We start from the raw sequence: 72,089 nt of genomic DNA, 5'->3' as shown, positions 1-72,089 counted from the left end.
TCGTTATTTTTCACGAGTTACTTGTAATTCGTTACAATTTTAAATAACGAGTGGGTAATTCCATTACATTTGGCAAGTAACGGAACGACTAGTAATTTCCCTACGTTTCAGCTGCAACTTTAATGTTTCCACGTTAGGTTGCACGTTACTTGGGGGCGGGAACAAGGGGAAGACAGCTGCTGGCTGTGATTGGTTAACACAAGACATGTGCCTCACACTGATTGGACCTCTGCGCAGACTGTCTCTTCCCTCGTGATCTGTGTTAGGATGCACGAGGGAAGAGGTGAATAGGCAGGGCCTGCTAGCGTCTGAGAGGACAAAATGGACACCGGAGGAAAAAGCCAGGGCAAGGACAACGGAGGAGGAGGCAGCAGCAGAATGGCGAAGAGCTGTGGAGGTGAGTGACGATGATTTGTGTGTGTGTGTGTGTGCCCCCCGTGGCACCGCTCTGCCCCACCCCACCCCTGCCCCCCACGGCACCATTCTGCCCCTCCACTGCCTCTCCTTGCCTCTGCCGCCCCCTCCATCAATCACAAGGCACTTCCAAAACTTTGGCCTATCAGAGCTTGGAAAAGTTACTTTTTTGAACTACAACTCCCATCAGCCCTAGGCAACATGGCCACTGGATTAGGCTGATGGGAGCTGTAGTTCAAAAAAGTAACTTTTCCAAGCTCTGGCCTACTTCTCTTCCTTCCCCCCCTTTTTGAACTCTCCCCTTGTTCCCATGCATACTTGTGTGCTGTATTTATCCAGACAGAGCACTCCTGCCTTTTAAAATGCCAGCTAGCTTTTTATTGTATATTTATTTGAACTCCATCTTTCTTTTTATTTGTATTTTTGTCCTGTTTAATCACAAGACTGAATTGTATGTGGGACAAAAACTGTCTCAGTAATAATAATAAAAATAAAAATAAAAAATCATTAGGTGTATAATAAATGGCTTAAGGCTGATTTTTTTGTTCTTGGCAGAGATGAGGTGAGAAGTAGGGTCCTTGCAGCTCCTCCTCTCAGTCCCCCAGCTCTCAAACTCATGTTCTGTGAGAGAGAGATTCCCAGTCCCAGAGAGAGATAGACTGTTGACAATCTCTGCTAATATCTATACAAATGTACATAACATGCATCACCTGAACTCACATGATCTAGAGTTACGAGCTAGAGGGAGCCCCAGCTGACAAAGCATCAAGGCCCCAGCTGACAAAGCGTCAAGGCGAGTTAAGCAGCACAAAGCGTCAAGGCGAGTTAAGCAGCAGAGCGAGTTCGGCAGCAGGGCGAAGAGGCCAGGGCGAGGAGGCCAGGGCCCCCCACTCTGCCCTTCTGTTCCCTGACCTCAACTAAACCACAGTCTCCGACCTATTGATGTAATAAACCTCAAACAAAACTATGCAGGTAAGAAGCCAGCAGGCGTGTGGGGGCTTTCCAGTGTTTTGCACAGCCTGCAGCATGTACGACTATCTGCCTGTTGGACAGCAGTCATGGGTGTGCTCTCGGTGCAATGAGCTCCTGGCTCTCCGGGAACGACTTCATTTCCTTGAGGCCAAGGTTGCAGACCTGGAAAACCTGAGAGAGGCAGAGAGGTGTGTGGAGGAGGCCTCAAGGGATGTTATAGCTGTGTCCCACTCCAGCGATGATAGCTCTCCTGCTATCATGGAGAACGATGGTCTCAGGGAAGGAGAGCATCCAGCTGAGGAAGAGGGAAACGATCCCTTAGAAGGGACCCATTCCTTGGGGGATGAGCAGCTATCCTCTCGTGCCGAGGATATATCTCCAGGGGGTGGAGGGATCCTTGTAGTGGGTGATTCGATCATTAGGAACATAGACAGTGGGGTGTGTGATGGGCGTGTAGACCGCAAGGTGTTTTGCCTGCCTGGTGCAAAGGTTGCGGATATCGCCCGTCGTTTAGATAGTTTGGTAGACAGTGCTGGGGAGGAGTCAGTGGTCGTGGTGCACATTGGCACCAACGACATGGGGAAATGCAGCCGTGAGGTCCTGGAAGTAAAATTTAGGTTGCTAGGTAGGATGCTGAAAGCCAGGACCTCCAAGGTGGCTTTCTCTGAAATGCTACCGGTTCCACGCGCAGGACCAGCCAGACAGGCCCAGCTTTGCAGTCTCAATGAGTGGATGAGACGATGGTGTCGGGTGGAAGGGTTTAGATTTGTTAGGCACTGGGGAACATTTTGGGACAAGCCGGGCCTGTACAAAAGGGACGGGCTCCACTTGAACCAGAATGGAACCAGACTGCTGGCACTTAAAATTAAAAAGGTAGCAGAGCAGCTTTTAAACTGACTGAGGGGGGAAACCCGACAGGAGCTGAGAAAGGTCCGGTTCGGAATAAACCTTCCCCCTGGGATAAAAACCAAAGAAATGATGAAATTTTAAAAGGGGTAGGCCTAGAAGTAGGCATTGTGAGAGCAGGGGCACAGGATATAAATTCAGAAGAGCAAAATTACCACAGGCCAAACCACAAGTGCCAAAGACACTTGAAGAGAGACACTGCTTACAAGTGCCTGTACGCTAATGCTAGGAGCCTCCGAACCAAGATGGGAGAACTGGAGTGCTTGGTCTTAGAGGAGAGCATTGATATACTGAACATAACGGAGACCTGGTGGAATGGAGAAAACCAGTGGGATACGGTTATCCCTGGATATAAACTATATTGGAAGGACAGGGAAGGACGTATTGGTGGCGGAGTCGCTCTATACGTGAAAGAAGGCATTGAATCCAGCAAGCTCAAAACCCCAAAAGAGGCAGACTCCTCCACAGAATCGTTGTGGGTGGTGATACCATGCCCCAGGAGAGACTTAATACTGGGAACGATCTATCGTCCCCCTGATCAAAATGCTCAGGGAGACCTGGAGATGAGATATGAAATTGAGGAAGCATCCAAACTAGGAAATGTGGTAGTAATGGGTGACTTCAACTACCCGGACATAGACTGGCCGCATATGTGTTCCAGTCACAACAAAGAAGCAAAGTTTCTAGATATTCTAAATGACTATGCCCTAGACCAGTTGGTCATGGAACCGACCAGAGGGACGGCAACCCTGGACTTAATCCTCAGTGGGGACCGGGACCTGGTGCGAGATGTAAGTGTTGTTGAACCGATTGGGAGCAGTGACCACAGTGCTATTAAATTAAACATACATGTAAATGACCAATTGCCAAGAAAATCCAACACGGTCACATTTGACTTCAAAAGAGGAAACTTCACAAAAATGAGGGGATTGGTAAAAAGAAAGCTGAAAAACAAAGTCCAGAGGGTCACATCACTCGAAAATGCTTGGAAGTTGTTTAAAAACACTATATTAGAAGCTCAACTGGAGTGCATACCGCAGATCAGAAAAGGTACCGCCAGGGCCAAGAAGATGCCAGCATGGTTAACGAGCAAAGTCAAGGACGCCCTTAGAGGCAAAAAGTCTTCCTTCAGAAAATGGAAGTCTTGTCCGAATGAAGAAAATAAAAAAGAACACAAACTCTGGCAAAAGAAATGCAAGAAGACAGTAAGGGATGCTAAAAAAGAATTTGAGGAGCACATTGCTAAGAACATAAAAAACAACAACAAAAAATTCTATAAATACATTCAAAGCAGGAGACAATCTAGGGAGGCGATTGGACCCTTGGATGATAAGGGAGTCAAAGGTGTACTAAAGAACGATAAGGAGATTACAGAGAAGCTAAATGAATTCTTTGCATCTGTCTTCACAGTGGAAGATATAGGGCAGATCCCTGAACCTGAACTAACATTTGCAGGAAGGGATTCTGAGGAACTGAGACAAATAGTGGTAATGAGAGAGGAAGTTCTAAGCTTAATGGACAATATAAAAACTGACAAATCACCGGGCCCGGATGGCATCCACCCGAGAGTTCTCAAAGAACTCAAATGTGAAATTGCTGATCTGCTAACTAAAATATGTAACTTGTCCCTCGGGTCCTCCTCCGTGCCTGAGGACTGGAAAGTGGCAAATGTAATACCAATATCCAAAAAGGGATCCAGAGGGGATCCCGGAAATTACAGGCCAGTTAGCTTAACTTCTGTCCCTGGAAAACTGGTAGAAAGTATTATTAAAGCTAGATTAACTAAGCACATAGAAGAACAAGCCTTGCTGAAGCAGAGCCAGCATGGCTTCTGCAAGGGAAAGTCCTGTCTCAGTAACCTATTAGAATTCTTTGAGAGTGTCAACAAGCATATAGATAGAGGTGATCCAGTGGACATAGTGTACTTAGACTTTCAAAAAGCGTTTGACAAGGTACCTCACCAAAGACTTCTGAGGAAGCTTAGCAGTCATGGAATAAGAGGAGAGGTCCTCTTGTGGATAAGGAATTGGTTAAGAAGCAGAAAGCAGAGAGTAGGAATAAATGGAGAGTTCTCCCGATGGAGGGCTGTAGAAAGTGGAGTCCCTCAAGGATCGGTATTGGGACCTGTACTTTTCAACGTGTTCATTAATGACCTAGAATTAGGAGTGAGCAGTGAAGTGGCCAAGTTTGCTGACGATACTAAATTGTTCAGGGTTGTTAAAACAAAAAGGGATTGTGAAGAGCTCCAAAAAGATCTCTCCAAACTGAGTGAATGGGCAGAAAAATGGCAAATGCAATTCAATATAAACAAGTGTAAAATTATGCATATTGGACCAAAAAATCTGAATTTCACATATACGCTCATGGGGTCTGAACTGGCGGTGACCGACCAGGAGAGAGACCTCAGGGTTGTGGTGGACAGCACGATGAAAATGTCGACCCAGTGTGCGGCAGCTGTGAAAAAGGCAAATTCCATGCTAGCGATAATTAGGAAAGGTATTGAAAATAAAACAGCCGATATCATAATGCCGTTGTATAAATCGATGGTGCGGCCGCATTTGGAATACTGTGTACAGTTCTGGTCGCCTCATCTCAAAAAGGATATTCTAGAGTTGGAAAAGGTTCAGAAGAGGGCAACCAGAATGATCAAGGGGATGGAGCGACTCCCTTACGAGGAAAGGCTGCAGCATTTGGGGCTTTTTAGTTTAGAGAAAAGGCGGGTCAGAGGAGACATGATAGAAGTGTATAAAATTATGCATGGCATTGAGAAAGTGGATAGAGAAAAGTTCTTCTCCCTCTCTCATAATACTAGAACTTGTGGACATTCAAAGAAGCTGAATGTTGGAAGATTCAGGACAGACAAAAGGAAGTACTTCTTTATTCAGCGCATAGTTAAACTATGGAATTTGCTCCCACAAGATGCAGTAATGGCCACCAGCTTGGATGGCTTTAAAAGAAGATTAGACAAATTCATGGAGGACAGGGCTATCAATGGCTACTAGCCGTGATGGCTGTGCTGTGCCACCCTAGTCAGAGGCAGCATGCTTCTGAAAACCAGTTGCCGGAAGCCTCAGGAGGGGAGAGTGTTCTTGCACTCGGGTCCTGCTTGCGGGCTTCCCCCAGGCACCTGGTTGGCCACTGTGAGAACAGGATGCTGGACTAGATGGGCCACTGGCCTGATCCAGCAGGCTCTTCTTATGTTCTTATGTTCTTATGTTCTTACCTTAGATCTTGCAAGATTTGCAAATGAGAAGCAATAGGGTTTTATATTAGTTCTGATTGTCTATTGGGCTATCATAGGTTATATGTTTTTTTCATTTTCTATGGCAAAAACTCCAACTTCAGTGGAATTTATGTGATGTGTTCTAATCATTTGAATTTGGCTAATGAATGCTTTATTCTTTCATCAGAACTTTAGCAGTAGTACTAAAATATTAATAAAAAAGAAAAGGGAAAGAAAAAATACTTTACATACATCATTCAGCTGTATTGCTAATTATAGATATAGATGTAAAAGATAAACGGCATTTTGTCAAAAGTATTTTTGTCTACATTTTATACCTCATCCTTGGTTTTCCAAGCTTGGCATGGAATGCTTCTCATACAGAATTAATTTGAAATGCTGCATATTTATTATCATAATCATCATATTCAAAATAAAAAATATATGTACCGCCTTCAAGTTGATTCCAACTTATGGTGACCCTATGAATAGGGTTTTCATGAGGCTGAGAGGCAGTGACTGGCCCAAGGTCACCCAGTGAGCTTCATGGCTATGTGGGGATTTGAACCCTAGTCTCATTTTGTTCTCACAACAACCCTGTGATATAGTAGGTTAGACTGGCAAAGGCAGGGTTATTCAGTGAGCAAAAATGATGCAAATAGGATCTCTTTTAATTGTGCTATCGACCTGCTTACTTCCACTCTGACTGGGGCATCTTGCAGCATGGGGAAGAGATGGGGGCACATCACAGCTGAAGTTCACCCATATAGGAGCATTATCTCTTGTTTATTACAGAGACGCCTGTTGCAGGTTTTGCTGCTGAGAGCAGCAGTCAGTTAGTGCAGCCACTTGAGTCACAGCTTGTTGATCCTGAGGAGGCAAAACTAGAAAGTGAGGTTCAGAAAGGAGGCCCTGTGCATGAGGAGGAGGAGGGCATGAAGCAGTGCCAGTTGCCCACAGCCACATCTGCAGAACAGCAAGTACCATGGTTTGGCTTTGAGAAAGCTTGTACATTTGTGAGCCAGAGTGGGGAAAATGTTGTTGTACGATGCAATTACTGCCTTCCAAGCATCAAAAATCTGAGATCAGCTGTTTCCTCCTCATCCAATGTGAAGAAACATTTTGAGGTAAGCCTTTGTCATGCTGGTCCCCAAAGAGTGTCCATTGTCTATTTATGTTTAAATTGTGAAGTTCCTCTTCCATTTTTTCTTGGATTCATGCTTTGTTCTTCTTCCTCAGAGGGCACACCCTGAGAAGCTGAGAGCAATTGAAGAAGCAATAAAGGCAAGGAGACGTGGCCTTCCTGAACCAATGCATGACACCCCTCCTCCCAAAATGCTGAAGCAGCAGCAGACAACCCTTGAGAGGTGGGGATCTGGCAGGGAGCCTGTCACCCAGAGCAATCTCGACAGGAGAATCATTGATTTCATTGTAGAGGAGACATTACCACTTCAGACTGTGGACAAACCATCATTCATTAATCTGGTTCGCATTGGACTCCCCAAAGATCTCACTATCATATGTGCCAAGACTCTGAGAAGACAGAATTGAGAAGAGAGCATGCCACATGAGAGAAACTCTTGCAAACCGAATGGGTGCTGTGGCATATATAGCAACCACTGCAGATTGTTGGACCAATGGCAAGAAGAGTTACTTTGGGGTAACAGCCCACTGGATCAACCCAACTACCCTGAAACATGAGGTCGGGGCCTTGGCTTGTAAGCGTCTGAAGGGACGCCATACATATGATGTCCTTTCAAAAGCACTGCATGATGTACATGTGCAGTACAGGATCCACAACAAAGTTATGTGCACTACTACAGACAATGGCTCCAACTTTGTGAAAGCGTTCAGAGTTTTCATAGCCAAAGAACCAGTGGAAGCTGCAGGCACCAGTGACGATGATGGTGATAACCAGGAGGAGGAGGAGGCTGAGGTGGAGTTTGTGCCTATCTGTGAGATCCTGGACACAGGACCTGAGGCAGAGGAAGAAGCTGCAGACTCAGGAGAGGATTTTGTTTTACCACCACACCAGAGATGTGCTAGCCACACCCTCAACCTTGTGGCAACACAAGACATAGAGGCCATGCTTTCTGACTCCTCCAAAAGTAGTCTTCTTGGTCCTTTCAAGAAACAGTTTCGTTCCTTGATGGGAAAGTGCAGCAAGTTGTGGTCCAAGCAGAACCAGTCAGCACAGATTGCTGAGTATATCCATGCGCAATATGGTGTGTATCTGAAGGTACCGAATAAGACCAGGTGGAATTCCACCTTTGATGCGTTGAAGCAACTACATGAGCTCCTGTCAACTGTGCCACTAAAAATGCATGCCATAATGGACCGCTGCTCCTTGTCCAGGATCACAGCTGCTGAGATTGAAGTGGTACAGGAATACACAGAGATTATGGAGCCACTAGCCCAGTCCCTAGATATCCTGCAACGAGAGAACGGCATATTCATGGGGTATTTGCTACCAACACTCTGCAATCTGGACTGCAAGTTAGAAGGACTGGAAAACAAACCTGAGAGGTACACATACTGTTTTCAGCTGCTGAGAGGTGTGCGCGAAGCCCTAAGAAAGCGGTTTGCAGCTATCTGGGAGGACAAGAGGCTTCTTCTGGCAGCCTGCCTACACCCTCGCTTCAAACTAGATTGGCTGGAATCGTGTCAGGCCACCACCCATACCAACAAGTAAGAACATTAGGGAAGCCTTTGGGTGGATTACTCCAAGGGAAATGTTGTCTCAAGGGAGGCATCAGAGGGCTTAAGGTGGTAGGCAGGGGCTGGGCCTTTTCTTCCTAGGGCTCCTCATCACATCCTTGGGTTGCTGCAGGTAATCCTTAAGGGTCTGCTGTGCTGCCCCATGAGTGTGGTGACTTGGTCACCTTCCTACCTTCCATGTCATCATCCACAGGCTCAGGCTGGACCCTGAACCAGGGGACATGACAAGCATCAGGAAATGAAGAGCAGATGATGGTTTCCTAACATATATGTGTTAACATATCCTCTCTCTTTCTTAGATACACAATGGAAGCCTTGTTGAAAGCTGAAATAAAGATGGGTGTACTTAATGAGGACAGTAATCAGTCTTCAGATAAAGACCAGGAAGGAGATGACTTAGAAGATGACTTCTTTAACTTTCTGCCCCAGGGCAAGAAGTCAGCAGTGGACACTGCTGAGGAGGAACTGGTGAGGTACCTGAGGTCTCCCAGCAGGGAAGTGTCATCACTCCATGGCTTTCCACGTGTGCTGCAGTGTTTTTTGCAGCACAACACAGGCATGCCTTCAAACGCCACAGTAGAATGCCTGTTCAGTACTGGTGGCAACGTAATGACTGTAAAAAGACATTCCTTGTCTGACATGCTCTTTGAGCATCTTGTTCTTTTGAGACATAACAGAAACATATTATAAAAGCATTTCAAGTGTAAAATTTGATTTCAAGAGTTGGGGTATCATCATTGCTTGGGGGGATGTGAGATTCTGTTATGCCGTTATGTTAATCTTCAAGTGTTGGGGTATCTTCATTGCTTGGGGGGATGTGAGATTCTGTTATGCCATTATGTTAATCTTACAGATAAAAATGTTTGTTCTACTACCCCCTGTGTGTGTGTGTTTATTTTTAATATTGTTTTAGGCTTCTTAGATGTGCAGCAGCCAAGGCCAGCACCTTGTAGGAGTTTTTTTTTAAAAGTAACTGAAATGTAATTGTAGTGATTACTTTTGAGAAAAAGTAAAGTAATCAGTTACTTTCAGAGCAATTGTAATTGTAACGGTAATTACTACTTTTTTGGACCAAGTAATTGTAACTGTAATTTATTACTTTTTAAAAGTAATCTTCCAAGCTCTGGTTTCATTATTAAATATGAATCTTTATTGCTTAACTGAGGACCATCACCAAATCATACAATAGTACAATTGGGGGGGAAACTGGTACACCACTCAAAATATAAAAAACCCAATACCATAATCCATTACAGCATCTAATCCATTGCAATATCCAATATTTTACACAACAATAGTAACTATAACACTCACTACACACACAAAAAGGAACCTATTCATTTACAATTCAACTCAACACTTTAACCACAGAACTGACAGTCCCCAACTACCTGGGTTTATTGGGGGATTTTTAAAAATGGTTATATATATTTATTATAATGTATTCTCTGATTTATGCTTTATTCTCTTAAACATGTAAGTTGCTTGGAGACCATTTTTGTGTAGCAAATGACTAATAAGTTCAACTAATAATAATAATAATAATAATAATACATCCACCTTCATTGGCTTAAAAAAAAGTCTATTTGTGATAAGATAGATAGGCCTTCTTGGAAGATGTATAGATTCCAATACAGCAGACATGTGAAACCACAGCTTTTTGTTCTGAATTAACCCTCTCCCTATCATATATTCAGAAACTAAAGTTCTAATTTCGGAGTTCTCTGGTGAACATTGGAATACCTCATTAATTTTTAATGTTTTAATAACTCTTTTAAAAATGTATTTATTTTTAGTGTCTAGTTGCTACACCGATTTTCAAAGTTGACTAGAGAGTCACTGCCTGTCAGAGTAAGCAACACTTGACCAGATGGATAAATAGTCTCACCCGGCAGCTTCCTATGAGATCACAGCCTCTGAAGTTAAAGGAAATAATGCTGAAGGCACAAAAATGCTTTAAAACAGTCAGCGAATCTGAATGGCAGTGAAAAAGAACCTACACTGATAGGTTTGTGGAAGGAGTATAGCAGTCCTGGTTCAATCCTGGCATCTCTAGGTAGGGCTGGGGATGTCTCCTGCCTTAGACCTTGGAAAGCCTGTCAGTGAAAACTGCCAAATTAAAGGAACCAGTGGTCTTCTCAGTAGAAAGCAGCTTCCTAGGGGTCGTATTAAACTAAGTCCTACTCAGAGTAAAAGGTAAAGGTGTCCCCACACTTATAGTGCAAGTCGTTTCAGACTCTTAGGGTGACGTCTTGCAACATTTGCTAGGCAAACCGTATATATGGGGTGGGATTGCCAGTTCCTTCCCCGGCCTTTCTTTACCCCCCAGCATATGCTGGGTACTCATTTTACCGACCACGGATGGATGGAAGGCTGAGTGGACCTCAACCCCTTTTACTGGAGATTCGACTTCCTCCTTCCGTTGGAATCAAACTTCGGCCGTGAGCAGAGCTTTGGCTGCGTTACCTCCGCTTACCACTCTGCGCCCCAGAGGATCTATTCAGAGTAAACCCACTGAAATTAATGAAACTAAGTTAGTCATACGTATTCTCAAGAAAACGAAAACCTCCAGAAGTCAATGAACAACAATAAAATTTGACCATTCATCTTGAGAGTTGGTAGTCAAAATCCACAAACAATAAAATATGTATGTTTTGTTCCTGTGAACGTTCCTTACAATTCATTACTGAATCTACAATTTTTGATGTAGACAAGAAGCTCTGAAAGTGTGTGACTGAACAACAGAACAGCAACCTTCTTTCTAAACTGGGTTCTAGTGACATAATAGGCAAGATATCATGCAAAATATTTGGTTGGGCTTAACAATACCATTCACACTACATATTTATTCCACTATTATTCCACTTTAAACAGCCATTGCTTCCCCCAAAGAATCCTAGGAAGTGTAGTAGACAATTCTGGGGGTTGGAGCTCTGTGAGGGGAATAACCGTCTCCTAACAACTGTCAGCACCTTTCACAAACTACACTTCCCAGGATTCTTTGAGGCAAGCCATGACTGTTTAAAGTGGAATAATAGCAGAATAAATGTATGGTGTGAATGTGGCCTTTCCAGTGCAAGTGAATATGTGAGAAAGATTAGCACAGCTCAGCTATGCATAAAAGTAGCTGTTTGCTGAGTTAATAAATTATATAGACAATATTATGAAAAAGAATGGATGAAACACCTCCAGTATCTAGTATGGATACTGATTAAAAGATACAAAACAGGGATCACCCAGCTGTTGGGGAGTAATTGTGAAAGTAACAAAATGTACATGCCTCTGAGTGACTGTAAGTATCTCATGCCTTCTATAGGTCATCATGGCAAAAGCTTTCAAGGAAAAGATAGCTATAGATCTATGACAAAAAGGTTGGTAATGCTCCAAGGCAGAGAAGATTACAAAGAAGATGCACATTCTCTGATTCACAAAAGTGATTAGACAGAAAATGGCTGAAAGTCCTATCACTTCTAAAGGGCAATTTGACAACAGTTGTCAGCTCAGACCTGTACCCCAAACATTGCTTATTATGGTGAATGTGATTTTTTTATCCCGGTTCTAGACAAAAGGCGGGATATAAATTAATAAACAAAATGAATGGATCCTGCACCAAAAATAAATAATAGCCTTATCATCCAACCAGCTCTCACAGTTTCAAAGCTGCTTGGGACAGGGCTTTTTTGTTCTTGTAGTTTGCTGGTTGCAAACAAAGTCATCCACCACCATGAAGCACTATCAGGCACCAGGCTGATAGAGAAGCTCCTTTGCGAGTAGACTCAGGGCTTCCAGTATATGGAAAAGCAAGAAAATTGGGGAAACATGGCCTGCACATAGATATATAATTTTTATTGGATTTTTCAGATTACAAAATATAACAAAAAGAAGACACAAACCCGAGTAAAACTTGTGGAAAGGGATGGCATCATATCATATTTTAAAGTCCAATGAAGCCCAGTAAGTGGGAACATTAGGAGTTCTAGACCTCCAGAGATGCTGCTGATAGCTGTTGCTGCAAGTAGCGTTCATTTTCATGTTGAACAAAATTCCACCCTGAAGAGCTGAAAAGTGATAACGTGATTTCCCCCGCCCCAAGAACTGCAGTGACCTAAACATTCTTATACCACAATGAGAGATTTAAATCTTGTAAAGTTTTCCATTTCCATACAATGGACAGTCAGGCAGTGACCAGTAAAAAAATCCCAAGTTCCTTAAGCAAAATGTCTGTATTATTGCCATCAAAAATCGAAAGAGCCAGTTGATTGATTGATTTAACAAATGTTATATATTGCTTGATTGTGAGAAACCTCTAAGCGGTTTACAGCTGTGGTGACATTTGGATTGGGGGGTTATTGATAATCAGTATTTCCTTAAAAACATCAGACCAGAATGATTAAATCAATGGGCAATCCTGCCTCAGGTGGAAATAGGTACCCCGGTATCCACACCTGCACCAGCAATGTGGGGTGGTATTACACACCATTCATGAAATCTGTACCAGGGCGTGGCCTGCCAGTTTTGAATTGCACTTGTGTTGAAAATCTTGTCATCTCTGTGCCTGTGTGTAAGACTTCAGGTACAGTACAAAACACAGTTTACCTGCTGAAGGTACATAAAGGAATCTTGATAATGGCACCAACTGACCGTCACTTCATCTGTTGTGAACAAGCAACATCTGAATTGTCAACAGCTTAAGAGATCATCAATAGTGCTGCTTGGCAGAACTGACCATCACCACCAATGAACAGCCTGATAAGATTTTTCTGTAGCCAGACCAGCACGTCTGAGAGACAAAGAACTTCTTTTGCCCGAATGCTCAGCAGTATAGATGAAAAGATCCAAAGACCCACAGATTGTATAAAGAGAGAAGTGCAGGACGGAAGGGTTTTCAACACATTCACAATCAAAACAATGTAGGTGTCAACGTTTGACAATGTTTCAAAGGCAGAATTCCATGCCAGCAGATCAAGAATCCCAGCAAAAAAAAGTGTCAGCAATAAATTGCCTTCTCCCTCTATTTTTTGAAGATTTGTCTTCAACAGCTGTGACAAGATATGCAGTGGAGTTCACTAAACTTATTTATTTATTTATTTACCGCATTTATAACCAGCCCTTTAGCCATAAAGGCTCTCAGAGCAGCTTACAAATACAGGGCTAAGATAGTCCCTGCCCTCAGACACACAAGGAAAAAAGGAATGGGAAGGAAGAGGGGAAAAGCAAGCACTAGCACAACTTCTGAACGTTACAGTACTGACATGTACAGCTGATGTCTGTGGTGTGGCTTTGGCTGTCTTACCAGAACTTACCAGAGCATTAGAATGGTTCCAATGATTGCTGAGGATCAGCCACTGTATGCCCAGGCAAATCTGATGCGGATAAATTGACCAGATTCATAAAGAGACAATCAATCCCTTACAACATTTTCAAAGAGAGCAGGCTTTTCTTTGAACTGTTGGCCGGTAGATGAAAAGCCGTAGTTTAAAAAATCATAAATACTGGAATATGCACTTCTGGTTGAGTAGATGCCTATCTGGATGCAACAGATGCCACCAAGGCAAGGAGAATATGCTAAGCAACTAAATTAAATTAAATTAAATTGCTTTTAAAAAATGTGTTTTTAAATTTGTATATTTGTTTTAATGTTTTAATTGTTGTAAACCGCCCAGTGAGCTTTGGCTATGGGGCGGTATATAAATGTAATAAATAAATAAATAAAACAAACTCCTGCATCACTTTACAAGGTTTTGAATGAAACACCTAAAGAAGATCATGTGACAAAGAAGTTTGAGCCCCCACCTGCAATATACATTTAAAGCAGTATCATACCACTTTAAATAGCTATGGCTCCCCCTAAAGAATTCTGGGAACTGTAGTTTGTAAAGAGTGCTGAGAGTTGTTAGGAGACACCCTTCCCATTCCTCTCACAGAGCTAATAATAATAATAAATTTTATTTGTTAGTCGCCCATCTGTCCGAGTTAACGGACACTCTGGGCGACGTACAACAATATAAAATACAAGCCATAATAAAAACATATAAAATCAACAATCACAGTATTAAGATCACATTATCTAAGACCATCCCTTCAATAATACAATATAAAAACATAACCCACCCCAGAAATCCCATAGGCCTGCCTGAATAGCCAGGTCTTTAAGGCTCGGCGAAAAACCATCAGGGAGGAGGCATGTCGGAGGTCAAATGGAAGTAAATTCCAGAGGGTGGGGGCCACAATCGAAAATGCCCTCTCTCTGGTCCGCACCAGCCTAGCTGTTTTCATCGGTGGGACCGAGAGAAGGTCTTGTGAAGCAGATCTTGTTTGGCGGCATATCTGGTGATAGTGGAGGCGCTCCTTCAGATAGACTGGGCCGAGACCGTATAGCTACAATTCCCAGAGTGGTTTAACACCCAATCCCTCTTCTCATTGAACTCTGGGAATTGTAGGTTTGGGGGGGAATAGGGGGGTCTCTTAACAACTCTCAACACCCTTTACAAACTACAGTTCCCAGAATTTTTTAGGGGAATGTTCAACTGTTTTCCAGGCTTTTCATAGGGTGTCTGAATAGTAGCATGGATATTAAACAATTTGTCAAACACGAGAATCATCCCTTTTTTTCTGTGCTCTCCAGCAATGGTGATATACCTGTGGAAAACAAGCTAGAGTTGGCATCACTCTGAGGTTGTGCACTTAGAGATGAACTATGATCAGAATCAGCATAATTGTTCAGGTTCCTGAGATACCTCTGGCCAAGGTGACCACATGCAGCCCTGCAGTCCTCTCTGCCTGGACCTCAGGATTCTCTCCAGGTGACACCCCTCCCTGGTCCTGCTTTGCAGTCCTCTTGAGTGTTTTTTGTATGGTTTGAATGTGTCCTTGAACTCTGATAATGTTGGATGCAGGAGAAAGTGGGGTGTGTGATCCTGGAGGAGCGAGGGTCTAAAAGAGTGGCTGTGGTCCACGTTAAACATGACAATGTCCTGCGTCTGAGTAACATGAGAATTGGGCTTACATCTAGGTCAAACATATATTATTTATATTATTATTTATTCCTATTTTATTATTAAATTTATATCACACCTTTCCTCCAAGGAGCTCAAGGTGACATACATGCTGTCTCCCCCTCTCCATTTGATCTTTACAACAACCCTGTGAGGTAGGCTAGGCTGAGAGATAGCGACTGGCCCAAGGTCACCAAAGGGCTTCATGGCCGAGTGGGAATTTGAGCTCTGGTCTCCCAGATCCTAGTCTGACATTCTAACCACTACACCACACTGGCTCTCTACATGATGGTGACTTATCCTGTTGTGATGCTAGTGGATAATAATTAGGGTATGAGAGGCCGATATGAAGTCCAAGTGACATGGGCAGCAGGAATTGTCGTATTCCTGGAGAGGAGCATGCAGCTCCGTGGGCCTGCCTGTGGGAATGAGATTCATGGCCACAAAACATCTGGGGATGGCCCCCCAGCTCAGATGGCTTCCCAAAAGGAATAGTTGCAAGGGAATGTGGCCCTCAGATGGATCAAGGTTGCCCACCCCTACATTATGCACAGATGCAGAAAACAGTCTTCTCCACTGTGGCACCCTGACTATGGAATGCCCTCTCCTCAGACGGAGGACCCAATTGGTGCTAACGGTGGGCTCGTTTCAACACCAAGTCAAAGCTTGGTTGTTTATCCACACTTTGTGGCCAACAGAGCCTTCCTGATTTCAGCTCAGTTTTGTAATAGACTTACTCTCTTAAGGCTGATTCAGTATGGCTTTATTGGATTGTTTATATGTTGAACGGTGGTTTTATATGAAATGGACTCTACCCTGAGATCAGTATAGATCAGGCTAAAAATATTGTGTTGCATATCGCTCTACCAAAAACAACAATCCCCAGGCAGCAAGAGCCAGCTTGCCTCTGTTCTTTCTCCATTCTGTCTCACAACTTCCTCTGGATTAAAGCTGCATTCTGTTCTGGGCAAAATTCTGGTGGGCCCATGCGAGTGTTGGGCAGGGCCAGAGACACAAGTGAGCAGAGCAAGAAATGTAGATGTCCATTTTTCCCTGTGTACAGTAGGCAAGGTACTATGCATGCACAAACACACACATGTAATCCTCCCTCCAGGCAAGCAAGGGGCCTGATCAGAGTTCGCAGACATATTCCAGCCGGGCAAAAACACTCAAGGAAGTGGCAAAGCAGGGCTGGCGGAAGAGTGTAGAATTAGGAGAGGGGGTGTGGCTGAAGAGGAAGGAAGAGTCACAAGGGCCAAGCAGAGAGGCTTGGGGGCTGTATTTGGGGCCCAGGCCTGCAGTTCCCCATCCTTGACTTACGGGATGTTAAGCTTTTTATAGGACACAGACTTCTCCCCAACCCAGCTGCGCTTCCAGGAAGGAAGTAGAGTTAGTCCCATTGCCTCAATCACACAAATGTGTTTTGTTGGCTAGGAAGTCCCTTAACAGACTCTTCTCCCTGGTAAGTACTAGGGATAGTTGTGTCATGCTGCTGGAGTAACAAGTTGCCTGGGTCAACCCCTGTCTTCCCTCACTTGTTACTGAGCTTGAAAATTGTGCCATGGTATGTCTCTATCCATTGCCTCCTCTTCTGTACCTTTTATTTATTTATTGTATTTATTAGTTGATTTATACCTTGCCCTTCCTCCCAGCAGGGGCGCTCATGCTGTCACTCGGGAGCTCTAGGATGAATAGTCAGTTGCGTGATGCCTATTGAGCACTAGATCTCATTGAACACATGTTAACATAGGAGATTGCTACAGTGTGTGGATCTGATGAGTGCTGCCAATTGAATCAAGACAACTGAATCCTGTTCCTAAATGTAATTGCTTGAAAGCAGTTATTTGTCACCTCAAATATAAATTCTCACAGTCCACATGGGATTCTAAAGCATTGATTATTTGATTGGTTTGACACTTTTTATTAATCCTAACGGGACTCCCTGTGTAGATAAAGCTTTGGGAAGAGAACCTAATTGACAGCTTTTGACATAAAAGATGATATCCTTTGACAGGCTTAAACAAAATAGCAGGAAGGCATATGCCAAAGTCACTTGTAAATCTGGCTTAACACCAGCCACTGCCATATTTGCATATTGTAAATAGAATGATTTACTCAGGGCAACAAATTTGCTGACTTTATCTCTGAGGGATCTTTTGTAATTGGGTCTGGTCGGAGACTTCACTAATGGATCTGATAAGTGGTGGTGAGTGTCCACATGCACCAACTTATTTTGGGTGAGAAATGCAAAATGGGAAGCTTTCTGCAGGTCACTGCAGCATGGTGCAAATCTCTCAAGGCGCACCCACAGGGACCCAGTCCAGCAGACAGCATGCCAATGAAGAAGAGCTGTCAAGGGAAGCGACTGAAAGACACTTCCATCAGGCAGCCTTTTTATGAGTACCAACCCGCAGATCCAATGCATATATACTGTGATCAGCCTGCCAAAGACTCTGGGATTTGACAAACTTCCTGTACTGTCCCAAGCAGTGGACCCAACCAGACAACAGGATTCTAGCCCAAGTGGGAGTAGGCACAGTTTTGGGGGGGCACAAGGTCACGCATGCCACTCTTCCCAGTTTAGGACCCAGTAAGCAATGTCAGGACAAACAGCGGTCAGTTTCCTGCAAAGCAAGGACAGGCAAAACAGAGGGTGGTAGGTCCAGGTCAGCAAGGTCAGACAAAGTAGAGATCAAGGTCCAAAAGGCAAACAACCAAGGCAGGCAGCACTATGGATAGTTCCAATTGGCGGCTGCAAGGCCGGCAGGCAAGCTTGAATATTTTAATTTTATTTAATTTCATTTCATTTATAAAGCGCCCATAGCCAATGGCTCCCTGGGTGGTGTACAACATACAATAATACAATAAATGAACAAAACCACAGATAAAAATACAAATTCATAACAACACTAAATGATATTAGCATAGCTAAAACATTAAAACAGTAAAATACATAGAAATATATTAAAATATTATATATATTATATTATATATATAATATTGCTCCAGCAAACCCAGACCAAGGCCCTATTTGCATGATACATTTCATTTCATGCCACTTTAAAAAGTCATAGCTTCCTCCACAGAATCCTGGGAACTGTAGTTATTAGCAGAGCCATATTCCCCTCTTTGGAAGAAGCCAAGACTGTTTAAAGTGGTATGATACCGCTTGAAATGTATTGTGCAGATGGGATCTGAGATTTAAATAGGACTGCAGCAGGTAGCTTGGCCCGCGATGAGTGGCGCCTCTACTCCCCAATCTGTTTTAGGAGCCAATGATATAGAGTAAATTCTAAAGGAGATAATCATGACAACACCCATAGCCATGCCCCCAAGGACAATTCTCTCTCTCTCACACACACACACACACACCAAATTTATTAGGATTGTCATGACTCTAATCGACTTCAGTGGTGCTTCCTTAAGACTACATTGGTCCAACCAGTCAAATATACTCAGCTTTACCAATAGATTTCCAGGCAGAACCCACCCCTCCTTTCTTTCAGGCATCTTTTAAAAACCAAACTTTTTAGACAGGCCTTTTAACGTGATCCCCCCCCCCAGCCAATACAATATTATTTATGTTTTTATTATTGGTTTTCATTATATTTTTATTGCTTTTAAATTTTTTATGCCTTTCTATGTTGTAAGCTGCCTTTAAGAAAAGTGTGGCCTATAAATGCTTGTTTAAATAAATAAATAAATAACCTTTAGCTTTCAATTAGAAATGCAAATAATCTCCCAAAGGAGTGTTCCTATTTAAACTGCTAGTGTGCAGTATTATAATTAATTTATTAATATATAGTGCCATCAATGCACATGGCACATACAAAAAGCCCATCAAAGAAAGGGGAGAAAATATCCAGCCTCTGCAAGACTGATTGCCTAATTCTCTAATTTCCTCTATGCTACTCTGTTACAAATAAACTTGAAAGTCTCATGGTCACTTCATTCTCTTGCCAGAGCAAGTAGAATCTGTCATTTATGCTAGGGATCCAGCAGATTGTCATTGATCCTGCTCTGAAAAAAAGTCCTGCATTTCTTTGTGTCCTCTTCGGCAATACCATTGGAGAGGTGTGATGGTACAAGAGTTCTTGATTCCAAATATGGCCACCTTAGTAAGCAGCTCACAGTGAATAAATTTCATTCATTCATTCATTTATGGTATTTATATTCTGCTTAATCATGAGCATTTCTAAGAGTACATAAAAATAAACCATACAGAGAATAAAACAATAACAAATCATCACAATGGCAGCTTTACAACATCCTACCTGACAGATTTTGGAGTGGAATTTTGGTTTATCTGTAAGCACTTCCTGGTCTTAACATATCCAAAGTCCAATATTCAGTAAGACTTTGTCCCTTCCATCTTCCATCTAAACAGCTTGACTAGTGATTGTGGCAGTGTCAATAAGACAAGACAAGGTGCTGAAGCACTTTGGACAGCTCCTTGAAAGTTCAGACTAAACTCCGTAGCGGATTCCACTGCCCCACTGACATGGAGTCACCAGCTACCACCAGATAAGTGGACATCTTTCTCCTTGCCTTCATTCTTTCATCCGCTAAGCCATCTGCTTTGGCACATGCTAACTATGGCCACCTCCAGATTGTCAGTATTTTGCAGGAAGGATTCAAGCAGGACGTTTACGTTTGTGCAGTTAAAAGTAGATTAAAGCGCTCTACCTCCTCTAGTGCAACAAGTCCACTAAAAAAAAGAAATGGAAACTAACAGAGAAATGCATGGAAAAGCATGGAACGAACAAATGATTAACATGAAGATGCGTAGGTACTCCACAAGCAAATCAGAATGAATATTCAATAAAAGCCAGATACAATCTAACCTCCATGTAAGCTTTGTGCAAACTAATCAGGATGAATGCTCAATAAATAGGTCATCTGGAAGAGCTTTATGAAAATGAGGTGGTGAATCTCCTGTGGTAAAGGGACTTGAACAAATCAGTAATTTATACTATGATTAGGAGACATTAAAAAAAAAAATCTTGACCTGCCAACACTAACATCATTACCTGCCTCTTTTTTAAAAAGTTCTACTAATCAAGGAAAACTTCCCTCCCCGCTAATCTCCTCTTATTATTTCTGCAAGAAGCTTTTGATTTCTAACGCGTGTGACATATTAAAATGAAACTGGTGACTTAATTAATTAAAAACAAAGATGATCGCTCCTCCCCCCCCCCCGCAATTATAAACCCAGCAAAACGCCGACAGGCACTCGGCAGGCACTGATCTACTTTGGCACTGTGAACCTGTTTTATAGGTTTCTGTCACTCCAACAGCTTCTGGCTAAAATCTATAGTTGGAAATATTCATGTGGTGAAAAAGAATGAGCAGTCGCAGACAGCAAGGAGGTCAGAAAAGGGTGGAGACAAGTACTAAGTGGTAATTAAAGGAGCCATCCCCATAGGGTTGCCCACTTCATTTTTTGCTAGCCTTGGTTCCTGTGCCTTTAGAACAGGGATAGGCAATCCGCAGACTAGGAACTACCCTCTGTCTGATTTTATGCAGCTGTTCTTGCATGACTGCTAGCCATCATTTTATTTTTATTTATTTTTATTTCTTAAACTTATATACCGCCCGACTAGCAATAGCTCTCTGGGCGGTTAACATAAAATACAAAAAAATTACAGAATCTGATACAACAAGCATATAAAAACTACACAACCTAAAACCAAGTTACAAACATTTAACTAAGATTAAAATGCCTCAGAGAAGAGAAAGGTTTTAACTTGGCGCCAAAAAGATGATAGTGTCGGCGCCAAGCGTACCTCCTCGGGGAGACTGTTCCACAATTCGGGGGCCGCCACTGAGAAGGCCCTAGATCTCATCACCACCCTCCGGGCCTCCCTATGCGTCGGGACCCGGAGGAGGGCCTTCGTAGTAGACCGTAGTGTACGAGCCGGTTCGTATCGGGAGAGGCGTTCCAACAGATATCGTGGTCCCGCGCCGTATAAGGCTTTATAGGTTAACACCAACACTTTGAATCTGGCCCGGAAGCGTATTGGAAGCCAGTGCAGGCGAGCCAGCACAGGTGTTATATGCTCAGACCGCTTAGTTCTTGTTAGCAGTCTGGCCGCCGCATTTTGCACTAGCTGTAGCTTCCGAACCGTCTTCAAAGGTAGCCCTACGTAAAGCGCGTTGCAGTAGTCCAAACGCAAGGTTACCAGAGCATGTACTACTGATGTAAGGTCCTCCTTACTCAGGTAGGGACGTAGCTGGGCTACCAACCGAAGTTGGTAGAACGCATTCCGTGCCACCGAGGCTACATGAGCCTCAAGTGAGAGGGAAGAGTCTAAAACGACTCCCAGACTACGAACCTGTTCCTTTAGGGGGAGTGTAACCCCGTCCAGGACAGGGTATATATCCACCATCTGATCGGAGAAACCATCCACCAACAGCATCTCAGTCTTATCAGGATTGAGTCTCAGCTTGTTAGTTCTCATCCAGTCCATTGTCGCGGCCAGGCAACGGTTCAGCACATCGACAGCCTCACCTGAAGACTATGTACTACCTCCACGGTCGGAGGCAGTATACTTTGGGATACCAGTTGCAGGGAATCACAAGTGGGGAGAGCTGGGGAGCTGTTGCACTTCAGGTCCTGCTTTCAAGCTTCCAATGGGAATCTGATTGGCCACTGTGAGAAAAAGAAGCTGGAACAGATGGGCCACTGGTCTGATCCCGTTCCTTCCACAGTCTTCTTTTAAGGGGGAAAAGAAGCAAAGTCTTCGTTCTGGTGAAAAAAACAGCAGAAGAGCTTTCCAATATTGTTTTATTTCAGGGAACAGGATTAAAATGTTGCATTTCTCAATAAGAAACTAGTTCCTTCTCAATTATTTATTATTTATTTATTTATTTTATTTGTATCCTGCCCTTCCTCCCAGCAAGAGCCCAGGGCGGCAAACAAAGCGCTAAAACACTTTAAAGCATCATAAAAACAGATCTTAAAATACATTAAAACAAAACAGCATTAAAAACATTTTAAATTTTTTAAAGGGTTAAAAACATTATTAAAACATATTAAACAATTGTGACACAGATGCAGACTTCCTTGAAATAAGATCCATAGCTCTGGAAATGCCCACTGCATGCCTACTTCAACCAATCACTCCTGAATGTGGCCCTTGGTATGAAGAAAGATTCCCTACTCCTGCCTTGTATGCAGAAATTAAGCAGGCGAAGATTGCCCTCATCAGCTTATATCGCTGTTAGGAAAAGTTTCACCTGTTATATTTCTGCCTGCCAGACTGAGGAAGAGAATCAGAGCAAGTTCCCCATCCCCACCCCCCAAAAAGCAAAGCATAATAGTTTGAGAGGAAGTCAGTGGCTTCCGCAGAGGGCAATGGAGAGGCTAAGGGCTTTAAGGCTGTATTCCTAGGCACACTTACTTAGGAATAAGTCCCACTGACCTTAGTGCGTAGGCCTAGCATCAGCACTGAATGCCCAAACACTTGATTAGCACCTGACACCTTCTTTGGCCCTCCCATCCACTGACTTATCTGGCAGCAGGACCAAGGTCACATCCACACCATACATTTAAAGCAGTCTTATGCCACTTTCACAGTCATGGAGAATCCTGGGAACTGTTGTCGAGCTGTTATTTTATTTATCAAATGTATATTTTGCCAGCCCAGAAGGAGTTTGTTAAGAGTGCTGGGAACTGTAGTTCTGTGAGGTCAGCACCCAACAAACTGCAGTCCCCAGGGTTCTTTGGAGGAAGCCATGACTATTATATAATAACTGAGCTTTAAATATATGGTCTGGAGTTGACCCCTGAGCCTGAGAAGGCACTCACCATTTTAAATTTTCTCACATGCGTTGGAGCACCTAACATGGCATCATCCTGGAGCAGTGTGGGAAATTTAAAATGGTGGGTGGCTTTCAAGAGCTAGCTGCTGCCACTAGCTAAACCACCCATGGGGTCTGGGCAAGAGCACCAACTAGCACGTTGGTAGGGAGGGACTCAGTCCTGGAGCAAACAGTGTCAGTGCAACTTACTTTTAACCAAGCAAACATGCCAGAGAACCACACTGTATGGGCTCCATAGTCAGTCATCGACTCTCTCTCTCTCTCTCCGCCCCCCTCCCTCCCTCCTGGATTCACTTGTTTTTTCAGATCTGCTAGGCCCATGAACTCTCTTTCCTCACTAACTCTCACAACAAACATAGCTCCAAAACCCTCTTAGCATGTGCTCTCAGTGGTGATTAGCAGCAAGCGGCCTGTAGCAACACGTTAGAGCTCCTTGTTTTTCCCCACAGGATTTTTCTGGGTATTATTTATGGGCAGGGTTCCTGTCAGCTTCAGAGAGCATATGAGAGAGACGTCGCTGTAGTGCAAACATTTATCTTACTGCTCCCAGCCTGGGTTTTGACTCCCTCCAGAGATGGTTAAGAACACAAACTCTGGCAAAAGAAATGCAAGAAGACAATAAGGGATGCTAAAAAAGAATTTGAGGAGCACATTGCTAAGAACATAAAAACCAACAACAAAAAATTCTATAAATACATTCAAAGCAGGAGACCATCTAGGGAGACAATTGGACCCTTGGATGGTAAGGGAGTCAAAGGTGTACTAAAGAACGATAAGGAGATTGCAGAGAAGCTAAATGAATTCTTTGCAGCTGTCTTCACAGTGGAAGATATAGGGCAGATCCCTGAACCTGAACTAACATTTGCAGGAAGGGATTCTGAGGAACTGAGACAAATAGTGGTAACGAGAGAGGAAGTTCTAAGCTTAATGGACAATATAAAAACTGAAAAATCACCGGGCCCAGATGGCATCCACCCGAGAGTTCTCAAAGAACTCAAAGGTGAAATTGCTGATCTGCTAACTAAAATATGTAACTTGTCCCTTGGGTCCTCCTCCGTGCCTGAGGACTGGAAAGTGGCCAATCTTCAAAAAGGGATCCAGAGGGGATCCTGGAAATTACAGGCCAGTTAGCTTAACTTCTGTCCCTGGAAAACTGGTAGAAAGTATGATTAAAGCTAGATTAACTAAGCACATAGAAGAACAAGCCTTGCTGAAGCAGAGCCAGCATGGCTTCTGCAAGGGAAAGTCCTGTCTCAGTAACCTATTAGAATTCTTTGAGAGTGTCAACAAGCATATAGATAGAGGTGATCCAGTGGACATAGTGTACTTAGACTTTCAAAAAGCGTTTGACAAGGTACCTCACCAAAGGCTTCTGAGGAAGCTTAGCAGTCATGGAATAAGAGGAGAGGTCCTCTTGTGGATAAGGAATTGGTTAAGAAGCAGAAAGCAGAGAGTAGGAATAAATGGACAGTTCTCCCAATGGAGGGCTGTAGAAAGTGGAGTCCCCCAAGGATCGGTATTGGGACCTGTACTTTTCAACATGTTCATTAATGACCTAGAATTAGGAGCGAGCAGTGAAGTGGCCAAGTTTGTTGATGACACTAAATTATTCAGGGTTGTTAAAACAAAAAGGGATTGCGAAGAGCTCCAAAAAGACCTCTCCAAACTGAGTGAATGGGCGGAAAAATGGCAAATGCAATCCAATATAAACAAGTGTAAAATTATGCATATTGGAGCAAACAATCTGAATTTCACATATACGCTCATGGGGTCTGAACTGGCGGTGACCGACCAGGAGAGAGACCTCGGGGTTGTAGTGGACAGCACGATGAAAATGTTGACCCAGTGTGCGGCAGCTGTGAAAAAGGCAAATTCCATGCTAGCGATAATTAGGAAAGGTATTGAAAATAAAACAGCCGATATCATAATGCCGTTGTATAAATCGATGGTGCGGCCGCATTTGGAATACTGTGTACAGTTCTGGTCACCTCATCTCAAAAAGGATATTATAGAGTTGGAAAAGGTTCAGAAGAGGGCAACCAGAATGATCAAGGGGATGAAGCGACTCCCTTACGAGGAAAGGTTGCAGCATTTGGGGCTTTTTAGTTTAGAGAAAATGCGGGTCAGAGGAGACATGATAGAAGTGTATAAAATTATGCATGGCATTGAGAAAGTGGATAGAGAAAAGTTCTTCTCCCTCTCTCATAGAACTCGTGGACATTCAAAGAAGCTGAACGTTGGAAGATTCAGGACAGACAAAAGGAAGTACTTCTTTATTCAGCGCATAGTTAAACTATGGAATTTTCTCCCACAAGATGCAGTAATGGCCACCAGCTTGGACGGCTTTAAAAGAAGATTAGACAAATTCATGGAGGACAGGGCTATCAATGGCTACTAGCCATGATGGCTGTGCTCTGCCACCCTAGTCAGAGGCAGCATGCTTCTGAAAACCAGTTGCCGGAAGCCTCAGGAGGGGAGAGTGTTCTTGCACTCGGGTCCTGCTTGCGGGCTTCCCCCAGGCACCTAGTTGGCCACTGTGAGAACAGGATGCTGGACTAGATGGGCCACTGGCCTGATCCAGCAGGCTCTTCTTATGTTCTTATGTTCTTATGTTAATGATCTCCTGGCCTCAAGACCTACGTCTTCTGGGTCTTTTCCCCACATGCTTCCCCACAGGAACCCTTCTCTGCCCTCCATGCATACATACACATCCATGGTGAACTCTACCCTCCCAGCAGTTCCACAGATGAAAATGGGGACCCTCCTGTTACCCCAGTTTTCCAGCACAGTACACATCGCTGCCCGACTCCCGTCCACTCCATTAGGGCTACACATTGCCAGAAACTCTTCTCTGATTGCTGAGCGTGCCAAATTCATGCACTCTGCAACAGCCTGTTCTGCCCAGACTAATGAAGCCAAACATGCTAGTAAACAGACCATAACAACTGCCTTTTTAAACAAAGCTTTTAACAGGATGTTTAATCTTGCAGAGATCTGATTGTGCACATTGTAGAATACTTTCAAATCAAAGCATTCAGCAATATTTAAAATCTAATATGTCTATACAAGCACTGGGCTGAAAGTCCTTCTGAAGGAACTTTTGATGTCAAAAGGGGGTGGAAGCAGAAAAGAATCAGGAACGGGGAGGGTGAAGTTCTCCACGTTTTCAAAGCTCCCTTATGCCTTTATGGCAGAAGTGATTCCTTTCCCCTTTTTTTTCCTATTAAAAAAGATTAGTTTCACCTCCTTCCCCAATGCTCCTGGATTGATGCTACCTTGCGAAGCTTGTGCTGTGCTATGAAGCCCTGACAATCAGCTGATAGTTGGGCCTTCAAAGCCCCTTGCTAAGGCCTTTACAAGAGCCCTGCAAACCCCTTTGTGGCCCAGCCACGACTTTACTTGCCCCACGCCTGATGTCATATACCTCATAAGATGTAGGGCAGGTGGGCCTAGTAGGCAAAATGGAGGGGCTAATTAGGCCCATGGACTGGCGGTTTCCCATCCCTGTCCTAGAGCCGCTGGAGGGCGGGGGCGGAATAGAAAAAGGAAATGTCAGCTGGAAATCGCCAGTCAATTAAAGGAATGAAAAGAATGACTGCCAGTGCTGTCACCCGATGAAGGAAGGGAGAATTTTGGCGGGCCATCTGAATAATGAATGAAATGCCCCGTTCACTTTCACCACCTGAGAATGGGGCGGCTGCCACCTTTAGGACACATGCTTCCACATGCTTTTCTGTGGAGGTCAGTCATCATCTGAGGCCATTTTCCAGGTGCCCTCACCATCAAAGTTCCAAGAGGTGATCTCCAAGGAAAGAACCTTTTCTGTGGTGGCACTCCAGCTTCAGCTTTCCTTTGCTGTGCACCACCTTACCTGATGTCTAATTAAGGCTGCTTTCACATATGGGGCTGATTGCGTTAGTTTAACAGATTAAAAAGCTAGCACTTCTGTCCTGATTTAAAAATCCCTTTCACACTGCAGTACCTGTTACGTTAAGGAACAGCAGCTTTTTGAGCCGATATACCGGCAACTGTCTGTCACACGGCTTGTTTTCATCCCTCACCCATGCACACTGTTCCTCACTGTGTAGGAGGTCTAAGATCTCGTCCCGTCGCCATGAAAGCCCTCTCCCTTTAGGATCTGACTTTTAAAATTGTTTTAGTTGTATCACGATAGGGGTTTGTGTGGGAAATGCTGCTGCTATCTGCACTGATGTCGGAATACCGGTACAACGTTCATCAGGCAAAAAAAACAACAACCGTGCGACAAAGGGCGGGAATGCACTGCATGCTGGGATGCCTGTCACGTGAGCGGCTCCAGCTAGCAATAAACTCCGGCAATCTTCCGGGTTCCCAGCCTTGCTAACAGATTATTTCTGGTATCATTGATCACGGAAATTAGCGCTAAACTTCCACTACATTCCACTAGAATTCTGGAGCTAGCTTGGGCGTTGTGTGAAATATCAAATATAATGCGCAAATTACCAGGTAAGAAAAGGTCAGAATAACGGAATAAAGTGCAGTGTGAAAGCAACCTAAGTGAGACTTAGGCATTAGGCTAAGTACTTTTCATTTGCTCAGGCTGTTGATGTATGCTACTGTTTGGGACAGCTTTCAACAACCTTTTGGAGACAATGGGAACATTTGGAATTTTGAAAAAGTGTTGTGGGAAGTCATGAAATAGCTGCTGGGGTGTGGCATAACACGAAATGGCTGCCGTGGGGGCATGGCTTAACGGCTTCAATGTAGGAGAGTCTGAGCCAGGGCAAACGGGAATTGAGCAGGAAGAGCAAACAGTATTTCATGTATTGTGGATTTTTGAGGAGATACTAACACCTTTGCAGGCACCATAGGAACAGCAGACACTCTGGTGCCTACGGGCAGCACTTTGGCAACCTCTGCTTTGAGGTATTTACTGTTTTATTGCGGCTTTATCTTTGTTTTTATTGATATACACTTTTTAAAGAATGAATGAAGTAATCTAGCCTCAGTTATCCAGGTTCTAATAACCTCCAGGTTAAACTACTACAACATGTTGTACATGGGGCTGCCTTTAAAAACGTTTGTTCAAAACACAGGCATGAGGCTGGTAATTGGCAATGAATGCATATCTTATTTGTACCACCTCCCAGTCCATTTCCAAACCAAATTTATTGTGCCAGCTTTTACCTTTAAAGCCCTTCACAGCTGACAAAGGAGGTAGCTGAAATATTTCCTACCATGCACATGGCCCTGCCTGTATCCTGAGGTCATCTCCTTGGGTCATCAGAGTTGTGGTAGGCCCCATCTCACCTAAGTTGTCTCAGTTGTGGAACACTGTCCTCAGGAAGGCTTACCTGTCACCTTATTTTCCAGGGCCTTTGAGAGCCAGCCCAAAACATTTTGCTTCCAGAAGAGGAACAGGAAGTGGCACTCCTCCCACCCCATGCCATGGTCCTAGTATCCAAGGCTCGCCAAGTTATTCTAGTAACTAGAATACTAGAAGAACTATTTATGGTAATAAAATACATGTAAATGACTAACAATTTACTGCCCCTTCATGACACTCAAAACCAGCTATCAGAGGCAACCACCTCACTCTGATAGGTCTGGCCCTGACTGAATCCTAAGCCTCAATGACTAGTTTTTATGCAGCTCTTGCTCTCTGCTGCTTTTCAGTTTTGGCTGCATATACACACTGTACATTTAAAGCACATGGTTTCCCCAAAGAATCCTGGGAACTCCTTGCCTTCCAGCCTACTAGTCCCAACGGGCACCATCCGCCACTGATAAATAGCTAAATGGAGTGTCTACCTAGTCTACCATATGAGTACCAGATGCTGGGTATGTACAATGAGAGAAGGGCTGTGGCCTTCATTATCTGCATATAAGCTTCTCAGAAGCTATTGTATGCTAGACTAGATCCTCATTCTGATCCAGCGGGCTCCTGCTAGAGTCTTGTCTCTTATTCTTTGGGGAAGTCATCTGACTGAGGGGGACATGTTTTGTGTCCATGAATCCCATACATTAATTGTGCATGTATGAAGTACTTACTTTTGAACATAAGAACATAAGAAGAGCCTGCTGGATCAGGCCAGTGGCCCATCTAGTCCAGCATCCTGTTCTCACAGTGGCCAACCAGGTGCCCGGGGGAAGCCCGCAAGCAGGACCCGAGTGCAAGAACACTCCCCTCCTGAGGCTTCCGGCAACTGGTTTTCAGAAGCATGCTGCCTCTGACTAGGGTGGCAGAGCACAGCCATCATGGCTAGTAGCCATTGATAGCCCTGTCCTCCATGAATTTGTCTAATCTTCTTTTAAAGCCATCCAAGCTGGTGGCCATTACTGCATCTTGTGAGAGCAAATTCCATAGTTTGACTATGCGCTGAATAAAGAAGTACTTTCTTTTGTCTGTCCTGAATCTTCCAACATTCAGCTTCTTTGAATGTCCACAAGTTCTAGTATTATGAGAGAGGGAGAAGAACTTTTCTCTATCCACTTTCTCAATGCCATGCATAATTTTATACACTTCTATCGTGTCTCCTCTGACCCGCCTTTTCTCTAAACTAAAAAGCCCCAAATGCTGCAACCTTTCCTCATAAGGGAGTCGCTCCATCCCCTTGATCATTCTGGTTGCCCTCTTCTGAACCTTTTCCAACTCTATAATATCCTTTTTGAGATGAAGCGACCAGAACTGTACACAGTATTCCAAATGCGGCCGCACCATAGATTTATACAACGGCATTATGATATCGACTGTTTTATTTTCAATACCTTTCCTAATTATCGCTAGCATGGAATTTGCCTTTTTCACAGCTGCTGCACACTGGGTCGACATTTTCATCGTGCTGTCCACTACAACCCCGAGGTCTCTCTCCTGGTCGGTCACCGTCAGTTCAGACCCCATGAGCGTATATGTGAAATTCAGATTTTTTGCTCCAATATGCATAATTTTACACTTGTTATATTGAATTGCATTTGCCATTTTCCTGCCCATTCACTCAGTTTGGAGAGGTCTTTTTGGAGCTCTTCGCAATCCCTTTTTGTTTTAACAACCCTGAACAATTTAGTATCATCAGCAAACTTGGCCACTTCACTGCTCACTCCTAATTCTAGGTCATTAATGAACAAGTTGAAAAGTACAGGTCCCAATACCGATCCTTGAGGGACTCCATTTTCTACAGCCCTCCATTGGAGAACTTCCATTTATTCCTACTCTCTGCTTTCTGCTTCTTAACCAATTCCTTATCCACAAGAGGACCTCGCCTGTTATTCCATGACTGCTAAGCTTCCTCAGAAGTCTTTGGTGAGGTACCTTGTCAAACGCTTTTTGAAAGTCTAAGTACACTATGTCCACTGGATCACCTCTATCTATATGCCTGTTGACACTCTCAAAGAATTCTAATAGGTTACTGAGACAGGACTTTCCCTTGCAGAAGCCATGCTGGCTCTGCTTCAGCAAGGCTTGTTCTTCTATGTGCTTAGTTAGTTAATCTAGCTTTAATCATACTTTCTACCAGTTTTCCAGGGACAGAAGTTAAGCTAACTGGCCTGTAATTTCCGGGATTCCCTCTGGATCCCTTTTTGAAGATTGGCGTTACATTTGCCACTTTCCAGTCCTCAGGCACGGAGGAGGACCCGAGGGACAAGTTACATATTTTAGTTAGCAGATCAGCAATTTCGCATTTGAGTTCTTTGAGAACTCTCGGGTGGATGCCATCCGGGCCCGGTGATTTGTCAGTTTTTATATTGTCGATTAAGCCTAGAATTTCCTCTCTCATTGCCACTATTTGTCTCAGTTCCTCAGAATCCCTTCCTGCAAATGTTAGTTCAGGTTCAGGGATCTGCCCTATATCTTCCACTGTGAAGACAGATGCAAAAAATTCATTTAGCTGCTCTGCAATCTCCTTATCGTTCTTTAGTACACCTTTGACTCCCTTATCATCCAAGGGTCCCATCGCCTCCCTAGATGGTCTCCTGCTTTGAATGTATTTATAGTATTTTTTGTTGTTGGTTTTTATGTTCTTAGCAATGTGCTCCTCAAATTCTTTTTTAGCATCCCTTATTGTCTTCTTGCATTTCTTTTGCCAGAGTTTGTGTTCCTTTTTATTTTCTTCATTCCGACAACACTTCCATTTTCTGAAGGAACACTTTTTGCCTCTAAGGGCGTCCTTGACTTTGCTCGTTAACCATGCTGGCATCTTCTTGGCCCTGGTGGTACCTTTTCTGATCTGCGGTATGCACTCCAGTTGAGCTTCTAATATAGTGTTTTTAAACAACTTCCAAGCATTTTCGAGTGATGTGACCCTCTGGACTTTGTTTTTCAGCTTTCTTTTTACCAATCCCCTCATTTTTGTGAAGTTTCCTCTTTTGAAGTCAAATGTGACTGTGTTGGATTTTCTTGGCAATTGGCCATTTACATGTATGTTTAATTTAATAGCACTGTGGTCACTGCTCCCAATCGGTTCAACAACACTTACATCTCGCACCAGGTCCCGGTCCCCACTGAGGATTAAGTCCAGGGTTGCCGTCCCTCTGGTCGGTTCCATGACCAACTGGTCTAGGGAATAGTCATTTAGAATATCTAGAAATTTTGCTTCTTTGTTGTGACTGGAACACATATGCGGCCAGTCTATGTCCGGGTAGTTGAAGTCACCCATTACTACCACATTTCCTAGTTTGGATGCTTCCTCAGTTTCATATCTCATCTCCAGGTCTCCCTGAGCATTTTGATCAGGGGGACGATAGATTGTTCCCAGTATTAAATCCCTCCTGGGGCATGGTATCACCACCCACCATGATTCTGTGGAGGAGTTTGCCTCTTTTGGGGTTTCGAGCTTGCTGGATTCAATGCCTTCTTTCACATATAGAGCGACACCACCACCAATATGTCCTTCCCTGTCCTTCCGATATAGTTTATATCCAGGGATAACCGTATCCCACTGGTTTTCTCCATTCCACCAGGTCTCCGTTATGTTCAGTATATCAATGTTCTCCTCTGAGACCAAGCACTCCAGTTCTTGGTTCAGAGGCTCCTAGCATTAGCGTACAGGCACTTGTAAGCAGTGTCTCTCTTCAAGTGTCTTAGGCACTTGTGGTTTGGCCTGTGGTAATTTTGCCCTTTTGAATTGATATCCTGTGCCCCTGCTCTCACAATGCCTACTTCTAGGCCTACCCTTTTTAAAATTTCATTATTTCTTTGGTCTTTATCCCAGGTGGGAGGTTTATTCCAAACCGGACCTTCCTCAGCTCCTGTCGGGTTTCCCCCCTCAGTCAGTTTAAAAGCTGCTCTGCCATCTTTTTAATTTTAAGTGCCAGCAGTCTGGTTCCATTCTGGTTCAAGTGGAGCCCGTCCCTTTTGTACAGGCCCGGCTTGTCCCAAAATGTTCCCCAGTGCCTAACAAATCCAAACCCCTCCTCCCGACACCATCGTCTCATCCACGCATTGAGACTACAAAGCTGTGCCTGTCTGGCTGGTCCTGCACGTGGAACCGGTAGCATTTCAGCCTGTCACAAATCTGCCTTTGGCTGATTCTGAGCTAGAATTACTTGAGTTGGGGAAAGGATCAGGACTAGATTTGCCAGGAATTCGTGCCAGAAGAACAAAGGTGAGGGTGAAGCAGAGTTTTTCTTCTCTTCACTTTTGACCAGTATTAAAACAAATAAACAAACAATTTCCCTCCCATATGCCAGCTCCAGAACTGACATGTTTCCTTCCATTTTGGGGTTGTGTCAGAAAAAGCTATGGATCCTTTGGATCCATGCCTTCCACCAATTCACCTGACACAGACCCTTTTTGCATCTGCTGACATCAGAGCTCCAGTGTCAGCAAGGCAAGGGCAACAGAGCATTCCGTAGCAGTAAGGAGGGCCCTTATGGCATCAGATCTCACTCCCCAAGGGTGGACCTCTCTGCCCATCAGGGAGATACAAAACATGATATGACTCCTGGGAGATCCTCCCAAGGATGACTGCAGCCCAAATAAATTAATAAAGATAAACTGGAGATGTACTTGTGAGGATTGCCTGAGGTTCTCATTTTTGTTGTGGTTCTCATCAATAGAATCAGCAAGATCCCTGGGATATAATGCAATCTATGGCACAATTGTTTAATTTATATTCTAGCCATTATGTTGGACGTTCTGGTTCAATGACAGCAAAGATGCTGCAGCCAATTCATTTAGTATTTTGCTCAGCAACAGATTAAAAGTTGCAGCCCATTAAACATTTAGGGTGCTCTGCAACATGTTGTTTCTCCCATTAGCCTACTGAGCAAGATAGATGGGATGAAATTGGCTCCCCTGAAGTAACATCCATTAGCACATCTGAGCCAGCAGGCTGAGCTGAAAACTTTTCCACTATTTCTCAGTAGGAAAACATTGACTTCGCCAAGGTGAGTCACATCGTCCAACACAGTTCAGCATTTCTCACACTTCCCTGAATTGACATTAGTCTCAGACAAAGTCTCTGCCAAGGGGTCACAAGCAGGCCATGTAGAAAGACCAAGATCAGCCTTCTGCTGAGCTTCTAAAAAAAATTGGAATAGGGAGATAGGGAAGGGAAGTAAAAAAGTTGAATTTTGCAAGTACATATTATGTATGTGTGACATCAATGTGTGATTATGTCCATTTTTAGGGTGGACCCATACCATGCATTTAAAGCACATGGGTCCCCACAAAGAATCCTGAGAATTGTTTGTTAAGGGTGCTGGGAATTGTAGCTTTACAAGGAGTAAACTACAGTTCCCAGGATTCTTTAGGGGTAGCCATGTGCTTTAAAGGTGCAGTAAATACAGAGCATTTAAATTTAACAATTCTATTAACGGAGCTGTATACCAGCTAGCAGGACTTCCATCATTGACCTGGAGCAGAGTTTCATCTAGTCGAAGGGATTGAGAAAAGGCCGAATTCTACATAAAGGAACAACACACATTCAATTCATTCTTCCCAATGAGAATACATATTTGGTCCAAATATGAAACCAAAACTTTAGAACTGATACTTCACATATCTAAGTTACACACCACTATTGGATTTGATGTGCTTAAGAATGTGGGGAAAGTAACATGTGCATGCATATTTTGATCACATTTGTATTGTGTCATAGGGCACTTCCAGACAATCTATTTACTGATCATTCATCCTGATTTCTTTGCATTTTTTTACTTACTGAGCATTCACTCTGATTTGTTCAGAGGGAGGCCAGATATCATTGTGTTACTTTCCAGCACCTTCCAATCATGTTTCCCACACTTTTGAGTACATTTTTCCATCACTTTCCTTAATGCAAAAAAGTCTGATCTTTGGAGAAATGGGTTTGTTGTGCCAGACCTTAAAATCACCTTTAATTGTGCAACTTAAATTTGCTAGTATCTGAATGAATCCCACCTGAAAATAACAGGCTGGAAGTGTTCATAGAATCTGAAGTGTTCATGATGTAGACAAAATTAAAGAAGATAATAATATAATGCAAGAGTACAACAGTGCTGGAAAGGTGATTAATAAATAATTTTAATAAATTATCAAATGTGGGGGAGGGGACCTGCCTTTTTTTATGAAAAACATGGTGGATATTAGTGAAGCCTGTCAGAACTTTCAGAGCAAGAGTGGCAGATGTTCTGCCTCTGAGCTATGACCCGTCTCCTTTTGGGTCTGGATTCTGCCAGCTACCAGCACTTTGAATAAACACATTCAATGAATAAATATGTTTTTAATTGGAATTGATATTTTTAACTGTTTTTTGTATGCTTTTTTCTTGTTAAATTGCTTTGTCTATGTTTGCCACCCTGGGCTCCCTGAGGAGGAAGGGCAGGACAGAAATTCAAAAAAGGTATCAAGAAATAACCCTTGAGACAATGCAACCACCACCTCTGCCCTAAAGCAACACAATGAACCATGACTGATGGAGCAGGGAGACCCAGATGGTTCATGCCCAAAGCCAACAGGGAAGTGACAGAGTTGGCAGTGTATCCTCTAGTCTAGTGTCTATTGTGCTGGGCTTGCAGGGGTTTTAAAGTGTACATATGGAAGTGTTCTAAAATGGACAGTTCTAATGCCTACTTGTTGACTGCGGAGTTGGAATCTTAACTTTGTACTCACCACAGGTCATAGATCTTAAGAAGCTCACGTTTGCCACCACCAAATGTAGGCTTACTCTTTCAAAAAGAACTCTAGTAATAAAAAGTTTTTTCATTTTCATTTTTTGAAACAGTGAGTTCACAACTTTCACCATAGCAATTGCCAAAAGAACTGTCCTAATACCCTAAGTAGTTTTTTTAGACCCTGGACTTAATGGCCTTATTTTGGGCAGGGGGGTGGCTTTAGATGGCCATGTGTATCACTTCAGGAGGTCTGAAGCATGCAATTAACATTTGTTTTCTCTCCCCCCTTCACCATTCCATGCTTTACAAATGCTTCCCATAACACACACTACATTCCCAATACGTTAAAGCAAAAAACAATTTGTCAACCCTGACTGAAAAAAAATACTCTGAGCATCTGCAGTTTTACATGTTAAATTCACTGTCATCAAAGCACCATCATGACTACAGGAATAAAATGGGGTTTGCATCTGGGTGCTGCCCTGATGTTAAACACAGTATGTTCATAAAGTAAAAATAATAAATTGAGCATGCGTATCCATGAACATGTCCGGCTGGCCATCTCCAGCTGCAACTGAAGGAGGAGGAGAAGGAGAAGACTGCCTTATATTGAGTCAGACCACTGGCCCATTTAGCTCATAATTGTCTACACTGATTGGAAGCAGCTCTCCAGGGTTTCAGAAGCAGGAGTCTCTCTCAGCCTACCTAGAGATACTGAGGATTGAACCTGGGACCTTCTGCATACAAAGCAGATGCTCTACCACCAAGCTATGCTCCTTCCCCATCATTTGCACAAGAAAGGATGCTGCGTCAGCCTCAGTGGGTCCAGGCATGCTCATGCTAGCCCAGGCCTGTTTGCCACTGCAACACATCATCAGCTGCTCCTAGGATGGGCATTTGGACAGCCCCTGGCCTCTGGTTCCAGATCTAGCTATCTTTCTTGAGGTGCAGTGAGTCATCTGAAAGATTCTGCATGCACTAAGGGCCCCTCCAGACCATATTTTATTTATTATTCATTTATTTTATTTAAAATATTTTTATCCCACCTTTCTACCCTACAACAGGGCACTCATAATAAAAGCATACACAATAAAAAACAAAAAGAAATAATTAAAAATACATAAAATACAGTTAAGAAATCTGAGTATTATTAAAAGGGGACTTGACAGAAAAAGGGTTTGATCCAATGGCATGGGTACCATGACGATTGGAAGCCTTTTATCTGCTGCAGCCTTCATCCGCCTTCACAGCCGTTGTAATGTAAACATTGTTATCCTCCGCCTGTTCTGCTGTTGAGGACTTTCTTGGATCGTTCTTTGTCTGGTTCCTCTCTCTTGACCTTACCGCCATGGGTGACCCTGCTGGGAGTACATGACTCCCAACGGTATCGCTCATAGGGTTCACTGGAACACGCAAGCCCACTCACCACTACAAGGTGACGATCCAGCGAGGGGCTTTTTGCAGTTAGGAAAATATTAAATGGAATGAAAAATATGGCATGAATGAATGGGAAGATGTAAACACCCTACCAAAAAAAATCAAGGTGAATACTGTACAGGATGAATGCTCATTGTTGTATAACCTCCCTGCAAACAAATCAGAATGAATGCTCAGTAAAATACTGAATATAATCAAACCTCCCAGTAAACTTTGTGCAAACAAATCAGGTCATCTAGGGGACCCCTAAACAACTTTCATATGGATCTGTTCCCAGGATAGTTGTGTCAGTAGCGCTGCAATGGACCAAATGATCACTGCTTTTTCTTAATTTTGACTCCAACATGGACTGGTTAACCTTTAAGAACTGGGACATTTCAAGCCAGGAGCAAAAAGAAAATAGCTGGGAGTTTAGGATCTGATATACCGAGAGACAGTGCCACCAGAAAGTACAACTTTAGTAAAAGAACAAATCACCACCGGTATAAACTATTGCCTGCAAGAGAATTGCTCCAAGGAAGAATTTGGCACATTCTGTTTAAGCAGCAGGAGTGAAACTTATCCTCTTGATCTGAAATTCCTGATATAAGCAGCATGTTTGACTCTTTATTTACTTACATTTTTGGCATAAATACTGTGTGCTTTAGACCACCAGTGCTCCTCAAGAAGAAAATTAATTACAAAAATCTTCCCCATATACATCTAAATGATAGAGAAGCTGGAGTGTTTTACAATGAAAACGCATCCGATTTTAATGAAGTTCAAAGGCAGAAATGTTTATTTATGGATTAAGGTATAAAAAGATTGGCTGCTCATAATGCTTGCTGAAATACTGACAGGATTTTCTTTTCTTTTATTAGACAGTTCATTCCTTGCAGACAGTGAAAAGAAGACATCACTTTTTGAGCTCAAAGTATAGTGAGCAGATCAGCGTTCCAAGCATAGACAGTGAAGATACTCTTTGGATCCACCCATTCCAATGAAGAACATATGGTATACCAGGGCAGTTTTAAGCAGCTAAGCATAAGAATATAGGAGCTTGCCAGTGTCCGACAACTATTATCTGTCTTCAATCCAAACTACATATATAGTTATTTGGATTCCTAGGTCACATTGCAAAAACAGAAATATCTTTCCAAAGCGGCATTCAAAATGCGGTTACGGCAATTCAAAACAAAAACATCACATACATATGATACCACCGGTGAAAAATGTGTTGAGAACACTTTACAAACGTACAGATACACTTCATATGCAAGGGGACCCAACTTGAAGAGTTTGACATGTCAAGGGTTGCCACATTGACTCTGATCTCGTTCCAGAATATTCACCTGGTTTCCCAAAGTGCATTTTGACATTGGCCCAGGCAAGTAAGCTTGTAGGCAAAGCAGAGATAGTGAGCAATAGACAATTGTCTGCAATTGCATTACTGTTGTGATCTGCTCCTTCCGTCATCTCTGCTAGAGCAGACTGGTGGCCCTGATGCCAGTGGGGCAGTGGATCCACTCCAGGTCAGCACCTTGGGCAGCTCCTTGAAAGTTTGGACTAAACCCCAGAGCAGATTCACTGCCCCACTGACATCAGAGCCACCAATCTCCATTATCTGACACAGTGCTATCAGTGCCCTGGAGAGAAATCAGGATGTGGTACCCAGGGAGAATGAAAAAGCAAAATCCAAAATGACAAGTGCAGGGCAGGGGGGCATTGTCACAGAGGCCAGGCCACTGGCTACCTATTAGCTACCAGGCCAAGTTCAAAGTTCTGGTTTTGATGTACAAAGCCCTATACAGCTCGGGACCAGGATACCTGAAAGACTGTCTTACCCTTTATATACCCAGTCGATCACTGCACTCTGCAGGTGAGGGCCTCCTGCAGATACCATCTTATCAGGTGATCCATTCTGCACAACATAGGAAGCAGACCTTTAGTGTAGTGGCGCCGCCCCTTAAATATTAGATGTGCCATCTCCGCTATCTTTTTAATGCCTACTGAAGATCTTCCTCTTTCAACAAGCCTTTTACGTAGAGACCTTATCCAGTCTGTGTCTGTGTTGGAATTGCTTTTTAATACGTTTTTTTAAACTTTTTTTTTTAAAAAGATGTTTTTAAAGATGTTTTGTTTTAATATGGTTTTAAGGATGTTTTGTTTTAATATATTTGAAAGTCTCTTTTTATGTTTTAGAGTGTTTTTAATGTTTTTGTTTGCCACCCTGGGCTCCTACTGAGAGGAAGGGTGGGATATAATTCTAATAAATAAATAAATAAAAATGTAACTTCAGCAACAGCAGTGGATGAAGAGATGATGAGCAAAAGTCTTCCTTCTTCATTGTGTGCACCCTTACATCTCTTGCCATTGTTGCCAGCAACCCCAGAATTAAAATAATTGTCTTCCTCCCTTCCTCTCCTAGCTGTGGAAGTGTTCAAAGGTGCATTCAGTGGAGGTGACCCCCCCCCCATCAGTCACAGAATTGCAAGCAGAGAAGCATCTGGAGACTGAATAGGTTCAGGCAATTAACAATGCAATATATCCAGAATGAAAGCAGATAGGAAATTAAACTTTGCCCCTAAATGACTCAGACTCCCAGATATAGAATTGTGTGTGTGTGCGCGCGCACGTATGCACGCATGTGCATGCATGTACATGTCCACTTCCCAGCCAGCCATTGGAAATCCAATCATTCTTAAACTGATACAAGTAGAAGCTGCAACAAAATGCTGTACTGTGGATTGCTCCTGCTGTTCAGGATTCTAGCCAGCCAACCATGCCCTCATATTTATTTTATTTATTTAACAGGATTTATATACCACTGAATCATCAAAACCTCTATATGCACTTTACATAACATATACATTAATTTTTTGATAAAAGAAAATGTTTTATTTAAAATAAAAAACAGCAGTTTTAAATATATACATTATAAAAATATAACTACATATAAAATTCATATCAATTTTTTATGTCTGGGTAGGCTTGCTTAAAAAAAAAGCAGACACAGAAAACAGTACAGTGAAGGCACTTGCCTAATATCAATGGGCAGGGAGTTCCAAAGTGTAGGTGCTGCCACACTGAATGTCTGATTCCTTGCAAGTGCAGAATGAACATTATGGGGCATATGCTAGTTCCCGTTCTATTCCCTGTCCCCCCTGATTTTATATGCCACCTCCCCCCCCCCAAAAAAAACCCTGTCAGTTAACATTCTTCGCCCACTAAGCATGCCTAGTCCTTGTTGGGCTGTTTGGGAGATTTTTCACCCCTTAAAGTTTTTTTTTCTTTTAAAAAAATGTTCTTCTGCAAACTTTGAGGTTCTCCAGAGTTTGCTGATCAACAGCAGTGCATAAAGGGGCACAGAGCAGCAGCTAAACTATGTTCACCAGGACATGGATGGGGCAGGGTGAGACAAGATCAGGGGAGCTTTGGGGTAGTGATGGCCCTGCAGGGGCATGCACAGCATTTCAGGAGCTGTAGTGGGTAAGGGGTAGTAGGCAGTGGAGATTGATGAAAATCAGATGACCCACCTTGTATCAGTGTAAGTCCTTTCTGCTTGTTAAAAGCCAACATTCACTGTAGCCTGTCATCTTTTTTGACAGCCCTGTAGTTACTGTTTCTAGAAGCCTATAGGAACTCATGATTTGCCTAAAATCTGGGGATAGGGTATGTGTATTTCATTAAGGACATTTTCCTTGTCCACCATCCATCCTTCCAGATGTATTGTTTAGTGCACTGTTCTTCGAACTTGGATCCCCAGAAGTTGTCTTAGCCGACGGGCAAGGATGATGTGAGTTGTAGTCCAACAACATCTGGGACCCAAGGTTGAAGAACAGTGATTTAGTACAACTCACTATGTGAGTTGGGGCCACTATTTTTATTGAGTTTTCCTGCCCCCTTCCATGTAATTGGCTGTCATAGGCTGGAGTAACTTTTCTTCAGTGCCATTATGTACACTGTCGGTTGTACTAACTAATGCAACTGGAAGGTGGAAAATTCACCGTAAGGATATCAATTCCCCTAGTGAGAATATCATGCAGACCTGCTCAGAATCTCTTTACTCTTTTGTTGCCTCTAATTCTTTCAGGAGTCAGGCAGCACAACCCTTTTACTCTTATATTTGAGAGTTATCCAGTGTTTTTAAATTTAATTTGTTTTAGAAGTGTTAATCAAGGTGGAATAAAATGTGAAATTTATTACTGAAAAGCAAAAAGCAAAAGCAAAATCCTGGGGGTTAGGAGGAGAGAGAGAGAACCAAATCAATCAGTATGAAGACAGGAAGGAAGGGATATAAAACAACACACACTGTCCACCAGCTTTGTGAAATAAATGTCTCGTGGTCAACTGTAACCTACTAATTTGGGCTAGATATTTCAGGGCAGATGTCAAGCCTAGCCCTGAAATTAACAAGGTTGATATGGTGACTTGTAACTTCAATTCATGCATCAGCTTGAGTTCTTACACCTTTGAAGTACAGCCGCAGATTATCACAATTTGGGAAAAGGCCGTAGGACTTTATTTTGTTGTTATTATGTGCCTTCAAGTCGATTACGACTTATGGCGACCCTATGAATCAGCGACCTCCAAGAGCATCTGTCATGAACCACCCTGTTCAGATCTTGTAAGTTCAGGTCTGTAGCTTCCTTTATGGAATCAATACATCTCTTGTTTGGCCTTCCTCTTTTCCTACTCCCTTCTGTTTTTTCCAGCATTATTGTCTTTTCTAGTGAATCATGTCTTCTCATGATGTGTCCAAAGTAGGATAACCTCAGTTTCATCATTTTAGCTTCTAGTGACAGTTCTGGTTTAATTTGTTGTAACACCCAATTATTTGTCTTTTTCGCAGTCCATGGTATGCGCAAAGCTCTCCTCCAACACCACATTTCAAATGAGTTGATTTTTCTCAGTAGACTTTACTGGGCTTTCACTGAATATCATTGTTATTCATCTTGAACCTTTAGGATGGGTCAAGATTTGTTTATTAACCAAGGAAGAGAAATCTGACCCTAGGGGATAGATGGTGCCATGTAAGTAGCTTAAAACAGGTTTTGATTATATGTGCTTTTATCTTCTAAAGTTGGTCACTTAAATAACTCCACATTTTAACTCTATTAATAGTAGTATTTATTGCATTTATTCATTGCTTTCTACAAAAAAAATCTCTCTAAGTGACTTTCAAATACATAAAATGCCAAACAACTTGTTGATCATTTCAGTAACAGGCATGATATGGGACATTTTGGCACCCTAGCTTCACTTCTGCAGAGCAGAAGAATGAAGAAGGCCCTTATTGTTGCTTCTATACTGCAAATTCATTCCAAGCGGTTGCTTATCAGACATGCCTGAAAGAGAGTCACACTTACATGTGAGTCATTTTATAATAATGAATGCAGCCTCATTGTTCCATTGTGCCCAGATGGTGATTAGTGGTTTTGTAAGTGTTTTGTTTTGGATTAAGGCTTTCTCACCCAAGAATTCCACCCCCCTCTCTCTTGTATTTGCAATGCAATCAGCTCCTTTCAGATGGGAGGGGCAGGGATTGCTTAAACATACCGGGGAAAGGTAGGATGTGTGTTAAGCCATAAGCAATTAAAAGAGTTCTGACAGCATTGCACAAAAACTTGGAAATGGTGTTAACCAAAAGGTGGAGTAGAAGCAGAAGACCAAGGCTGATGAAATAAAACAAGTCAACAGAACAGTTTATTGTGGACTTGTGCAGTGTCCCCATGACATTGTCCTCATCAAAATCCCATCCCAAACACCACCCCCACCCCACGTTTAGTCCAGACTTATCAGTTCCATGGGTTTTTTACTTGAAAAAGTAAAAATAAGATTTTCTGTGGAAACGATAAAAATTGAATTGAATGGAAAAGCGGAGGTGGGAAACCTCAGACCTACAAATCAAATGTCGCCCTCCAGGCCTCTGTAGCTGGCACTCAGAATTCTCCCCAGGCCACACTGCCTCCCCAATTGCATTGGATAGAATGCCTCTCACTTGCCTAGATAGAGGATAGAAAGGTTGTGTGTGACTGTGTGCAGAAATTAGCCTACTGTACAAAGGTAAAGGTAGATTAATTGCTGCACCCACTTTTGCCTCTCGCCCAGCCCACTGCTGGCATTTGGCCCTTGGAAGTTTGCCCAGAAGAAAATGTGGCCCTTGAGCTAAACAAACAAATAAAAAGGTTTCCTAACCCTGTAGTAGAATAATAAGATATGAAGATAGCTGTGTGATAGCTCCAGAGCTTGGAAAAGTTACTTTTTTGAACTACAACTCCCATCAGCCCAATCCAATGGCCAAGCTTGCTGGGGCTGATGGGAGTTGTAGTTCAAAAAAGTATAGCTCTGTGGATGCTGAGCAAAACTTTCATGCACGCGCAGCACTGAAGCCACCATAAAGCGCCATGTGGAAGAGCCCAGTGGCAGACGTCTTTGTTTAAACTCTTAAACTCTTCGTACTGCCACAAGCATGTACCTAGCAGAAGCAGAGTCTGGTGGGAGGGTCCAGGACTCTGTGGTAGGGCACCTGCTTTGCATGCAGAAGGTCCCAGGTTTAATCCCCGGCATCTCCAGGTAGGGCTGCTTAAAATGCACCGTGCAGATGGAGCCTTAGCTAGCTGCAAAAAGTCTTGGTTCAGCTCATCTTTTGCTAGATGCCCAAATCTCTCAGACCGTAAAACAATAAAGTCAGTTCCTTCATTCAAACCATCTGGCAAATGCCAAATTTGGAACTGCAATTGAAACCAAGGTGAGTGGACAAAATGGCAAACGAAAGGCCAGTCCCAGCCTTACAAAAGCTCCTCTCAGCTTTTTCCCAGCCGTGGTGAATATTTTATAGGCATTTAACAGACCCTCAGTCAAGGTGCCCATTTTGGAACACTGAGATTTTAACAAGCAATCGGTAGTTTTTAACTGATTTGCTGAAAGGGAAATGGACTCCAAAAGGAAAATGCCCATAAAACTCCCTGCAAGCCCCAGAGTTTGTTTTTGTTTGTGTGGATTAGTGCTCACACTGTTTCCTGTTACGAGACTTCCTATTAGTAATGTTTAACTTTAACCACCAAGACAAGGCTGAGGAATAGCTTTGGGAAGTTTATTTCCTGATTAAACCGAGAAAAGGGTCAGAGGTTAATTTTGCAGCCACCGAGTTGCATTGCAAACAGCTACTGCAGAGGCTTGCTTGAACATACACAATGATCGTTAACATTAAGTTCAAGAGTCAGGGTGCAGGCTAGGGGGAGACAAGGTGGTCTTGCAGTCACACCCTAGGCTTGGAAACTGTCACAGGGTGTGGGTTTGTGTGTGTGTGTGTCTGTCTGTCTGTGTATGAAATGGCTTCTCCGCACTGTAATTACAGTAGGGCCTCAGTTTACAGCATTCCATTTTCTGGCGTTCCGCTGATGCGGCGGCTTTCAATTAGGGGAAATTCCCCGTTTTAAAGCCAATTTTGCACTTTTGCGGCATTTTCGTGTCATTTTCGCGCGATGCGACCCATTATAGTCAATGGGTTCCGCTTTACAGCGATTTCCGCTTTATGGTGGGGGCCTGGTCCCTACCGTATTACAAATTAATGTATGTGAAGTGCCATTTTCTCTTATTTTCATTTATTTAATCAATAAACTCCCTCCTGTTGTATATCAGACAGACACCATCTCTACTGCCTTTTTGGCGCCTGTTGAAAACCTTCCTTTCTCAACAAGCCTTTTCAGTGGAGATTTTCACCCAGTCTGTATCAGTATTTGGATTTGAAATTCTTTTTTTTTATATGGATGAAATTGTTTTGGTTGTTTTCATATATTTATTTTATTTTATTGTTGATGCTTCATTCTGAAATCGCTCTTGAGATGCTTTACAGGAAGCAAGTCATAAATGGGATGGGATGAAAATAAATAAATAAATGTACCTATAAGCAGGGGTATAGTCGTCCAGGGGTCTTAGATCCCTTACTTTTTGGAGAGCAGGGTCCCAGCAGGGTGCCCATGTCTCCAGCATCCTATGAGCCAAACTGTGTGAAAGGGGAGTGTGTTAGCCACTGAGAAGAGTCTTCTAACATGCTTCCTGGGCCATTCCTGCTGATTGGAGTCAATCAGAGTGAAAGGAGGCAAGTCAGCCACTGAGATTACTCTTTTCACTAGCTAACACTCTTCCCTTTCATGCTTATTGGCTCCTAGGGACATCTGTTGTTGTAGGAGAAGGCATTAACAAGGATCTCATTCAGCAGAAAGGTGGGGAGGGGCATAGCTGTGACTATGATGAAGGGCCCCTGCATCTCTGAATTTGCCACTCCACTACTGGAAAGGAGTAAATGTTATGAGACAGGGATATAACGAAGTGGAATGCAATTTTCCACTTGATTTTTCACTGTGGTTCTTCACTAATTATAAAAAGTAGTTTGTCACTATTGTGTCACATGGGTTCAGCTTTTGCTATTGGCTCTGCCCTCTTGTCCATCAGGCTTTACCTCCAACCTGCCGTACACTATTTGCACCAGAGCTTGGAAGATTACTTTTAAAAAGTAATAAATTACAGTTACATGGCCCAAAAAAGTAGTAATTACCATTACAATTATAATTGCTCTGAAAGTGACTGATTACTTTTTCTCAAAAGTAATCACTACAATTACATTTCAGTTACTTTTAAAAAAATGCCTACAAGGTGCTGGCCTGGCTGCTGCACATCTAAGTAGTCTACCACAACATTAAAAATAAATACACACATACAGAGGTAGTAGAACAATTCTTTTTATCCATAAGATAGCAATGGTGGTCTCTCTGCTGGTAAGGGAGATGGGGAGGGAGGCAGAGGCCACTACTCAGATTTTTGCACGTCAAACCAAGTGCAACCCACCCCCCACTCAGCCAGCAAGCATAATCTCTCTCACTTAACCACCTCCCGGACCCTTCCCTGCCACCAACTAAGGGACACTCACCCAAGCAAACATTTTCCCCTAATATGCAAACAAGTTAAAATACTGCAAATGCTGCACAGTAGCCAGAGAGGGTGGTGGAGGCCACTTTGTGTGCCAAGTGGAAACACAGTATTCACTCACACACACACACACACACACACTGTCATCTTTCACCTCCACAGTTCTTTATCACCATTCTGCTGCTGCTGCCTCCTTCTCCTCCTTTATCCATGTTCTTGCCCTCCGGCTCCTTTTTCCCTCCACTCCATTCTTCACCACCACCATCCATTTTTTAAAACAATTGTTTTCTCCACTCCACCCCGTCTAGCTCTCCACCTCCTCCCTTGTCGCCTCCTACCCACCCAAAGAGCATAAGAGAAGAGTAACGCTGCACAGCAGCCCAGTTTGAAGCACATGATTTTCATCCACAAATCAGAGGAGCAGAAGACTTCCTCTGCTTTCCCCCCCAAGTAATGCCCAAAAGTAATGCTAGAAACATTACAATTACTCCACAAAAGTAATACAATTACTCTTCGTTCTATTACAATCAAAATGTAAAGAAATTACCCACTCATTCCTCAAAAAAGTAATGAATTACAAGTAATTCCAAGCTCTGATTTGCTCCTAACCCAGTAAGTTCACACCCTGCCTCTACTGCCATGCACTGCTAGACTCCATCCTTGTCCTACCATATACCTCTTCTTCCACTTCCAGGATCCAAACATTCAGGCTCTCATTGGGTCCACCAGGTCTTCCTTGCAAAGATGGGATACCCTATCTAAGTTGGTTATGTATTCCCAAGTATAGGAGGGGATTCTCTCTGGCTCGATTTAATGTTTTACCTTTCAAGCTTCTAGATGGCAGATACAAAAAACTCCAACCAACAGATGCTGCCTCTGTGATAATGATGATGTCTATTTCACATGTCTTGTTCAATTGTATTAATTACAAAGGGGCCAGAAAAGACCTAATACATCCTATTACACAGTTTTTCCCAGGCCGTTCCTCTAAGTCCCTTCTGATTATTTTACTTGAGGGTTCAGATAAGGAAATTACTGAGCAAGTGGCAAAATTCCTGAACTTGGCCATCTTGACCAGACCCCGTATGATTGTTAATGGCAATTAAACTAATGGAGTTGTTTTTATAATCTAGTATGCTGTATGTTGTAGTTTGTGTTATTATGTAGTCTTTTATTTCATAACATCTAATATTATGTTCTGTATTTGTGGTCAGTTGACTGTAAATAAAGATTTGATTTGGTTTGATTTGATATTAAGAAACCTAAAAACCCTAACAGTGCTTGTTGGATGCAAGCTGGTGCTGCTAACCTGTTGCGCAAGCTAAACTTCTGAATGAACATGAACTAGGAAAGCAAAGGCACTTCGAAATGAAATGAAACACATTTAATTATTTCTAAGCATCAAGGGTGATATTGGATTGTGTCCACCCATGACTGGAAAAGACTTCTGTGAACGGAATGAGACTATCTTCCTCTCCCCCCCTTCCCACAGCCTTCCATATACATCCCAAAACTTGCTTAATTGAGTTGGGGGACCCTCCAGAGTAGATTTAGGGATGCAGGGGGACTGCAGGGAGGAAATGGGGAAGTGCTGTCATCCGAGCAGAGTTCCATGGACAAAATGTTGGATATCACCCCAAAATGATTAAATCATTATTCCTCATACTTTTAGATGTTGTTTTATCACCTTTATTATATGTTAAAAAATGTATTAGATGCCACACCACTTTCATTTTTAAGACTGAAGTCAATTCTCAAGAAACAGAGGTTTAAAGACTGGGGCAAAAGCATCTCTTAGCACAGGCTGCTCTGAAAAATATGTCTGCTCTCAATTAATTCCATATTATTTTGCCTTAAGCTTCGGACTGTCCATTTAGATGGAGCGAAAAGTCAAGATTTACAGTATCCCTAGACAGTTGCCTAGTGTACTATTTCAGGGGAGAGACTTGTATCCCAATTAAAAGAGAGAAAGGTATCCAAGGGCCAGAATTCTTGGACAACAGCTCACCAAAATACGTATATTTTTGCACAATAAAATGAGAAGCTGTTTCCACTCAATATGAACTCAGTTTTTCTGACTGGCAGTTGATTTACTGTTTTCTCATATTTTTAAGGTCCCTTCAAGGATTACCGATACAATTCCTCCAACATGTTTAATTATTATTCAAGCCTTCGCATTAACCTTTAGGATAAAAACATGAAATATTATCTTTCTTCCCTCTCCCCTCAACCCCCAACTCCTTTGTGGCTTGAAAGTCAGGGTTTTATTTGCATTCCCTTATTTTTGTCATTTTTAAAAATAAAAATTTTAAAATTTAGCAGCCCTGGCCCTGAGGTGAAGTATTGTAAAAAATATTAGCAGTGAAATATTTACTTAAGAACTGTGACTTTTCCCTGCGTTACTTTCCAGTGGAAAGTTGGAATAGAAACACTTTGTGCCCGCCTCCCAAGGCTGTCCCAAAATCCTTCTTCCAGACCTCCTCTCTTACTTTCAGCTTGAGAAGGAAAGCACGGAGACGGGAGCTCTCTTTGTTACCCTGGTCTCTGGAATCTGAATAGTGCCAAACAAAACCTTATTATTGATTTGGAGCACTTAAAACAAGCGGGTTGAGGGGACAGAGAGGGGGATAGGATTTCCCCCTGAGTTTTGCCTGTCACTCACTCAGGCAAGAGGTATTGTCCGGATGAAGGAACAGCTAAAAAAAAAACACTAGGGTGGGTGAGGAGGGGAAGGGTGCATCATGAGCCAACTGCTGTGAGCCCTCTCTCTCATTCTTGAAGTCACAGACCACACCATGCATGTAAAGTGCTCTTGTAGCACTTTAAGAGTTGTGACTTCCCCCAAAGAATCCTGGGAACTGCAGCTGGTAAAGGGAGCTGGGAGTTGTGAGGAGACCCTTAACAGTAGGGATGGGTGAGAATTTCCATTCAGTTCGCATTTCAAGCAGAATTTATCAAATTTGCAATTTCAGAAATAATATGAGGACCGAAACACAGCCATCCTTTGAAATTTGCATTTATTAGAATTTTGGGATGCAGTCTGCCAACTAAGCAATATTTACAAAAATGCATATATAAGGGGAAAGTGCATAAAAATAAATACATGAGTGAAAATAACATGCAAAAGGCATGAAATTATGAAAAATGGCTTGCAAAAATGTGTACCCTTGTCAAAACTGCCTAAAAATGTGTTTATTTGGAGAAATTCGCACTAAAATGGTGGAGAATTTTCATGAGGATTTTTTTTTAAAAAAAATTCACAGATCGCTGTAGAAATGTAGAGGACTGAATTTAACATTGGAAAAATGAGAAACTGAGAGAACCGAAGCAGACAGCTCTTTCCATCCCTACATAACACACAACAGTGCCCAGGATTTTTTTTTGGGGGGGGAACCATGACTCTTCAGCTAGGTGCACACCTTATATTTGAAGCACCCCCCAAAGAATCCTGGGAACTGTAGTTTACCCCTCACAAAGCTACAATTCCCAGCACTCTTAACAAACTGCAGTTCCCAGGAGTCTTGGGAAGGGGGATGTGCTTTAAATGTATGGTGTGTGTGCAGTTTTAAAGTGCGATAAAAGCACTTTAAATGTATGATATGTATGTGACCTCTCTACCTCTCCTGTTGTGAAAGTGGTCAGATGTGAAACCTGGTTACTTCCAGATCCCCTGAACTGCTTTGGCTGCTTTCAGCAATCATCTTGGGAGTTGCAACACTACCTCAAAAAGTATGCAGTGGTGCTACATAGAAGGATGGAGAAGCTCAGGCCTGGGGGCCAAATGTGGTCCTACACGCCTCTCTGTCTGGCCCTCGGGACTCTCCCAAAGCAACACCCCTCCTGAGCCATACCCCTTTCCCCCAGGCCACACCCCTCACCAGCCCTGCTTTGCACTCTCCTTGAGTGTTTCTGCCTGGCTGGAATGTGTCCGTGAATTCTGAGAATGCCTCTTGCTGGCCTAGATGGAGGACAGAATGTGTGTAGAAACTAGTCTACTATACAAAGGTAAAATTCATATTTGCTGCTCTGCCAACTTTTGCTTCTGGCCCTGAGCACCACTGCATGTGGCCCGTGGAAGGTTGTCCAGAAGGGAATGTGGCCCTCATACTGAAAAAGGTTCCCCACCCCTGACATAGAGCCAAGCTGCAGGATGGAGGGGAGGGCATTTTGAACAGGAAAACAGCTAACAGGAAAATGATTAAGCCTTACTCCCTTCAGACACATCTAAACCCGAACCTTCTTGCTGCTCTTCTGAAGCTGGCTTGCAAAAAAATGCAGCACCAAAAAAAAAGCCCAAAGCCTGAAGATTAGCATAACATTTGAATATGCAAATCTAGAAAGAATAACTCTAATTTAAATAGAAATATGAAATACATCTCACCACAGCAGGGAAGAGTGTGACCACTTGACTTTTGTGCCTGCTCACTCTCTATCTGTCTTTAAACTAGACTTGAACTGGGCTGCCCATGACATAGAGTGTCTTAGACACTTGGGCATCTTAGCTCTTGCTTCCCAAGGCTGTTTTTAAGTTGTTGTTTTGAAGGGAAAAAACCTAAGCAAACTCAGGCAGGCTGCGTACAAAGCATACTTTGACAGCTCTTGGCAAATAAACAACATTTCAAAAACATAAAGTTGACTTTTTCCTTCCACACAAAAAGAGGGTCTCACAACAATGTATGCTCAGTTGTTAGCCACACTGTCTTGCATAGAAATAAAACTCTGTAGATAGTAAAATCCTCACAGGCGGGACACCACAACGATTGGCTGCATCTCCTCCTAGTGGCAAAGCCCTTTCCTCTCTCCTTGCCTTTCCATGGCCCACCATGGGTTTTCCTTTTGTGGGGCCGAGGAGAAAGTTGAGGTTCCCAAGGCCTAGGAATGTCTTCTGACAGGTTTTACAAGGTTCTTGTGTCACAAGGGGATCAGGCTTGGGCTATACTGATCACATCTACATGGAAGGGCTGCGGGAAAAGAGAAGCAGAGAAGACAGGAGCATAAATGTAAGATTAACCGAAACCTGCCCCCATCTCATGTACAGAGTCTGAGATGGGCTTTCTGGCATATCCAAAAGAAGGCACAGAAAGTATCAGAGAAAGATTCAGCAAATGAGTAAGTGTGGAGAAGAGCGCTATCTCAACATCAAAAACTGCCACCCGTTGAACAACATGGTTCAAAGGCATGCATATCCTTCTGGGTTCTCTGATCAGAGACTGAGAGTTATTTGGGTGGATGACAGCCTGATACCAATCCACCTCTCAATAGCACAGACCCCTTCAAGGGGTAGGGAGGACATCTTTCCCCAATGTCACACCATATTTCCACACACCCACAGCCCATGCACCCTCCTTAGTCATGTAAACTAGTGTCTGCTGGAGCTAAAAGACTCCCTTCCCTGCACACATGTCCAGCAAACAAATCTCTCTGTTGATGGACAGAATCTGTGGAAGGGAGTGGGGTTTGCCAGCACCAAACTTTTCTAGTCCTCAGATGCCATAAGCTGGGAATTAGCCGTGGCTAAATCCAGAGTCACACTTGCCTTTTCAGTGAATATTCAGGTGCCAGAGCGTCTTTGAATTACTTTGTGTGTGTGTTTTCCAAAATGTCATTGCTATCCCAGAATTCCCAAATCTTCCATTTTAGTGTTGGAGGGAAAAACCACAGGATTTTCAAATATTCCATTTTCACTCCTCTGCAAGGAGCCTTCAGCATCCTGCAAGAGTTCAATCACAGGCAGCCGAGATTTCTTCTCCATCTCTTGGGTGATACTGTCAAGAGAAGAGAGTTCTCCTGGGAGAGTCTGGCCAAGTGCTCATCCCTCTTCACAATATCCTGCTTGGTGGGCAGGATCCATCTTGCCAAGGAGAAGGTCCTCTTGCTCTTTCAGAAACTGGCACAGTTGTTTGAATTCAGCCACAGTCTTTTCCCTTCTCAGCTTCTTCCACTTGTTTAAGCAGATCTTTGCTTTCCTTTTGTACATTTGTTTTATGCTTCAGAATCTCTTATCTAAAGCATATAACTTCCCCCAAAGAGTCCTGGGAACTGTAGTTCACCCCTCACAGAGCTCCAGCTTCCCAGCACCCTTAGCAAACTACAGTTCTCATGATTCTTTGAGGAAAGACGTGGGCTTTAAATGTACAGTGTGTATGCATCCACAGTTTATCTTATTTGCAAGTTATGCCTAATTGCTTTTAGCATGGTTCTACTATGCAAGACAACAATCTGGACCAGTAGTTTTCAAGCAGTGTTCCCAAGAATGCTGGGTACCTCAGCAGCTTACCAAGGGGCTCTTCTCAGTTGTTGGAAAGGGAGGGGTCTCAACCCTAGACACCTAGCAATCTAGCTTCAGCACCTTTCCTCCTGTATAACCAATGTTCTGTTTCCAGCTGGCAGACTAAGTGCCATGTTTTGAAGGCACCATCTAGGCAGCCAAACTTAACATGCAGTCAGCTGATCCCAAGGACCCATCCCTGTCCAGCAGGCCCCATAAAGCCCTAGCTTGCAATTTTGCTCCTCAATCTAAGCAGCTTTCTTTTGACACATTACCTCTAAGCACCTGCTGATTTCCCTTAACCTCTGCCAGGTTTTGACTTCGTATCTGCGCCTTGTTTGCTGCTCTGGAACTTGACCCCTGGCTGTTTTGAATTACACACCTGCCTCTGGCCTACTTGGACTGACAGCCAGCTCCCTGAAAGCCCCAGAACGCATCTGCCTGGAGCCTGACACCAGCTGCAGGCTAACATTCCTCAATAAGAAGATCAGCAACAGAAAAATTGCCATAGAAAACAGCGACATAAAAATCCAATCTGCAACTATAGAGAATAAACAAATGAACGGAAACTTCAGTACCAAATCAAAATTGGGCAGAATTCTAGCACATCCCTATTCCCTCCAATGTACAGCCCCGTGCGTGTGTGAAAGAGAGAGAGCTACAGCACACTCCCCAGTGTGTATATTGTTATTGTGAAATACAACAGGGCTGGCCCATGTCCAAGGCCAGCTCTATGGATGAGGGACTCCTGCAGCAGCCCCCTTTTTAAGCCTGAGCAGCCATTTTAATTTCTCCAAACAAAGCAGTTCCTCAGAGCTATGTCAAGGGAGTTGTGGGAAGATTAAAGTGGCAGCTCAGAACCAGCCACCTAGTAGCTGGTGTCAATTAAGAACTTAAGAACATAAGAAGAGCCTGCTGAATCAGGCCAATGGCCCATCTAGTCCAGCATTCTGTTCTCATGGTGGCCAGCCAGATGTCCATTGGAAGCCCAAAAGCAGGGCCTGAGTGCGATTCGCAGGGGAGGCCCAGCTGGAGCCCTGATAGATGCCCAAGGGTGGTGTGTGCTTATGCTGGGCCTGCCAGTGTGTGTCCCATGTGAACTGAGTGTTATGACTCCTAAAGTGATGTCCCAGATTTATGTAGTCTACAGGGATTCTGTAGGATACATGTAGGGGTTCCTCTTTAGAGAAATACATGAGGAAAGTGTTCCCTGGATATAAAAATGTTTGAAAAGTACTAGGCTACAGATCTCCAAACACATGCTGACAAAATGGCCATGGTATTTAAAATTTGATGAGATTGAGATCAAGATATTTCTCTGGGCTCATCCAGATGACTGTAAAATGTGTGACATGATCGCTTTGTGTTTTCATTATTTTTCAGTCATCCATATGACGCCGTGTGCTTTTGCGCATTTTCGCACGGTTAAATCTGGTCCTGCAATACTGCAAATCATGCGATTTGCTTTTTTAAACTGGGAATCATCCACTGTACCTTCAGGCGCTCGGATGCAATACCGCGGACTTTACAGCTGTGGGCGTTTGATGGGCGGTTCTTGGGCGGTTCCCCATATCCCTTCCCTCATTCTCAGCCAATCATGTATTTCCACTGTTGTGCATGTGCACGAATGTCTGGGGAAAGCCCAGGAAAAAGGAACCTATCAGAGCAATGGTGTGGTGTTGGGGGGCCCCCTGCAACTTCTACTGCACAGATGCAAAAAAGCGCATTTGTGCAGAAGCAGCAACAGCAGTTAATTTTTAGCCAGCCTGCAAACTGGGCAGCCGCTCAGGGTGAGATCTGCAATTGTGGTTGTTTGTAAACTTTTTCAAGGGAGAAAATATTTATCTTTGCCTAACCTCCACCTCCCACCCCTCACCCCCCTCATCAAATGCCCTTCTTGAACGTATTGGTCTTTACTTCCAGGCATCCAGAGTCGAGGGGGGGGGAGAAGAGAAATAGAGACTTTCCTCTTGGATTACAGACACTCATACACCCTTAGCCAATTTCGCTTTCCTGCCTGCAAGGCTACTCTCTTTGAGTCTTATCAATTTAAACCACAGCCTGCAGGTTCTCAGCAGCCCAGTTGAGCTGAAAAGCATACAGTTGCTTTTGCGAAATATGCAAATACAAGCAAAAAACCCACAGGAATTATTGGCATATAAATAGTTTGCTAGAGTGTCTCAGCCACCTGCAACCATAGAGACTGGTGGTCTACTTTCCTAGACATGACACATCGTTACTCGCTGTTCTGGAGAAATAAGTGGAATTGCAATCATGTGTATCTCCAGAAACATTAAAGGTAGAAAAGCATACAGTCAGTTTTGTGAAATATTGCAAATACAAACAAACAAAAATACAGGAATTGTAGGCATATAAGTGGTTTGCATGTTTCTTTTATCGGAGGGAACACCGCAAAGCGTGTGCTGGTCACTTCAGCGCAGATTGACACAGCAGCACATGGGGCTGTTTGCCCACATTCCCTGCCTGAGCCAAGAGCGGCCACCCATGGGGGGGGGCTGTTTGCTTCCCTCAGGGGCAGCATTCCTGCCACCGAGCCGCATAACGGTCTGGGGCTGAACCCTGCAGTGAATGAGCCCAAGGGTTACGGGGGGATTCGCCCAATGATTACAAGCGCTGAGCCCTTGCACTGCCCACAATCCCCCTGGATGGTCAAGGGCACCTGGAGACACACACCCCGGCCGGCGCTGCTCCAGAGTGATGAGCGAGAAGGAACTCCATTACAGCCACTACTACCAAACCATCAGGAAATTCAAACGTTCACCCTCGTACGTTCAAGCGCATGTGCCTTGTTGTGCTTTGTTGCAAAGGGGGAGAGGAGCATATGTCATATTTTTTGCAGACCAATTGGCTGATAGGGGGGAGTGTTATGGGCAGAGCTGGGAAAAAGCAAGAAGAAGTACGGGTCCTCTCGCTGCGCAAAAAAAGCGGGTTTTTTTATTGGGAAAGAGCGAACAAACAGGCAAAGTGAGGACTGTCAGATGACGAACCGGATATGGAAAACGTGGATTATGCCGCTCCGTGTGGATGAGCCCTCTATCATTGCAGCAGTTCTTGAACTTAGACCTACATGTTATGAGATACATGTAATGCTTATTGGCTACAAGATGAATGTAATACATAATTTGCACTATTGTGGGAACCAGATTTCCATCATGGTTTATTTACACAAGGTGGGAGGTAATGGAGCTCTTCCAATATGAAAAATGTTACAAAGGTAAAGAACAGCAACTGCAACTGTAAACAGGTGCAATTGTAAAACATTATTCATTGGAGTACATATCATCATTGCATGTATTCTATAAATGGTGACTGGTGAAACAAAATTTTAGAGTGTTTTTAGTGCTTTTGTTTGCCACCCTGGGCTCCTATTGGGAGGAAGGGTGGCATATAAATCAAATAACTAATAAAAAACAGACCTTCCTCTCTGACCTCATAATCAAACAATTCTTTTAGAAGAACTGAAGGGAAATTAATAATGCTTTATATTGGAATCAATAAAAAGGGTTAATCCCAGAATCTCTGGCTTTCCAATAAATTAAGAAGACTGTGCTAGCAGGACACTATTTCAAGTAATAAGGCACCATTTCAGATTTCTAGGGGAGAGAGACAGGGCACATACCAAGGTTCAGCAAACGCTTTACTCATGTATTGCAAGAAAGTAGTGCGTATATTTAAATATGTTCGTTGTTAGCTCATAATTATTATTGCAATGTTAGCAACATAGGTCACCAATGAGTCCTAAGAATTGTGTCTTTTGCGTGCATACTCTGTATACGTAGGACCATTCCATTGTTTATATTAATAGCCAGTCAGGGCATGTGAGCCTTAAACTGTATTCTTTATGCATGCACATAATTTTTGATATACAAGAATCAAGAAAATATAAAACATCTCATAATAAGTTACACAATTAAGAAAATCAGTCATGTTCCATTTACAACACATTTCGTATCAACTGCAATTATTTAATATTTATTTTCTGTTATTTTTAATGCTTATCTTTTGGAAGCTCTCCAAAGAAGTCAGTGCATGGATGATGGTTTCCAATTATATTATTTTTGTGCCACATATGTGATGAAATTGAATCATGTTGCCTGGAAGTTACCTTGCTGGTACCATTCAGTCATTGTGTTTAATATTTCCTGTCACTCAGTAATCCTGGGAAGTGTCATTATATGGCGGGAGGAGGGCTTAAGGACATCCAACAGAGGACTCTCGGCACTCTCAACAATTCCCAGGCTTCCTTGGAGGAAGCCTTGACAGAGCTATTGAATCAGTACAGACCGTGTCTAGACACCCTCAGTGACAGTGTGTAGAAGCAGTGGGATGTCTAAGAGATATAGATGCTCCAGAGGAAATGATGATATATGCTTTGAAACCAAGGGTATGTGTGACCTAAATGGGGCCCCGGGAATTCATTTGTTCAATTGGAGAAAGAAAGGATGGGCTGTCATTTAGGGAAACAGAAGCATGCTACAGTCAGGCCACAACAATGGAGAATGTAGGAAGATGCCTTATATCATCTCAGGTCATTGGTCCATCTGGCTCAGTATTCTCTATTCAAACAAACTCAAATTAATGTCATGGAGACAACACCATGGTCTTAAACATCAGAGGAATATTTTTAGAGACCACATTCTGTATAAATCAGTTAAAAAACATTTTAATTTTTTTTTCATTATGATATATCCCTGATCATTAACATCAGGCTAGCATCTTGTAAAACCATGCTGTATGGCTCAAATTAAACAGAATCTTGTCATAGCCATTACAAAGCAGCTTAAACATAAAACCCTCTCATCCCCCAGAAAAACACAAAGTCATTGCCCTGTACTGACCTGTGGAACTATATTTCCTTGGCTCTGTCAAAGCAATGCAAATTCTTTATCCAAGCTCCACACTGAATACAAACCAAACTTAAAGGCTGCTAGTATCCATACTAAGTATATAAATCAGCTCAGCTGCACGATCACTGCATTTGTGAATTTTACTAATCCAGCTAGTACTTACAGTGACTAACTAGCATGTATAGTTGTTACCGACAGTAAACCAAGTTTCATATAGAACCCTTGTTTCTTCTTTTATTTAAACTCAGAAAAATCCAAATCCTTATTTAACCCCCAGACTTTTCAGAGAAATGATCCAGAATAACTCTCTCTTGCTGAGTAATCTATCATTACCCACAACTCTTTCAACAGCCCAAAATATTATATCGTTTGGCTTATGTTGTTTCTCAACAAAGTGTCTGACCAACGGAGCACTGTAACGGGAAAAACCACAAGGTGAAATTCTCCCTTCCCCCTGCACAACTTTTAAAGATACAGAAGACCACTTGGAGGCTGGACCTGGCAACCAAGAGGTCTTCTGTATCTTTAAAAGTTGTGCAGGGGGGAGAATTTCACCTTGTGGTTTTTCCCATTACAATGTTGCAAGAACGCCTGCACTTGGCTGACCTTCTTTTCTCCTAAAGATACAGGATCAGTCTCAGGCCATGGACCTGGCAACCCTAATCTCAAATGGAATACATGCCCCAGAGGGAAGCTCCCTCTCTGCCCTTGGAGCCATTTGGGGCCTCTGGAAATAATATATGAATGCTAGCAGAGGGTGCTCAAACACATACACCATCGTTGCTGATTCTTGACGGGCCAATACAAATGGTTTTAAGCTGGTTTTAAGCCTTTACTTTGTTGTTTCTGCAATGTAATCACCACACTATGAGAAGCACTTACAACATGTCTGGGTATATTATATTATATTATGTTATATTATATTATATTACAGGAGGTTGGAACCTATGGCCCTCCAGATGTTGCTGAACTACAACTTCCAACAGCTCCAGCAAGTATGGTGAATGTTTTTATTTCTCACAGTAATACACTTATTATGTCATGTTGTATCTCTCATGTCTCTATGTTGTTACTTATTATTTTAATTATTGGGTTTTTTTCTTATTGTAATATTCTCTTTGATAAACCGTATTTCTTACTGATGTTATCAACTGTTGTGGATTGTTCTTTTGGGGGGGGGAATTCAACAAATACATCACACACACAAAAAGGAATGATGGGAGTTGTAACTCGGCAACATCTGGAGGGCCAGGGGTTCCCCACCAGTTATATCTGACTGAATGGTTTTGAGAATGCACAGGAAGGGCTCTTGATGCTAACAGAGCACAATGAAACCCTTCTTCCACAGCACATATTCTCCAAACTATAAGATTCTGGATTACTTAATTTCACTCCTACGTGGAGATACAGGAGCTCTTTTACCTTACCACAAAGGAGTGGAATTGATTTGACCAGAAGCTATTTGCTGAATCTCTGCTTGGGAGGGAGGAAGGGCTTCTTTAGCCATGAATGGAAAGCGGTGTGGGGGGGGGGAATCCTACAAAAAGTGATGGGAAGGAAAGAAGGAAGGAAGGAAGGGAGATAAATTATTTTAAAAATATTCATGGGGGAAGGGAAGTTTGGCCCATGTTCACTCCCTGGCATCTCCAGGCTGGAAAAACCCTGTTGGAAACATCCTTGAGAGCCACTGCCAGTCAGTATCGACAATACTGGATTAGGTGTACCAATGGTCCAGCTCAGTATAGGCAGCTTCCTGTGTTCTGATCATGCTAGAGGCACTGCTAGAGGGATATGTTGCTTCACCCCATGATATTGTGCTGCTGACAGCCTTGCAAGTGTGTTCCTCATCTTTAAGTCACATTCTGTGTCATGGATGCCCTCCTGACCTTTGGTACCAGATGTGTGGCCAGCTGGATGTAATTACTCACTGGGAGGGAAAGTCATAGTCAGAGACACTCTCCTCTTTTTTTATGGTTCTTACATCACATTATCCCAGAGATAGCTCAACAGCATCTGGTCAAGCAACTGGTCAGCAGCATTTTTAGGAACACCACTGAAACAGCCCACAATATCTAAGCATCGTGCCCCAGCATCCTGTGCGGAATTCCAAGGGATTCTGAGGCATACCTCTTGGATCACACAGGTGCAGCTGGACACTTCAGTGAGCAAATGTTCTTGTGGGTTGACCATGCACATTCCTTGGCCTTGAAAACACTGGTTGCCAACTAGCCAGGAAAAACAAAAGGGTGGAGAGAACATTGACCTGATGCTATGCCTTTAACCAAGGCACATGAAACTTTTATATATATATATCATGAGGAACTAAACATTATCACCAGCTAATTCTTGTAGATTCAGCTGCAGTCAAATGAGACAAAAACTGGCGACCCAATGGAAAACTAAGTGAACCATGACAAGCCCTGACTCAGATTCAGCCTCGCTGTGATTCCAAGGGAGGCCCGGGATAGATGAACTGTCATTGCTCTGTAAATTAAGCATGGGGTGGGGGGTATGACTTCTTTGCCCTTCTAACTCCAGTAACCTACAATTTTTAGCAAGAGTTGATATCTTGTATTGAAAACCTCCTAGAACAACATTTCCCAGTTTGGAGAAACCACCTGTTTTTACCCTTGGCCAAATTATGCAACATTTGAAAGTATCTCATCCCTACAGTCCAAACTAATGCTAGATTGAGCTTTTGTATCGGCCACTTGACAGCAACAAACCTCTTTTGCTGTTGCTTAGCAGCTGTAAAACACAACAGGGCTGGAAATGAATGATGCTGCAGCCAGTAAATCTGTCGTGTTAATTACGATGAGGGAATAAGAACCGAAGGTTTCTGAGACCCCTTTTGCTAATGTGTTCCTCCAGAGATGTTTGGAATGTAGAAGGTCAAAATATAGGTTCCTTGCTCAGCCTAATTAAACAGGTTTTTCATTAATGGGGTGAAAAACAAACATAACGATGATAAGAAGCTGCGAGTCTGAATGTTTAAATATGGATGTCGGGACAGGATTGTCTAGAGACTCTAGGCTTGTTCGCACATTGCACAGAACACAGGTACAAGTGTTTGTGTGAAAGAGTGTACACTCTTTGATTTGTGCAGCTCAACTCTCTTTGTGATTTGTACAGCTCAACAGACTGTACACTTGAATGTAATATGTGAATGACCTTTTTATGGCTCTAGAGCAGGGGTAGTCAATGTGGTGCCCTCCGCTGCAACTCCCATCAGCCCTAGGCAGCATGGCCAATGATCAGGGATGACAGCAGTTGGAGTGCAACAACATCTGGAGGGCACCAACTTGGCTACCCCCTGCTCTAGAGGGTAGGAAAGTACTCTGAAAACCTGGGAAGTGTAGTTTAGGGATGGGGAACATTTTTCAGCTGTTTCAGACAACAGTAACATGGTAGTGTTGGGGAAGCGTCACAGAACAGCAGAATAAATCCACCATTAATGCATTATTATTGGGTCAAGAACATGTTGCAGGATTCACCCGCAATAAAGCACCAGTCTGGAGCGACCCTATAGCAGACATTTAGCTTCCCAAGCGGCTACATGTATTATAGACTGTGATACACATTGCTGGTTGGTAAATGGCTCTCTGTAACCAGTAGCGGAAGGGTGGGGAAAATGTTCCGCTTGTGGCCCCATTCCCTTCTGAGCAAGCATCCAAGGGTCATATGCCAATGAGGGTGGGTCCAGAGGCAAAAGTGGGAGGAGCAATTTTACCCCTGTACGGTAGTCTAGTTTCTACATACCCTCACACGCCCCTCTGTTCTCAATCCAGGCAAGCAAGGGGCAAGCATGATCAGAGCTCAATGACACATACCAGCCACTAAAAAAAGAGTGCAAAGCAGGCTCGGTGAGGGGTGTGGCCTGGAGAAAGTCCCAAGGGCCAGGTTGAGAGGCTTGGGGGAATGCGTTCAGCCCCTGGGTCTGAGGTTCCTGATCCCTGCCACTATGTTTCATTTGCAAAATGAAGGAAGGATTTGAACTGGTAGCTCATATAACAGCCATGTTTTAAAAATTAAAACAAACAAACAAGAAAATGACATTGAGTTACCAACTTGCAAGCCAGGGATACTGTGTTTCAGGGTACAAGGCTGCAGGAGATGATGCAGAACCACAGCATCCCTTGCACCTCATTGCTCCATTGGTCTCCTTGCCTGCCCTTCTCCATCACCTGCGGCAAGCAGTATACTTGGGGTGCTTCCAGACTGTCTTTATTTTCAGGTGGGATTCAATCACATACTGGCCAATTCAGGTGGCACAATTATAGTTGGTTGGGAGGTCATGATGGAAACCAGCATTAGTAGAAATGACTCTTCTCCAAACCTGATTTTTAATATATCTACATGAAACTGCTGGGTGAAGTCATCTGGAGGCTTGGTCTGAGATATCACCAAGCATGCAGATGACACACAGCTGTACCTCTTGTTCCTGTCATCCAATCCCAGGGAGGGAATGAAGATAATGAACCAATGCCTCGAATCAATTCTGGAGTGGATGAGAGTTAATATGCTAGAATTTAACCCATGCAAGGTGGATTAATCAAAATGCCAGCAATCTAGGTGAGGTGGTTCAGCCTGTTCTGGATGGGGTTGCACTTCCACTGAGGAGCAGGGGCATCAATTGGGGGCACTTTTTAATCCATCATTACTTTCTCCCAGCAGTTGCTATGAGTCCTTTTGACTGATACAAAAGCTGTGGCTTTTCGTGGAGATTGCAGATTTGGCTTCAGTCACCCACTCTTCAGTTACCTCCAAAATTAATATAAAGTACTCTGGCCAGCTTTGAAGACAGTCTGGAAGCTTCAGTCATTCCAAAACACGGGGGCCAGACCTTGGCTGGCACTCATAAGTCAAAACATATAATCGCATTTTTTAAAATCATCTTCAGTGGCTTCCTATTTGCTTCTGGACTCAATTCAAAGTACTGTTTCTAGCCTTTAAAGCCCTATATGACTTCAGACCAGGTTATCTCACTGACTGTTTGGTCCCATATAGGCATGCCCAAGATCAGCAACAGAGACCTTGGTCCCAGTAAATACCACCTCTGGGTATTAGGTGAGCGAACACAAGACAGAGGGCCTTTTTTTATGGCAGTGCTGTGACTCTGGGATGTTTTCCAATCGAAATCCATCAGGCTTCCTCTTTGTGCATTTGTTTGCCAGAAGCTGAAGATGCCTTTATTTTGACACCTTTTAATGTGCAACCCCCAATTTTATTGCTGCCAGTTTTAATGTGTGATATCTTTTACCCTTAGCGCTGTAAGGTTTTTGTTTGTATAAAGCGTTGACAACACCACACACTTTTTGTTAGCTGCTTTTAGAAATTGCTAGCTGCACTTGTAATTTTGTAGTTATACTGCACATGTTGCGACTGAGCATTCAGTAGTATTAGTAATTATATGTAAGTTCAAATAATAATAAAAAAGGCTAGGCAGCCATCTGCCAGAGGATAGAATTAGCCCAGCCTTCCTCCACCTGTTGTCCTCTAGCTCAGCCTTCACCAGCCTGGTGCCCTCTAGTTGTGCTGCCTGGGGTCAATGTGAGTCTTAGTCCAAAACATCTGGAGGGCAGCAGATTGCCAAAGGCTGCTCTAGCTGTTGCCCTCTAACTATACCAGCTGGGGCTGTGAAATATAGTCCCAGGAAGCTGGAGAGCACAAGGATGGGGAATATCCAATCAGAGCGCCTCATCCATCCAGAGTGCTCTAAAGGTCCAATCACAAGGCCACTGGGTGCATCGTAGTCCTGGAAAAGGATGAAGTGTGCATCAAGATGCCTTGGAGGAAAAGTTGGGTATAAAACTAGAAAACATGGCTTCATTTTTACCACACATTGAATTCTTCTATGCTCATTTAAAAAAGAAGAAGATAATATTCCTGCTTTTGTGTGAATTCTCTGTATGGGAACATAGGAAGCTGCCTTATAACCACTCAGCAGCTCTCCAGGGTTTCAGACAGGGAATCTTCCCTAGCCCTACCTGGAGATGTCAAGGACTGAACCTGGGCAGGCAAGGCGGATGCTCTGCTACTGAGCTCTGGCCCTTCCCCTGTTTCAAGAAGGGTACCACTTTCAGGTCAGCCCTGCATAGCCATGAAACCCTGAACTACTAAGAGAACATGATTAAGTTTGCGTGAAAGAAAACAAACATGAGAGGATCAAATCCTGCATGCTAGTTTCTCACTTGTGTGCGCCCTGATGTGCATAAGCAGTGTTTGGCTCCAAAGAACTTAACATCCATTGTTCCACTGGGTCGGGTCGAGTTGAGTCACGGGCAGTATTTTGTTTCATTCTACCTCTGCCTTCCTCCACCAAGCATTGTCCATTACGCTGATGTCTCACCTTTCAGCTGATACAAACAGACTTCCTGCTGGAGGAACCTTATTATTTAACCGGATCGGCTGTTCCTGCCCCTCGATTTGTTTTATTTTTGTTCTTGACAAAACACGCAGCAGCTATCCAAGGGAATGTTTCTTTCTCTCCTTTAAATAATTCCTTCCAAACACTTTAGCAAATTAGCCTTTCTGTAGAGTCTTGAGAAAACAAGGGATCTCCTGAAAGGATTTGCAAGACAAAAGCACCTCAGATTATTTTTCTGTCTCCGTCAGACAATCCCTGTTTTTGCTTTCGTTGTGTCTTGTCCACGGCTCAGGAAACAAGCTTGATTTTTTAATTCCTCCCTGCTTAGGGCTTGTAAGCAGCTAAGAAGAAAATTAAAGTAAACCAGAGGTGACTTTTAAAAAAGAAAGATGGGTAAGGTGTCAAGGAACATCTTTCCTCTCTTTCAGAACCAGTAGTGTAGTGGCAAATTCAGAAGTGCAGGGTCCCTTCATGTTAGTCACAGCCACACACTCTTCCCTCCCCCCCCTTTTTTTTTGCTGTTAAGAATGAGATCCTTGTTGATCTTCTCCCACAATATCCCTAGGAGCCAATAGGCATGAGAGAGGAGAGTGTTAGCTACTGAGATGAGTCTTCTCTGGCTGACTCACCTCCTTTCACTGATTGGTTCCAATCAGCAGGAAAAGACAAAGAAGCATGTTAGAAGACTCTTCCTTTCATGCTGATTGGCTCACAGGAAGCTGGAGACATAGGGACTCTGCTGGGACCTAAAAAAGTAAAGGGTCTAAGACCCCCCAAGACTCTGGATGACTACACCCCTGTTCAGAATGAAGCAATGAAAATGGAGAACAAACCATGGAATAGTTTGAGCCCACCTCCCAAATATATCTGCTTGAAAAGTACCTCTTATCTATTTCCAAACTGGCTACCAATTACTGGATTGTGAATTGTATTTATCAGCTACTGCAGCGGAAGATTCCTCAGGCCACTGAATGCAGCCCTCCAGGCATCTCTACCTGGCCCTCAGAACTCTCTTCAAGCCACATCCCTCACTGGCCTTGCTTCTCACCCTGAGTGTTTTTGCCTGGCCGGAATGTGCTCTTGAACTCTGATCATGCCTCGTTTGCCCGGATGGAGGATCAAGAGAGGTGTGTGTGTAGGAACTGTTGGCTTGTGCGTTGTTGTGTGAAACAGCATACATTACGTTGGAGTTAAGTTGAGCAAGAAACTTCTTCAGAGCATGTTAAGAGTCTTTATTAAAAGACATTAAGGCCAGAGGCTTAAGAGTAAATACATGTAGAGATTCTTCAGTCACCCCCCTTCAGGTACATCTCTCTCCATAGATAAACACAAAAGACAGCCTCTCAGCTCAGAGGCATAATTCAGAAGAAGACAACACACAGACTCTGTTAGAACTTTCCCAGTCGCTATCAGATGGCTACCATAGCAACAGCCCTGGCAGTCCGTTCCCAGACAGGGCATAGACATAACTCCCCCTTAACCACAGTTACGTCTTCAAACTTGCAGGCTTCATGGAAAACTACTAGAGACAGTAATGCCTACTGGTCACCAGCCCAACAGGAACTACCCTATTGTACAAATGTGAAATTTACATTCGGTGCTCTGGCCCCAACCACCACTGGCATGTGGCCCCTGGAAGGTTATCTAGAATGGAATGTGGCCCTCAGGCTGAAAACATTTCCCACCCCTCCGCTACTGGTTAAAGAGAGCCCTTTACCAACCAGTCTCCAATACATGTAGCCACTTGGTTGTCTGCTACAGGGACCCTCCAGATTGGTGCTTATTGCATTCTGTGAATTCTGCAACATGTTCTTGACCCAATAATAGTGCATTAATGGTGGATTTATTCTGTTCTCTTGTTCTGGGATGCTTCCCTAACACTACCACGTTACTGCTGTCTGAAGGAGGGGCTACAGCACAACAAAAATGGGGCAAACCCCCCCAAACATTTGTGGTATGAAAAGTTGAAATGGGATTTCAGTGGGAAGTTGATTGGGAATGAAGCAGTGTGGCTTCTTCAAAACGTTTGCAGGTGCAAATAGTATTGAAAGTGGGAGCACTTATGACTGCCTCAATAGCATCACAATCACAGACCATCATGAACGTGGAATAAAAACTATGTCTAGAGGGGAGGGGAATCTTACCATTCTTTGGTTCTCTTGATTTCTGATCAGATGCACAGCTGTCTCCTCTGGAAGGCAAGAAGCCCTTCTAGACATCCTTTTTATTCCACATTCTATTCTGTTGCATATGTAGACCACACCACCAAATGCTTACATGTACACTGTGGTAAGTTACCAATTGGCCATTACTTGCTTGCATAGGATGCCTGAGCACTCTATTGACTAAGCACATAGGATCAGGCTTACAAACATGTATGGCTGTAGCCCAGTGGTAAAGCATCTGTTTTGCATACAGAAGGTCCTTGGTTCAATCCCCAACATCTCCAGGTAGGGCTGGGAATGTCCCCTGCCAAAAGCCCCCAAGAGCTGTTACCAGTCAGTGTAGACAGTACTGAGCTAGATGTACAAATGGTCTGACTCTGTAGAAGACAGCTTCCTACGTTTCTACTTTGTTCTGGGCACCATAATGTTCTCATGGCAGTAGCATGGTACCAGCAGCCTTTCGCCTTGACCTTAGACTAGGGCCAGATTTAGGGACAGGCAATCTGCTCAAGCACCCACTCATTCGCAGATACTGAAGCAAATAATTATGTTATTTGTAATGCTAGCTAGCTCTTATTTCATTGTTTAGTTTTGTAAAATGTATTGCTGTTTTTGCATTTTATATGAGACATTGGAGAATGTTGTAGATATTGTTATAACTGCTCTGTTGGTTTTGTTTCATTTATTCTGTTACGCTATTAGATTTATTGTTTACTTATGTTTACTTAAAATGTGGTGTATTGTTTCTCATTTTAATTGTATTAAATCTGAAATGTATATTTTATATTGTAATTGATTTTTTATGTTGTAAACCACCCAGACAGCTTCAGCTATGGGGCGGTATAGAAATTTAATAAAATAAAATAATAAAATAAATAAATAAATAATGCCAACAGGTCCATCTTGTAAAGCTGGCATCATCACTCCAGAACCCTCCTATTTGTGGCCAATAGTTCTATATACAGAGTGCCTTCTCAATAAACAATTGGGCACGCCCGTATCCACAGTCCTCCACCGGTTCACAAAACTGGCATGGACCAGCACAAAACAGCTCAAGGACAGGCAAAAACACCCGAGGAGAGTGCACAGTAGGGCTGGGGAGGAGTGTGGCTTAGGGAGTGTGTATGACGTGGAGAGAGTCCAAAGGGCTAGACAGAGAGACGGTGGAGGCTGATTGATTAGGGCAAATGGGGCACTGCCCCACCAAGCTCAATCTATCCTGAGATACTGTAGCTCCCACTTGCCTGCCTTCTTAGTTACAACCATAGCAGGGGGTGGCACTGCCTGTCAGCTTCCTCCTCCTTACGCTCAGTGTTGCCCTTGCAGACCTCAGCAGGGAGGAAGATGGGGGCAAAACAGGAATAAGTTGGCTCTGCCTGTCATTGGCTCCGCCCCTACCTGCTCTCTGCCCCTACCTGCTCTGGGGCTCCTTGCCCTCCGCCCTACCAGTTCCAATGGGCAGCAGCCTAGAAGGCCTTATTCAGCCTCCCTGTCTCTCTCTCACACACTCACTTGCTCTACTATTACAACAACTCTATCTCTGTTGCTTCGAGACTAGAGTACTTGGTGCTGCTGAAATGTTGCTTTTGCTGACAGAGGCATTCTACCTATCCATACTACGCATAATAAGGCATGCTATCTTCACTGAAGTCTCATGATGCTACACCTCCACAGCAAAACAGCCTAGGTTTTGCAGAGGGAGGGGGGAAGCAGTGAGATAGAGACCAGAGTTCCTTCAATTAACCTGTTCATATTTTCATTAGAAAGCTAGAGACAATTATAAATAATTGATCAAAGACATTTTTAATAACATTCTGCGATAGTGAGAAGGGAACTCTCATAAAATGGCAAAGGTGTGCTCAGGGAACGATGCAAAGGAGGCGTGGCCATGAAGCACAAAATAGTCACGGCACAAATCAAAATCACGGCTTTACACAAAAGATGGAGGAGCAGCATTACGGCACTTACACCTGAGGAGATTCCACTTCTCTTCAGTTGTTTTTTAACACAGAGTTTCTCCAGTCTGAGAAAACTTGGAAGCAGCACAGGGAAAACATTGGATGGCATTGATTCCAGGATAGATGGAAAAACAACAAAAATCAAGGTCTAAATAGACATAATAAGATTCAAAAAATATGAAAATAAATAGTAGAAAATATAAGCAAAGCTGGTAATCGACAGAATGCGCAAAGAAGCCCAATTTCAAATGCACAGGCACTTTAGTAACAGAGTATGCTATAAAATGTTGACTCAAAAAACAAAATACACACATACCACACAATGTTCCAATAAAATGCAGAGATGTACAATTACAGAAGTATGAAAATTACAAAGATAAAATGCACAACAAAAGTCAAATAATATGCCAAATAAGCCAGACGCGTTTCAACTTAGTTCAGGTCTTCATCAGTGGCATCTATTTGGAGAGCTTCTCTTTGTGCGTTGATTCAGTTTGTACAATAGAGATGACCTATGTTGCTGCTGCAGATATGTGAGAGTTACAAGACAATACTTCTGTAAGGCAACATAATATAAGCCCAATAATAATAATAATAATAATAATAATAATAATAATAATAATAATAATAATAATAATAATAATTTCTTGCTTATATACAACATGCATATGCTTCCAATTTAAGGTCTTACTAAAGTGCCTGTGCATTTGAAATTGGGCTTCTTTGTACATTCTGTCGATTACCAGCTTTGCTTATTTCTACTATTTATTTTCATATTTTTTGAATCTTATTATGTCTATTTAGACCTTGATTTCTGTTGTCTTCCCATTTGTTCTCTTGTCAAGGTTTATTTTCTTCATATCAGGTTTGCACTGATTCCAGGATGACGTTGGCTGCTTCCACACTAGACTTTTACTCAGGAACAGCCACATTTTCTTCATTCACTTCATTATCAAAACATGCTCCTCCAGTGTTTTCCCCGTTTAGCTCAACACACCCACCCAAAGTCAGAAAATCTGAATTTTTCATGTTATGGAACAGCTGCACAATTCCTCCTGGTGTAAATAGCCTGTTGCTATTGGTGATAGTGGCAGCGAGCAGGTAGACTCACAGAAGGACGAGGAGCCCATGGAGGGGGCCTTGCCTAAGGGCCCTCCAAAACCAATACTTATTCTCTGCTTTCAGACCTGGAAATCATGGGGAACCTTCAAGAGGCCATATTCCAGAGGTGGTTGGGGCCAGAGGCAACAGTGAGTGGGGCAGCTTACCTTTGTACAGAAGGCTACATTTCAGCCATGCAAACGTTTTCTCAAACTTCTACCTAGGTTCCTCTATCCACCTAGGCAAGCAAGAGGAATTATCACAGTTCAAGGAAGGACAACATTCCAGCCAAGCAAAAGAACTTGAGGAGGGTAGAGAGCAGGCCCCGTGACTGGTATGGCCCAAAAAGGGGTGTGGTCTAGTGAGAGGTCTGAGGTCTGGATGGAGAGGCCTGAAGGGCTAAATTTGACCCTCAGGCCTGAGGCTCCCCAACCCTTATGTAGATAGATAGATAGATGACTGCTTTCACACTGCACTTTATTCCATTATTCCAACGATTTCTTACCTGGTAATTGGCGCATTATATTTGACCTTTCACATGACTTAAAAACTAGTTCCGGAAATCTAGTGGAATCTAGTGGAAGTTTAGCACTAATTATCGTGATAAATAATATCAGAAATAATCCTTTTGCAAGCCTGGGAACCCAGAAGATCATGGGAGCTTTGTGCTAGCTGCAACAGCTCACGTGACAGGCATCCCAGCATGCAATGCATTCCCGCCCTTTAGGCATGCACCAATTTTTTTGCCTGATGACATTTGTACTGGTATTCCAGCATAGGCACAGGTAGCAGCATTCCCTTCCTCCTTTTCCCACACACACCCCTCTGTCCAGACACTAACTCAAGCAGGGAATTATGGGGGAACTACAGTGCACATGAGTATAACGGGTGAGAGACAAAAACACGGTGCTGTTTGTTACAGCCATGTGAAAGACAGTTGCACAAAATGCCGGTATATCAGCCAAAAAAGCCACGGTTCCTAAACACAACAGGTACTGGGAATTTTAGAAATTGGGACAGAAGCGTTACCATTTTAATCCATTAAACTAACACAATAAGCCTCATGTCTGAATGCAGTCTAGGTCTGTATAACATAATCAAGTTTCTAAATATTTTAGCCAAATAGCTTTTGACTTCCCCTTCTGCACATTGTTGTCTCAATTTCCTAATTATGCACCACCTTCCCAGACACTTTTATTTAGAATGAAGCCAGGACACCAGAGCAAAGAAGTTCTCAACAACAGTTTTCAAGCATAAACTCCCCTCCTTTCTTCCACTTTTCTCCCTGCCCTGGTTAACAATTACTGTACTTACAGCCAAAGCTGCCCTGAAGCAGAACAAGAGCTAAACTGCTAATGCAGAGGCGTATATTCCCAGTTAATAATTTAGTTGCAGTGAGCTTTGAGGCTACTTCAGTCCACAATCATCCCTTTCCACAGACATCCAAACTAAATCCGATACTTACTTTTGAGCCAGACCTTGCATGCAATGCTTGAAAGTTTTTGTCTTCACTGCTACTCACTAGCCTGTCATTTAATATATTTATTTACTTATTACTATTGTTACTATTATTAGTGATTTCATTTATGAATCGCTTACTATGAAACATCTCAAAACCATTTTATAATACAATAAAAACATATATAAAACAATTGCATAGATAAAAACAGTTAAAACAATGACAAATAAAATTTTCAAATCCAATACCAACTGAGATTTTTAAAAAATCTACTTAGAAGGTTTGTTGAAGGAGGAAAGTCTTCAACAGATGCTGAAAAGACAAGAGATGGTGCCTGTCTGGTATGTAATGAGAGGGAGTTCCAAAGGTTAGGTGCTACCACACTGAAGGCCCAATGCCTATATTGTATGGAATGGACCTCCTGAGAAGATGGTATCTTCAGGATGCCCTCTCCTTGCTGTGTGCAGTGATCATTTGGCTATCTAAGAGATGAGAAGGTCTTTTAGTTATCATAAGAACATAAGAAGAGCCCTGCTGGATCAGATCAAAGCTCTATCAAGCTCAGCATCTTTTCTCCCACAATGGCCAACTAGATGCCCATGGGAAGTCCAAAAGCAGAAGCTCATGGAAATAAGAAGGGCAATAGACAGGGCTGACCCTATTATTAGGCAGAGTGAGGCAACCACCTCAGGTTGCAGATGCAGGCTGGCTTCTGCTGAAAGACAGAGCTGTGTATACCACACAGCCAGCCCTTCACCCTGTTGCCCTGTGGTGCAGTTGAAATAAGATTCAAGTGCTGCCAGTCCAGCTGGCTTCTGTATATGAAACCCCTGGGCCCAGAAGCAATCAAAACATGGAGGCTGAAGAACCTCTAGAAAAGGAGCAACAGCAGGTTCAAGGCTCTGAACCTGCTGCTGGAGATCAGGAATCCATTGACCCTGAGGCTGACAGACAGGAGGCCCCAGAAGACTTTCCCATGCCACCAGGAACAGTTGGGCCAGAGGCAGGACCCTCTTCCTCTGGGAAACCAAAGGCCTCGCATAGAACTTCACCACTCCAGCAACAAAATAAGCACACCAGGTAGGACACTACGGCACATAGGAGGAGTGCCCGTCTTCAAGCTACAGTGCTGGCCCTATATGAATCCTAAAGTTATCCATAAAAGAGTGGAGCCTGGGAGAGATACTGGTGGAAGAATCTTATAAAGCCTCAATCTGCTTTCAACCCTTTCTGGAGCAAGTTGCTCTTTCTGAGCTATTTATGGTCCTGCAACTCACTGCCTTCTCCATGGGATAATAATAATAATAATAATAAATTTTATTTGTTAGTCGCCTATCTGTCCGACTTAACGGACACTCTAGGCGACTTACAATAACATAAAATAAATACAGTATACAATAAAATGCAATATACAATACAAAAACACAATTATCAATTTCTTTAACATCAACATCAATTAATATATCAAAAAGCTAGTCTACCCCAAAATTCTTGTAGGCCTGCCAGAATAGCCAGGTCTTTAAAGCTTGGCGGAAACCCATCAGGGAGGAGGCATGACGAAGATCATAAGGGAGAGAGTTCCAAAGGGTGGGGGCCACAACCGAGAACGCCCTCTCCCTGGTCCGCACCAGCCTAGCTGTTTTGACTGGCGGGACCGAGAGGAGGTCCTGTGTGGCTGATCTTGTAAGGTGGCCTAATTGGTGATACTGGAGGCGGTCCTTCAGATAAACCGGGCCGAAACCGTATAGGATCTGACATCAGAACAGAACACAACAGAATGGTGAGGGGGGCTCCGGCTTGCCTTTCACCACAGGCAGCACAGTGCCTTAGACCAGACCTGGCAATAGCCCTCTCCCACTGTTGTTCCCCAGCATGGCTAGTAGCTTTGGATTGCTCTATCTTCCATTCATTTTTATATGAAAACAGAAGATGTTGCCTAGCTTGTGTGCAAACAGTTCGTTTCTTGCACTTTCCATCTCCCACAAAGCCCAGCCCCAGAAACTGTTCTCAGCAGCCTAATTCAGGTGGGAAAATTAATTTTGCTGCTATTATTGGGAATAAGAAACCCTTGCCAATTGACTGCTAATCATGCAGAGATCAACCCATTGATCCTGATCTACTTTCTGCTCACCTGTGCACAGAATTCCCCCATATTCAAACGTTTCCTGGCAAACAAACAAAATATATGAAGCACAGCTAAATCAGTCCTAACAAGTTAGTCTATATAATATAGGGTTGCCAGATTCAGGGCCTGAGACTGATCCTGTATCTTTAGAAGAGAAAGTCAGCCAAGTGCAGGTGTTCTTGCAACACTGTAATGGGAAAAAACACAATGTGGAATTCTCCCTTCCCCTGGCCCTGAGCCTGGCAACCCTAATATAATAAGGGAATGTAGCATGTCATCTTGCAGATTATAGGGTGTGGTAGAGGAT

General features: G+C 43.2%; 1 long non-coding RNA gene across 1 annotated transcript; it reads right to left on the bottom strand.

Moving 5' to 3' along the window:
• Positions 1-18,986: 18,986 nt before the first annotated feature.
• LOC133365302 (uncharacterized) lies at positions 18,987-56,683 on the bottom strand. Its single transcript, XR_009758160.1, has 3 exons — positions 56,599-56,683; positions 21,740-21,976; positions 18,987-19,936 (listed from the first exon to the last, which is right to left on the bottom strand). It is a non-coding gene; the product is annotated as an uncharacterized LOC133365302 (long non-coding RNA).
• Positions 56,684-72,089: the final 15,406 nt, after the last annotated feature.

Source organism: Rhineura floridana, chromosome 10, assembly GCF_030035675.1.
Source record: "Rhineura floridana isolate rRhiFlo1 chromosome 10, rRhiFlo1.hap2, whole genome shotgun sequence".
NCBI classification, from domain to species: Eukaryota; Metazoa; Chordata; class Lepidosauria; order Squamata; family Rhineuridae; genus Rhineura; species Rhineura floridana.
The sequence above is the reverse complement of the archived record's forward strand: the minus strand, read 5'-3'. Positions and strand labels throughout refer to the sequence as shown.